The sequence below is a fragment of the Hyperolius riggenbachi genome, chromosome 1, assembly GCF_040937935.1.
Source record: "Hyperolius riggenbachi isolate aHypRig1 chromosome 1, aHypRig1.pri, whole genome shotgun sequence".
Taxonomy (NCBI): domain Eukaryota; kingdom Metazoa; phylum Chordata; class Amphibia; order Anura; family Hyperoliidae; genus Hyperolius; species Hyperolius riggenbachi.
Genome location: NC_090646.1, coordinates 368,818,234 through 368,890,322, shown reverse-complemented (window position 1 = coordinate 368,890,322; position 72,089 = coordinate 368,818,234). Strand labels below are relative to the sequence as shown.

The 72,089-nt window shown below is 45.1% G+C and overlaps 2 protein-coding genes and 1 pseudogene across 4 annotated transcripts; all 3 read right to left on the bottom strand.

Annotated features, from left to right (window-relative positions):
* Positions 1–10,403: 10,403 nt before the first annotated feature.
* Positions 10,404–16,065, bottom strand: LOC137515437 (uncharacterized). 3 transcript variants are annotated; one of them, XM_068234289.1, is made up of 3 exons: positions 15,241–16,065; positions 12,644–12,798; positions 10,404–11,813 (listed from the first exon to the last, which is right to left on the bottom strand). In XM_068234289.1, the coding sequence occupies exons 1-3, from the start codon at positions 15,773–15,775 to the stop codon at positions 11,802–11,804; spliced, it is 702 nt and encodes a 233-aa protein (XP_068090390.1). In that variant the 5' UTR covers positions 15,776–16,065; the 3' UTR covers positions 10,404–11,801. The 3 variants fall into 3 exon arrangements, with proteins under 3 accessions (XP_068090390.1, XP_068090388.1, XP_068090389.1); XM_068234287.1 differs by having other exon boundaries at positions 10,404–12,798; XM_068234288.1 differs by lacking the exon at positions 12,644–12,798.
* Positions 16,066–27,694: 11,629 nt separating this feature from the next.
* Positions 27,695–42,727, bottom strand: LOC137551292 (solute carrier family 46 member 2-like). The gene is made up of 4 exons (XM_068271333.1): positions 41,659–42,727; positions 39,289–39,372; positions 32,724–32,880; positions 27,695–27,924 (listed from the first exon to the last, which is right to left on the bottom strand). The coding sequence occupies exons 1-4, from the start codon at positions 42,725–42,727 to the stop codon at positions 27,870–27,872; spliced, it is 1,365 nt and encodes a 454-aa protein (XP_068127434.1). The 3' UTR covers positions 27,695–27,869.
* Positions 42,728–56,928: 14,201 nt separating this feature from the next.
* Positions 56,929–61,282, bottom strand: LOC137519345 (posterior protein-like; annotated as a pseudogene).
* Between the last annotated feature and the right edge of the window lie 10,807 nt (positions 61,283–72,089).

Genomic DNA, 72,089 nt, shown 5'->3' with positions numbered 1-72,089 from the left:
AGCACGACTCTGTCAAGGTAATCAAGTTCATGAATGCTACCACCATCATAGGCCTCTTGGACAAGAGTGGCAAATAAGCCTACCATCAGGAGATTGAGAGGAGTACTTTAACCACTTGCCGACCGCACACTCATACCGTGCGGCGGCAAAGTGGTAGCTGGAGGACCAGCGACGCAGATCTGCGTCGCCAGGTGCCTCCCTAATTAATCAGGAAAGGCCGCTCGCGCGAGCGGGTCTCCGTGAATAGCCTGCGAGCCGCTGATCGCGGCTTGCAGACTAAATGTAAACGCAGGAGACGTTTGTTTCCTTTGTTTACATTGTACGGCGCTGCAGTAGCAGCAGCGCCGTAAGGCAGATCGGCGATCCCCGGCCAATCAGCGGCCGGGGATCGCCGCCATGTGACAGGGGACAGCCTGTCACTGGCTGCACAAGATGGATAGCGTCCTGTGCAGCCCAGATCACCAGGGGGGACAGGGAGGAGAGGGAGGGGGGAATTTCGCCACGGAGGAGGGCTTTGAGGTGCCCCCCCCCGCAACACCCAGGCAGGCAGGAGAGATCAGACCCCCCTGCACATCATCCCCATAGGGGGGGAAAAAGAGGGGCGATCTGATCCCTCTGCCTGCAACCTGATCTGTGCTGGGGGCTGCAGAGCCCACCCAGCACAGATCATTAAAACAGTGCTGGTCCTTAAGGGGGGGGGGGGGTAAAGGCTGGGTCATCAAGTGGTTAAAGGAAACCTGAAGTGAGAGGTATATGGAGGCTGCCAGATTTATTTCCTTTTAAACAATACCAGTTGCCTGGTGTCCTACTGGTCTATTTTGCTGCTGTAGTGTCTGAAACACACACACCTTAGAGGGAACCTGTACTGGGTAAAATTATTTATAATAAACACATGAGGTAACTTCAAATGAACATTACATAGTTACCTTGCCATCAATTCCTCTCAGAAACTCACCAGTTTCTTCTGACAATGATCCCTTCCAGTTCTGACAACATTTTGTCAGATCTGAAATATATCAGTTGCTGTCGGTTATATATCAGTTGCTGTCAGTTACAGCTGAGAGGAGAACTGATGTGCCCATGTTTCCCTATGGCTCAAGTGGGCGACGTTACAGTTTAACTGTGTGCTGCCAAGAAAGCTGTTATGGTGTAATGGCCATTTTCAAAATGGAGGACGGAGAATTCCATTGATCACAGTGGACAAACAGGACGCAGGAGAGGAAAAAGAGATTGAGGAGTAGACTACACAGGAGGTAAGTATGACTTGTATATGTTTATTTTGATTTTTAATTTTCAGTACAGGTTTTCTTTAAAGAAGCAGGCATGCAGCTAATCCAGTCACACACAGTCAGTAACGTCTGATCTGCATGCTTGTTCAGAGTTTATGGCTAAAAGTATTAGAGGTAGTAGATCAGCAGGGCAGCCAGGCAACTGGAATTGTTTAAAATTAAATAAATATGTCAGTCTCCATATATCTCTCAGTTCAGGTTCCATGTAAACCAATTTTAACTGCAACTAATTTTCATAGTTGCAAACTCTTGAATTAACACGAGGTGGTGCTATTTCTTAGTTATATGACCAATTGTTCAGGTTCATAGAGCCTGAAAGCAGAGAAAATTGACAGTGCCTCTTTTTCCACTCCTTTGCCACTTGCTAGAAGCTAGATAATAATTACATAAAGTCAGATACAAACAATTCAAACAAACCAGCAAAGGTATACCATATACTCTGGTTTTGTTGTTGAAAAAGGGAGAAAAGGCTATCCATAGTGATTATTATTATTATTCTGTATAATGCCGTGCATACACAGCTCGTTTTATGCGGCGGATCGAGCCGCTGGCTCAATGCCGGCGCATTCCCGCTCGTCCGCGCGGATCGATTGCCGCTCGTCCCCGCCGGCGCTTCCTTATCACCGCTCGATTCCCTGCCATTGTCCGCAGGCGGGAATCGAGCCGGCGCGGGTCGAGCGGCATGATCGGGCCAGCTGAATATTATCAGCTGGCTGGATCAGCTGGTCGATACACGGTACAGAAACGTACCGTGTATCCCCAGCAAAACACTAACACCATCACGCCTTTGTTACCACTGTGCAGGCTGGTGGTGGGGGTGTAATGGTGTGGGGAATGTTATATTGGCACATTTTAGGCCCCTTAGTGCCAATTGGGCATCGTTTAAATGACACGGGCTACCTGAACAGTGTTTCTGACCATGTCCATCCATTCATGACCACCATGTACCCATCCTCTAATGGCTACTTCCAGCAGGCACCATGTCAGAAAGCTCGAATCATTTCAAATTAGTTTCTTGAACATGAAAATGAGTTCACTGTACTAAAATGGCCCCCACAGTCACCAGATCTCAACCCAATAGAGCATCTTTGGGATGTGATGAAATGGGAGCTTCGTGCCCTGGATGTGCATCCCACAAATCTCCATTAACTACATGATGCTATCCTATCAAAATGGGCCAACATTTCTAAAGAATGCTTTCAGCACCTTGTTGAATCAATGCCACGTAGAATTAAGGCAGTTCTGAAGGCGAAATGGGGTCAAACACCGTATTAGTATGGTGTTCCTAATAATCCTTTAGGTGAGTGTAAGTAAAAGATTTGATACTTACCCCGGGCTTTAACCAGCCCCATAAGCACCACTGACTCGCTCACCGTCCTCCCGAGTGCCTCCGTTCTTCTGGTATCAGTCCTGGTAATCTAGCTCAGTCGCACCAGTTGGTCTATTCTGCACATGCGAGGAAGAGCCACGCATGCGCAGAAGAGCCCGACTGGTGAGGCTGAGCCAGTTACCGGGACACTAGCAGAAGAAGGGAAGCACTCGGGAGGATGGCAAGCGACTCAGTGGTGGGCTGGTGGAAGCCCCCGGTAAGTAAAAAATATTTTACTTATGTTGTCTCTGGTTTACTTTAAGACCACACAGGCCCTCAGGCAGACCACCCAGATCCACCTTTGGTTGGAAGCCATAAAAGTCCAGCAATAATGTCTTGTTGAATTTGGAGTGTAAAGGACACCTTCTCAAGATTTTGCAGGAAACATTTTAATCAAACAGCTGCCAAATACTACAGTGGAAGTGAGGTGTAGAGTTGCTATCCACAATGAGAGCATAAACTCTATTACAGATGTGATGTTCATACATTAAGGCTAGTTACACACTAGGACGTTGCGTTTAGGGGACGTTATAGGGCACATAACGTGCCCCTAACGCAACGCCTGGTGCGGACGTCGGAGTGAGCCGCGTTGTGCAGCTCACTCTGGCGTCCGTGATGCCGTGATGCGTACTCTTGCACGCATGCGGCATCACGTGGTCCCGCCCGGCCAATCACCGCACAGAGCGGCCGCTCCAGGAAGTAAACACTGCACGTCACTGAGTGCAGTGAATATTAATTAGCCATGTGACTGGCCGCTCTCCCCTCCTCCTCAACATGACTGAGCATGTGCAAACAGTCTAACATGGCTTAGCCGCCTATAACGCACTGCATGCAGCACTTTGCTGCGTTACAATGTAACGCAACGTGGGCAGTGTGAACAGCCCACTTGTGTTACATTGCTGTGCGTTGGGGGAGCGTTACAGGCTGCACTAACGTGCGCCTGTAACGTCCCTGTGTGCAAGAAGCCTAAGACTATACATACATAGACATATGACCATGGTAAGGATTCGATTGTGAGCCCCTTTGAGGGACAGTTAGTGACGAGACAATATATACTCTTTACAGCGCTGCGGAAGATGTCGGCGCTATATAAATACTGAAGAATAATAATAATTAAGAAAGCTGCGTGCACACTAGATTATTGTGGTTTTTGTAACATTCATTTGTGTAGCAATTGACAAATATAGCGTGTAGTGTTAAGGTGCAAGTGGACTAACGTCCAGTAGGTAGAGAGAGGAATGTCTTGTTGCGTTGCAGAAGTCTTGAGACAAGGAGGAACATTTCTGTCTCTGCCTACGTTTGTACGTTTGTATCTACGTGTAATGCTTGTGTGAATAATCAATATTGTCTGTCTACAAATCACAAGTGTAATGTTTGGGGGTTATACTTTGACTACCCAGAGCAACAAGGCTGGTAGCTGAATAATGGAAGAGGCTACACAGGTTGCCCAGAGCAACTGCAGCTCTGCGCTTCCGATATTGCTACAAATAAGATGCAATGGCAGCGAAGTGCGAGAGGTTGCGCTGCCTTAGCGATAGCAAGCATTCAGACAGGTACAAGACAGGACTATACATTGGACCGTAACTAGTAGCAACCGCAGCTCACAGTCACGTCCACAGAAGTAGAGCAAGCAGGCTAACAAAAGTTACCAGCAAGCATCCACACAGGCCAGACTTCAGGAAAGAACGTAACTAATAGCAACACAACTATGCTAGCTAAGCACGGGTGATCACCATAAGCGCAACCTACTGAAACGTGCTAAACAGACTAGCTAACACAGTAACTGAAAAATCTCCGTGGCTCGAATAAAGAAAATAACAAATGACTCAACTAATGGATAAATATATATTAGCAAGTCTGTATATATATATATATATATATATATATATATATATATATATATATATATATTTATCAAGAACTAGCTAAAGCATAAGTAATAAGGTCACATTGAACTACAATAACAAAACTATACAGAGTAGCACAGTGCTCAGCAGACCAGCATAGTGATCGCTATGATGGGCAAGGTCTAAAAGGGGAGACAGACTATTATGCCGGCATCGACCAATGGATGCAAGCATGCAAATTTCCACACAGCTGAATGGTAATTATTCAATCCTGAGCTGGCTTGATTACCATTTGCTAGCTGGTTGTGAATGCAAAGAGCTCTCATAGGAAATACATGCAGTAATGTGTAACAACATGCCTGCAGGAAATCCAGGGCTATCTGGCCGTAGCTCAGCTGTAGTAAGCAATTGGTGGAATGATGCCAGCATCCTGAGCTGCCCAGAACTGCAAAGCAATTGCAAATGACAATGTGACTCATTGCAAATGCACAACCGAATGCAGGCAGACAAGCCAGAACTGTCCGTTTGCAGCTCCACTGCAACGGACAGAATACACTACAGGAGGGATCCTTACAATACGTTTGCACCTTATTGCCACTACATGCTATTTTTGTCATATGGTGCACAATAATTGTATGTGCACACCTCTTTTTTTATCATTGTGGATAGCATATTTTGCTATTAATAACCAGACTACACTGCTGCACAGATCCACATATCAAAAAAAGTCTCGAATTTCAAATCAGTGTATTCATTGACTGGTAATTACGTTGTGCATATTACTCTCTTGCATGTATTTCTTTAGGAATTTTTCCAAGAGAGAATGACGAATGTATATTAGATTAATGTATGTTGCCTGCTATGTGGGATTTGACCAACAGGGGCTGTTCATATCGTTCATGGCACTTTCTTCCTGTTTTCCCTCCACCATGAGCATAGTAAGAGGTCTATCTATCTATCTATCTATCTATCTATCTATCTATCTATCTATCTATCTATCTATCTATCTATCTTTACCTGACACTGGAGTCTATCAATAGCCATAGCAGCTGCTATTGGGGCCTGGAGCATAGGGGGCCCAGTGGGTACTTAATGTATTCACCATTAACTCTCTTGTGTTTCTCCACCCTCTGACTTTGCTTCAGTGCCTATGAGCTATGTGCAGTGTTTATTGCATGAGAATTGCCCAGTTAACTCCTATCCATAGGGTTGGGCAGGTGGCATTTCTTAAGTGCCTACATCTGTGGACCCCATGAAAGTTTTGCTATGGGGCCCCATGATCACTAGCTACGCCACTGCCCTGACATGAGTTCAGCTCCTTATACACTTGCAAATGTAAGAAACCTTTAGTCCCTTCTTCTTTGTCCCCATACATAAATAACAGTTTTCAGGTTTGATCTGCTTGTTTCTGATCCTGCCTGTATGTTGTATGGTTAGTCTACCTTAGTTGCGTCTGAGTATCTTCGAGCATCTTTGCATCTCATTATTCATATTCTTAACCTTGCTCCCAGTGCCATGTGTTTCCCAGCCTACATAAATGAATTTTCCACTGGTAGACTAATTTGAATTATTTTATTGATTTGCTGTTAGTCCACACCAGGTATCAATGGGTAGACCTAGTGTGAAATTCATATGTCCGCTTCTGGGGCTCCTGATTGGCATAGCTGCAGGACCAGATGGCAGTCAGCATGTTTCTATGAAATATTAGGAGAATAGAAGAACACAAGATGAGAGACAGAGTAATATAATAGTGTCAGGGCCATTTCTTGGGCAGTGCGGGCAAGGTGACCACCCTAGGTGCAGACCGGCAAGTAGAAGAAGGGGGCTCAGGCAGAAGGACATAACTGTTAGGGACCTAGTGACACCTGGTGCAGCCAAATGAAAGATGACCAGCGTGATCTCTTTCCTTGACTCCTCCTTGGAAGCCTGCGTCAGACGTCAGGTCATCATCACGTCACCACCGCATGATGACGCCTGATGTCCTGTAATGCAGGCTGTCAGTGCGGGGCACCCATGGAGGAGTTGGCTTTCTGGGCTCTCTTCGTCTGTGTATTTTCCTGGTCCCTGCTTCCTCCAGAATGAGCAGCTGGTCACTAGTAGGCAGATCTACTTGTGACCTGTGGCTGTGTGACTGTCCCCAAAGAGTAAAGGTTTGCGAGTCCATGGGGGTAGGGGGGAAAGGGGGCACAATTTTTACACCCTTGCCCTGGGTGAAATTTAGCCTAGAAACTGCCCTGAATAGTGTAAAGTATAGAAGAACAGAAGAAGATCAAAGAAGAAAAAAGATGGTTACAGTTGTGAAATGAGAAAGACAGTATAGAGCTATAGACTGTGTCAGAGGGTAGACATATAGGATATGTAGGGTTCTGCTGAGATCCATTTACTCCCCTCTCCAGGCCCAAATCTAAGAGTACAGTAATCAGAGTGCTCAGATGGTACCTATTGTGTGAAATTAGCTTTCTACAGCTAAGAACCTTGTCTTGAAATTTTGATCGAATGATCAAAAAAACAGAGTTCAGTGAGTCCGTTTTCAGGCTCTGGTGGGTGTGGCTGATGATGATGCCTGAATTGTATTATCCTCATTGTTCAGGATGCAAGAGAGGAAGCACAGGCTGAGTCTGTCTGAGAAGACTTCAGCCTACAGCACTATCAGTCTGTGGTGTAGCAATTGGCTAGTGTTTGGGCTCCAGGCCATGTGTTTTATGAATAATTTATATGACCTCACCAAATCAAGGAGATTAAAGGTAGATCTAAGAAGCTCTGCAACTGAATGCCTACACAGATCTAGGAAATCATTCGTGGTTTGTCACTTACAAAACATATTTTCTATATATTTTTGTGCCAAGAATGAGTTTTTAATTAACAAGGAGTAACCCTCTTAAAGGGGAACTTCAGCCTAAACAAACATACTGTCATCAAGTTACGTTAGTTATGTTAATTAGAATAGATAGGTAATATAATCTCTTACCCACCCTCTTTTAAAAGAACAGGCAAATGTTTGTGATTAATCTTTGTCATGGGGGCAGCCATCTTTTTGGTTGAAAGGAGGTGACAAGTAGAGATGTCGCGAACCTCGGATTTTGGGTTCGTGAACCATGTTCGTGAACCTCCGCGAAAGGTTCGGTTCGCAAAAAAGTTCGCGAACCGCAATACACTTCAATGGGGAGGCGAACTTTGTAAAAAAGAAAAAATTCTGACACCTAGAAAAATGATGGAAACCATGTTTCAAAGACTCTAATACCTGGAGGCAGACATGATTGAGTGAAATACACATCAAACGTCCCAGGCTAACATCTAGGTTTTACACAGACCCCTATTTTAGTCTATCCTCCACCCTTCTCCCTCCTACCGGAGGGAGGAGGGTCTCATCTGCCAGGGAATTCCAGTATTTCAAAAACCAGCTTATATACTATGATAGGGATTTGAACCCAGGCCTCAGTGTATGGTAGGCAACTAACATATCCATTGTACCACCAACACTACTAGCTGAAAGTAGCCTAGCATGTACCATTTATGCTTAATGCAAGATAAAAATTAGACAAGACAACATTTATATCACACTTTTCTCCTGGCAGACTCAAAGCACCAGAGCTGCAGCCACTAGGGCACATTCTATATAGAGAGTAGCACAGATATGTAGCCAGACATGGCCTTGTATTTTGTGTTCAAAAGTTGTCAAGAGAAAAATTAGACAAGATAGCAGTGTTAGGAAGACTTGCCTAAGGTCTCCTACTGAATAAGTGCTGGCTTACTGAACAGACAGAGACGAGACTCGAACTCGTGTCTCCTGTGTCAGAGGCAGAGCCATTCACCATTACACCATGCAGCCACTGCTTACAGACATGTAGCCAGACATGGCCTTGTATTTTGTGTTCAACAGTTGTCATGAGAAAAATTAGACAAGATAGCAGTGTTAGGAAGACTTGCCAAAGGTCTCCTACTGAATAGGTGCTGGCTTACTGAACAGACAGAGACAAGATTCGAACTCTGGTCTCCTGTGTCAGAGGCAGAGCCCTTCACCATTACACCATGCATCCACTGCTTTCAGAGCTGTAGCCAGGCATGGCCTTGTCTTTTGTGTTCAACAGTTGTCCAAAGAGAACCCCAGATAGCCAGGTAGATTTGTATCTCTCTCTCTCTCTCTCTCTCTCTCTCTCTTTCTCTCTCTCTCTCTCTAGTAAGGATGGTCACCGCTTTTCGCAGAATTGTATTTTTGAGCATAAATGGATTGAGCATAAATGGTACATGCTAGGCTGGCTTCAGCATGTAGTGTTGGTGAGAGAGAGAGAGAGAGAGAGAGAGAGAGAGAGAGAGAGAGAGAGAGAGAGAGAGAGAGAGAGAGAGAGAGAGAGAGAGAGATGAATCTACCTGGCTATCTGGGGTTCTCTTTGGACAACTGTTGAACACAAAATACAAGGCCATGTCTGGCTACATGTCTGTAAGCAGTGGCTGCATGGTGTAATGGTGAAGGGCTCTGCCTCTGACACAGGAGACCAGAGTTCAAATCTCGTCTCTGTCTGTTCAGTAAGCCAGCACCTATTCGGTAGGAGACCTTAGGCAAGTCTTCCTAACACTGCTATCTTGTCTAATTTTTCTCTTGACAACTGTTGAACACAAAATACAAGGCCATGTCTGGCTACATGCCTGGCTACATGTCTGTAAGCAGTGGCTGCATGGTGTAATGGTGAATGGCTCGGCCTCTGACACAGGAGACCAGAGTTTGAATCTCGCCTCTGTCTGTTCAGTAAGCCAGCACCTATTCAGTAGGAGACCTTAAGCAAGTCTTCCTAACACTGCTATCTTGTCTAATTTTTCTCTTGACAACTGTTGAACACAAAATACAAGGCCATGTCTGGCTACATGCCTGGCTACATGTCTGTAAGCAGTGGCTGCATGGTGTAATGGTGAATGGCTCTGCCTCTGACACAGGAGACACGAGTTTGAATCTCGTCTCTGTCTGTTCAGTAAGCCATCACCTTTTCAGTAGGAGACCTTAGGCAAGTCTTCCTAACACTGCTATCTTGTCTAATTTTTCTCTTGACAACTGTTGAACACAAAATACAAGGCCATGTCTGGCTACATATCTGTGCTACTGCCTATATAGAGTGTGCCCTAGTGGCTGCAGCTCTGGTGCTTTGAGTCTGCCAGGAGAAATGTGTGATATAAATGTTATTTGTCTTGTCTAATTTTTCTCTTGCATTAAGCATAAATGGTACATGCTAGGCTACTTTCGGCTACTTTCAGCTACTTTCAGCTACTTTCAGCTACTTTCAGCTACTTTCAGCTACTTTCAGCTAGTAGTGTTGGTGGTACAATGGATATGTTAGTTGCCTACCATACACTGAGGCCTGGGTTCAAATCCCTATCATGGTATATAAGCTGGTTTTTGAAATACTGGAATTCCCTGGTAGATGAGACCCTCCTCCCTCCAGGAGGAGGGAGGAACCCACAAACAGGCTAATTAAAATCTCCCTAGCAGAGTGTGTAGCAGCTGTCCCTTAAGGCAGTATAGGCATATAAGGACCTTACTTGGAGGAGGGGTGTAGGCAGTATATAGTATATAGGAGGTATAGTGTAGTGTGTAGTGTATAGTGTAGGCAGTATAAGGACCTTACTTGGAGGAGGGGTGGGCCTCCAGCATTGAGAGCAGTGTGTATAGCAATAATGTGTCTGATGGCTGTGATATAGAGAGTCAAAGTTTTGCTCAATAGAGCTTTATGGGGCGAATCGAACTTTCGGGAAAGTTCGCGTTGGGTAGGCGAACGTGAACCCCCTAAGTTCGCCTGGAACCGTTCGCCGGCGAACAGTTCGCGACATCCCTAGTGACAAGGAGCATGGGAATGCACGGCCTAGACCCCTACAAACCAATATCTATTCACATAAACACAGACACTGAAATGGAGAAAATTGGCCGCGGCCGGTTTATTGGGGCTTTGTAAATAAATGAAATTGTTTACTTTATTACCACACAAAGTGAAACAGAAGAATTTCTTTATTGAAATAGCATAAACATTAAATCAAAAATAATACTGCTGAGCAGTTAAACACACACAATTTAATTGAATGTCCGCTACACCATGGGCGACATTACCCATTTTCATCCGCCTTGTACAGGTGACACGCCCCCAATAAAATGTTAAGGCTCGCGACAAGATTGGGAGGGAGGGCGGGGGACTGAACGCTGGTAAGTTCTTCAAAGCAGGTGAAGCCTGTAACCGTTCCAGTCCAGTATATATAGTAAGCCCAGCACTCTGATTGGGCAATTCAAATGGCCCGCCGATCCACCTCCAATCACAGAACACCTCCAGGGAGAGCTGATTAGGCTCCCATTAAGCAACACCTGAAAGAGAGAGAGCAACAGCCAGAACCCACATACCAGGTGCAATTAATTACTAAGCAGGTCAGGCCGGCATACCCATGGGCTCCACATTAATCTGTGTCACTGCCATGGGAATGCACGGCCTAGACCCCTACAAACCAATATCTATTCACATAAACACAGACACTGAAATGGAGAAAATTGGCCGCGGCCGGTTTATTGGGGCTTTGTAAATAAATGAAATTGTTTACTTTATTACCACACAAAGTGAAACAGAAGAATTTCTTTATTGAAATAGCATAAACATTAAATCAAAAATAATACTGCTGAGCAGTTAAACACACACAATTTAATTGAATGTCCGCTACACCATGGGCGACATTACCCACCGACCAGGCAAGTTTACAAGCCTGGTCCCCCCACCAGCCCGACCTCTTCAATGGCAGAATGTATATTTGAATTTAGAATGTCAAGACCAATACCAGATAAGTGGACAAGATCCCTCCTAAACAGACCAAATTCCCCACCCTCCAGCTCTCTATGGCGGATGGACAGACCCCCCACTAACGGCAGAGTCTTAGCCATAGCTCTATTGACTCTCTTTCTGATAGAGTTCATAAATCTTAAATCAGGATGGGACCAGACTGGTCTCGCGACCATTTCAGAATAAATAATCTTTGTATTGGGAAGCTGACCACTTAACTCAAAAATGTCTGATCTCATACGATGAAGGAGGGCCAGGGTATTAGTTTTCCCAAGGTCATTGCCTCCCAAATGAATTACCAACACATCAGGAACAGGACAGCTGTGCAATTTACTATACACCAATGAACATAAACCCGCCCACTTCATGCCTCTAATACCTTGCCACAATACGTGACAGTCGTCAAAATCAAAGAACAGATTTTCTGAGTATGGTCTGCGAATGGCTCTCCTCTGGGCCCAGTAAATATATGAGTGCCCAAGGATCCAAACTATTAATTTCCGACCTGAAAGATAATTAATACAAAGTTAGATGAGGCCTGACATAAAGATGGAATCTAGAGGATTCCCACCTACCAATTTTACGAATGACATCATCAGGAAGGCCAAACCTGGCTGCCTCTGTGGCTGCCCCAATCCGGAAGGAATGGGAAGAAAATTGTTCCCCTCCCAAACCCAATTTGATAAGGCATTTTTTAAAAACCGCCCCAAACTGGAAAGCCGATAAGGGCGTTCCATCCACATGACAAAGGAAAGATTCAGACTGAGGGCGAATTGCCATGAATTCAGAAAGAACTACTACTGGGCAATAGGGGGAAAAAGGTAGGGGGGATAATGACAACCAAATGCCCTTTCCTAATTGATCCGTCTTAGATCGGCTAACAAAAACTTTAAAACCCTCTTTCCCACACTGAACATGGGAAGCCTTTAAATTCGACTGCACCGATCTAGATGGGGCAACTAACTCTGAAATACGCAAAGCGCAAAAGAAAGCTAAACCAAAAGCTGATTTAAATAACTTGGTTTCATACTCAGAGATACAAATGGATTGTAAAACTCTAAACATATCAGATAAAAGAGCAAAGGAAACCGGTCTTCTTGAGTCTTCGTGTAGCCTGCCCTTCCGAAAACCCTTCAAGAATTGTCTTACCACAGCATAAGAGCAGCAAGGCGGTGCATGAGCCAACCTCCTGAAAAAGGATATGCCTGCTAAATACCGTTTTAATAAAGAAACCGATACCCCTTGACTCACCAGCTGACAAATAAAAGACAAAACTAAATCCTCACAATCCGCTAGAGGGGATTGAGAGCAGCTAACAGAAAAATCAAGCCATACTTTCCAAGAGGCCACATACGCTGCCCAAGTCCTGGGGGCCACTGAATTCTTCACCATCTCAGATATTAGGACCAAATGATGCTCCATAAGTGGGCCGGGCACGGGGCTCCCACTGATGCTGCTGCCGGCGCCACCTTCCGGAACAAATCCCAATTCTGGCGAGACAAAGAATCCGCAACAACATTATGGCAACCAGGTAAGTATTTAGCTTTTAGCCAGATATTAAAACGTAGACAATGCAGGACAATGTGTCTCAGGACTTTTACCACTAAATCTGACTTTGCAGACAAGCAGTTTATGGCAAACATAACGCCCTTATTGTCCGTTTGTAATAAGATCCGCTTGTTAGCAAAACTTTTCCCCCAAAGAACTAGGGAGACCAACACTGGAAAGAGTTCCAAAAGAACAATATTTTTTGTGACTTCGTGCAACCACGACCCAGGCCAACGCTCTGCGCACCAGTTACCCTGCCAAAAAGCTCCAAAACCTACGGAACCCGCTGCGTCCGTGTAAAATTCCATCTGCTCATCTAAAACAAATTCTTCTTGCCATAATGACTTCCCATTATAATACAGTAAAAATTGGTACCAAACTAATAAGTCCTCTTTAATTTCTCGATTCAGAGAAACATGCCAGCGAGGGGATTTCAGACCCGAAATTGATCTAGCTAACCTCCGCGAAAAAACTCGGCCCATCGGCATTATGCGAGATGCAAAAGCTAGCTGACCCAAGACGGATTGAATCTCTTGGACCGTGGCCTTACGTTTACTTAACAGAGCATTCAATGACACTTTCAAAGAGCAAATTTTTTCCACGGGCAATCTGAACTCCATATTAATGGTATCAATTGTTATTCCGAGAAAAACTATTGTAGAACAGGGGGGGACAGTTTTGTCCTCAGCCAGAGGCACCCCAAATTCTTTCATTGTGTCACAGAAAATGTTTAACATATTAAGGCAGCCATTTGAGTCAGCAGGTCCGACAAACAAAAAATCGTCTAAGTAGTGAACCAAAGAGCCCCCCTCAAGCATAGGGGCTCTCTGCTTCACCACCCAATCCAAAAAAGTGGAAAATTCTTCAAAGTACAGGCATGATAGCGAGCAGCCCATCGGCAAGCAGCGATCAAAATAAAAGTAACCGTCAAAAACAAAACCTAACGAGTTAAAAGCACTCGGATCTATTGGAAGTAAACGAAAAGCTGATTGTATGTCAGCTTTTGACAAGAGAGCTCCCTGACCAAACGACCTAATGACAGACAAGGTTTGTTCAAAAGTAATGTAAGATACCGACGCCAGAGAATCATCTATGCTATCGTTTAACGAACTTCCTTTAGGGAAAGAAAGATGATGTATCATGCGAAATTCGTTAAACGATTTTTTGGGAACGACACCTAACGGAGATACCCGAAAATTCTCAAAGGGGGGAGAAATGAAAGGTCCCGACACTCTCCCCGACTTAACTTCCTTGACAATTTTATCAAACGCCACCTGAGGGTGCTGAGTGACTGACTTTAAATTAGAGGATATAACACAACCTTGTCCATCAAACTTAGGTAAGGGAAAACCTCTGTCAAAACCATCAATGAGAAGCTGCTTGCTCGCCAGCTTTGGATACCTGTCTAACCAGGGTAGCATTTTTTGCAGACTCACTAGAGTCTGCGCTTTTAAGAAATAACTCTTTGGTACTTCCTTGAGCCTGTAGGCCTACTCGCTTAAAGCACCTGGCCACAGGATGAATGCCACCACAGAAATTGCACTCATGCTTATACCGGCAATTCTGCGCAAATTTGCACTGGCCCTCATTATACGCAAAACAAAGGCCTTTCTTAATTGAACCAGCTGGAGCCGGAGTAGAGGACTGCCTAAGCGGCTGCAACTTCTGCGGTAACATCAAACCCAACCAAACACCAACATCCTTATTACCCCATGCTAGGTTAGGGTACACTGCAAGCTTCTGACGCATAGCGTCGTCGTATAAGAACCATGCGGTTCCTCCAAACTGGCGGTAGGCCTCGCTAACAGTGTCCAGATGCTGAAAAAGACCTGTACATAAATCAGGTCTCCTCTCACCCATCACACCTGAATATATGCAGAAAGCTTGCAGCCAATTGCTAAATGACCTAACAACTGGTCTGCGTCTCTCTTCCTCATTATCTTTTTTTTCTTTACTCACAAATTCTTTTTGTAGAGGTAAAAGAGATAATATGTCTACATAATCACCTCTCCATATTTTCTCTTTCACTGAAACAGGTAAATGAAATCCTAAAGGTGAAAGAACACAGGGCAAAGCCTCCTTATAAGCTGACTCAGAAATGCCTGGACGCTGAACAGGCACAGCTGTTACACTCTGTTGTTGATTAACTGTGCTAGCAGCTATAGACACTTGCTCGTTACCAGAAGGGGGAGGGAGGGGGGACTGCACAGAAACCGAGGGAAGTGATACATTCTGCCACACAGGCAGTGGTCCTGCTGTGCTAACTGAGTCATTACCCTTCCCAGCTGCATTCCCAGACAAACTATTGACTACATTAGCTAAAGACTGTACTATTGCAGACAAATTATCAATCCTCTGCTCCATAGAGCTAGCAGAGATCTCACCTGCTCCAGCAGCTCTGTCCTGGCTCCTGGCACCTTCAGCCCCAGCGAAAGCAACTGAGTCCTCCTGGAGCAGGGCTGAGGCAACCCCCTGCTCCTGAGTTTCACGGCTCCGAGCTGCTGCTGAGCTCCTTAACGACTTCCTAACCGGCTCTGCCGGAGAAGATGTCCCCTTCTTCTTGCAGGGGCGTTTCCCCTGAGCAGGACCTTGCTGTGATGCAGCTGAACGGCAGCCGACATTGGCCCCTTGCAGCCTGCGTCCTCCTTTGTGGGCCGACCCTTCCTGGCTGGTATTCTGATGCTTCCTTGCTGAAGCCCGCCTCCCAGGAGGGGGGGCAGACACACTCCTGTCACTCGGACCCGGCTCCTCCTCGTCTCCTGACTGAGCACACAGAGGGACCTCACTGGCAGGCACCGCCTCCTCCATTTCCTCAGCAAAGTCTGAGAGCTCCTCCACTGGCTCCAGTAAATCACGTAGCCATGCTTCACCATCCTCCTGACGAGCCCTGCGCAGAACAGCTTGCACTACAGACTCCATGACACAGAAAATGACTGCTGGACTGAACGCTGGTAAGTTCTTCAAAGCAGGTGAAGCCTGTAACCGTTCCAGTCCAGTATATATAGTAAGCCCAGCACTCTGATTGGGCAATTCAAATGGCCCGCCGATCCACCTCCAATCACAGAACACCTCCAGGGAGAGCTGATTAGGCTCCCATTAAGCAACACCTGAAAGAGAGAGAGCAACAGCCAGAACCCACATACCAGGTGCAATTAATTACTAAGCAGGTCAGGCCGGCATACCCATGGGCTCCACATTAATCTGTGTCACTGCCAGGAGACACAGTTCCAACTGCCCTGTGTCCTGATTACCCCTCCCAGCTGCACATGCTAGGCTTCAAATGTCAAATTCAAAATGCAAAAAAAAAAAAAAAAACATTGCACCAAAACAGCAGAACAAGAACAACAAAATCAGAAATCCCATCATGCTTTGCACAGCATCAGGGGGAAAAAGCCCGGGCAGTTTTCTTCTGTGCAGCTAAAAATGAGGCTTGTATAAGAGAAACAAAGTTCTGATGCTGTGAAACTGTTAAAGACAGGGTAACGATACCAGGTTCACAACAGGAGTACAGAGTACAAGGTAAATTTTCCTGTGGGTCCACCAATCTGGTATATCTGATCATGTGTGCTAAATGCCCCAATGTTATGTACGTGGGAGAAACTGGACAAACACTGCGCAAACGTATGAATGGACACAGGCACACTATTAATGATACCAAATCTGGACTCCCAGTTGCTACACACTTTCGGTCCAACGGACACAACATGGATGATCTTCGTGTCACTGCTCTGAAGGGCGGCTTCAAAACGTCAAATGACCGATTAATAGCAGAAACAAAATTTATAAATTATTTCAAAGCTGTGCAGAAGGGTTTGAATAAGGACAACAACTTTCTATATTGGTATAAGATTGATGATATATGAACTGTCTCAGCCACTCTAGCTGAACTTGTGAACTAAGAATTTACGATACCTCTGGGTCAATCCTAATACCAGGTCTGTGAGCAAATAAGTAAACAAGGATCCTTATCTTACCCCATTTAGATGGTCTGTTTGTATTAAGGCATCTTAATGACGTATTTATGCTTGAAAAAAATATCTGTTTTCCCTTTTGATGTTGCATGTATATAAGCTGTCTGTACCACCAGCTTGCAAACTAACAGGATGTAAACCTGACGAAGGCTGCAAGGCCAAAAGCTTGTTTATTCTTATTCATTTGTAGTTAGCCAATAAATGGTATCATCCTGATTTAAAACTTCTTGCTTTTACTGATGGCTAACACGGTACAATACCCTACTGCTACTACTGTTAAAGAAACACCAAGCCTTTTCAGTGCTGCTGAGTAAATTTTTAGTCCGGAGGTTCACTTTAAGGAAATTATTGGCTCCTAATGATGTGCTAAAAACCAAGTTAAAAAAAAGCTTGCAGGTACTACAATATCGTTTTTGAATTGCAAGTCCACTGATGTTATTACCAGGTGATAAAACGTGGGGGGCACCTTGATAGGAATTATAATACTCTAAATGTAGCCATACACCTAGTGATGATGGGCAGATTCAACCAAGAGACTAATCTCTCTCTAATCGAATTAGATTAGAAAGAGATCTGTCGACTGCCAATACACTGCAGGCCGTATCCTGATTAATTTAAGCATGAAATCTCTTGTGATTCTGCTGAGCCCTGGCCGCTGTTCCCTAAGGTGTAAATGTGCGTATTTTTACATTTATGTAGTGTAGTGGGGGTGTCTCAGCACCTTGCAGGGAAAAAAAGGCTCCCTTTGCCATATCGACTTGTTCATTTGGCACTTTTATTGGCCTGATGAAGCGGGCTTGGACCCGCAAAACGCGTTGCCTGTGCTAAATAAAAATATTTTGTCATATACAAGGATTTCGTTATTGAGGTAAGCCACCTCATATTATTTCCTCGATTTTAAGCTGTTTTTAGAGGCTTTTATTTCAACCAGGGCGCCTCTTTACCTTCAATTGTGTATTTTTACATTACCTGTTTTGTGTCGCTATGCCCGTCTGTCTTCCGCCACACTTCTATTAGCCGCATACACGCTGCCGGCGTGGCGCATGTGTGACCTCATGCGCCGGTGTTCTATGCGGCTAATAGAAGTATGGAGGAAGACAGACAGGCACCGCTACATAGGACAAGTAATGTATAAATGCACACTCACAGCACATTTATACACTGCGGTAACAGCGCAAGGGGTTTCATTGCTCGCCCCGATATCGCTTGCTCTTACCATAGCACACGCAATCAAGCAAGTCAGCCCTACATCTTGCAGCATGTCCAACCGATTATTGTGACCAATTTCGCCCTGAAATTGGTTGCATGATCGTCAATCAGGCATGCACTTGGCAGCACCGATTTTCATCCAATTTTAATTATATAAGGGCTGGTTCAGACGGACGGTTGCGGAACGTTTACCGCAAGCGTTCGGAACGTCGCGGTAAACGCTCCCATTCAAGTGAATGGGAGCGTTTACACCGAGCTTTTGTGCGCGTTTGCACGAACGCGGCGTTTGGGTCCCGATTTTCGCGAGCGTTCGAGCTGCCCCTGGAAGCGACATGTAGCTTCCAGGGGGCGGCCAACCGCGACGGCTAATGTCCCCCTAGGGGAATAAAAACGCGACCGCAACACAACGCAACGCGAAGGCTACTGAAAGCCTGACCGCGCAGCCGCTGCAACGCCCCCGAACGTGACGCCGCCGAAACGTCCGTCTGAACCAGCCCTTAATCAAATCGCATGGTTAATTGGCCAACAAGTCACCTGATGTGTGGCCACCTTTAGATAAAGCCATCTGGGCCAGGGAACTTGCCTGTGAAGGCTTGTGATAGTGCCCCACATTGGTAGTATTGGCTCGCACTAACTAATGGATCAAACCCATAGTCTTTAAGAAGAGTGCTACAGCTGAAAAGAGGGTTGATGCCCTCTATGCAGTATTCAACAAGGAAGAAAGCTGGCACATCCAAAATCAATCTTTATTGGTTCCATGTAAAAATATGGCCAACAATTCGGAGCCGCGTAGGACCCCTTTATCAAGGCAATAATTGCTCTGAGGCAAAGATCTGTCTGCTGCTGTGCAAAAGATTCTGCATAGGAAGTTGGGAGTCTGGCTCTTCTAACACTCGCTGAGGGCTGGTGCACACCGAGCGGCTTTTTGGGCGTTTTCAGATCCGCTTGCGGCTGCGGATCTGCTTGGTCAATGTATCTCAATGGGGTGGTGCACACCAGAGCGGCAGGCGTTTTGCAGAAACGAAAAATGCCTGGGTGAGGCATTTTTTGGATTTTGGATGCGTTTCTGCCTCAATGTTAAGTATAGGAAAAACGCAAACCGCTCTGAAAAACGGCACTTCAGAGCGGTTTTGCCGGCGTTTTTGTTACAGAAGCTGTTCAGTAACAGCTTTACTGTAACAATATATGAAATCTACTATACTGAAAACCGCAGCAGCAATCCGCAAAACGCTAGCAAAACGCCATAGAAAAATAAAAAAAAGCGTTTAAAAATCTGCTAGCATTTTGCGGATCTGCTAGCGGGTTTTGGTGTGCACCAGCCCTCACTGATTAAGTGTAAACGGGGCCTAAAAGTCACAGAAGTGAAGGCAAAGGATTGCAGCACATAGGAGCGGCGGGGAGAGGGGGGTAATGGATGCTACCCGATCCAGCTAACACCCCCCACCACCCAATCAGGTAGCACTTTTTTTTTTTTACTTTTAAGAGTGGCTTGGGTTCTCTTTAAAACCAGACTAGCTTAGCTCTTAATTCAGCTCTAATGGTGTATCGGTTAATACAGAATATAACTCAGTTGCTCAGTTACTCCTTTTATTAGAGACATGTCATTTATACCACAACAATCATTAGTTTTAACAAAGGAAGAGATCCGCAGGCTCAGATCAGTGCTAAAAGCCGGTATCTTTATTAAAAAAGGACAGACACAAATACACATATCATCCACAGAAACAACTGATGTGTGTCGGGGTTACAGTCCACCATTAGTCATAGTTGCTCATCGATAATTTTAGTTAATGAAATCTGACTTTTTTTTTTAATGTTAGCATTAGTAAAACAGCAGCAAAACTTGAAGCATAACACTGCTGTAACTCAGAGCATCAACGCTTTCAACACGGTCAATCTGGTGCGCTCAGTAGATAAGAGTTCTCTGTACCGTACGGGCCACTTCACATGGGCCACTGGGCAGCCTAACTATTAGCCGCAACTATACCTAAATGCATTTTAATTAAGGCACTTGGATCACCTTTTTTGTTGTGACTTCACTTTCAGTTGCAGAACATCTAAGAACTCATACACTGTACAATAAATAAGTTCGATTTTCCCATTTTTTCGATCTAAACAATCGAATCAAATGAAAGTCGAAAATAGTAAAATTTTTTCTATCAAGAAATCTGAACAATTATCCCGTTTTTTTGAGAAAAATCTGATCGGACATGCTGGAAAAATGTTGATGATTGTGTATTGTAATTGTATCATGTATGTTAAAGGGAACCTAAACTGAGAGGGATATGGATGTTTCCTTTTAAACAATACCAGTTGCTTGGCTGTCCTGCTGATCTCTATGGTTGCAGTAGTGGCTGCATCACACACCTGAAACAAGCATGCAGCTAATCCAGTCAGAGCACCTGATCTGCCTGCTTGTTGTGGCTAAAAGTATAAGAGACATAGGATCAGCAGGAGAGTCAGGCAACTGGTATTATTTTAAAAGGAAAAACCTATATCCTTCTCAGTTTAGGTTCCCTTTAAAGAGAGACTGAAGCGAGTATAAAACTCGCTTCAGCTCTTATATTCAGCAGGGGCACGTGTGCCCCTGCTAAAACGCCGATATCCCGCGGCTGAACGGGGGTCCCTTGCCCCCCAAATCCCCTTGTCTACTCACGGGGATCTCTTCCTGTTTGAGGCAGGGCTAATGCACGCAGCCTTCCTTCACTGAGAAGGGCGGGGGAGAGGCGGCGATGCGCCGCTGATAGACGGCGCTGAGAGGCAGGACTGCAGCCGTTAGCCCTGCCTCAACAGCAGCAAAATCTATGACCAAGTTGGCCGTAGATTTTGCAAGGGGGGATTTGGGGGTTAAGGGATCCCCGTTCAGCCGCGGGATAGCAGCGTTTTAGCAGGGGCACACATGCCCCTGCTGAATATAAGCTCTGAAGCGAGATTTATTCTATTGTTAGAAATGTTTCAAATTTTTTTTTATCTTTATTTGTATTGTTAAAAATAATATGATTGAAGATGCTTTTTTCTTTGTTGTAATCATTGTAGTGTTTGTTTGTTTTTTTACCAAAAGTGGTGTGTTTGTATAGCAAATAAATATTTTTAATAGAAAGGCTTAGGGCCCGTTTCCACTAGTGCGGTGCGGAATCGCCGCATATCACCGCTGACAAAATCGCATGCGGATGCGATTCCGCATGCGTTTTTTGCCGCGATTTCGCATGCGATTTCGCATAGGCAGGGTATATGCGATTTTCACCATGTCACTGCCTGTGTCAATTTACATTACTTTCAATGCGAAATCGCGGCAAAAAACGCATGCAAAAAACGCATGCGATTTCCCTATTAAATACATTGCCTGCGATTCGCTTGCATTCCACACGCAGGCGAATTTTGCAGGGTCTACCGTGCAGAAAAATCCTGCACATAAAAACGCAAATGAAAACTGACAAGTGGAAACAGTCCCATCCACTTGTATTGCCTATGCGAATCCACATGCGTTGTCTGCATGCGAATTCGCGCTAGTGGAAACGGGCCCTTATTATAGGGGAAAAAAATCTCTGTCTTCACCTCTGTGTGTCTATTTTTAGCCGGAGTCTCACAATGGGTTCTCTTGTAGTCTCTATTTTCCCCTTTTGGTTCTATCTCTATTTATCCTGTGGATGTCTTTGTTTTTCCCCCTCTGGTTCTTTTATGTGGGTTCTCGGTACTTATCCGTTAGCCGGGCGCATCCGGCAGGTGGCACTGTTGATGTTAATTCCAATCATAATTACTTCACGTCAACCTGTGAATTTAAACCGCTGGATGCGCCCGGCTTAAACAGATCAAGCCGCCGGCTTGCTTCACGAGTGTCTCGCTCTCCTCCCCCTCTTGCCCTCTCTCGTATGAGCCTTGGGGAGGGGACATGCATGTCCCCCCAGAGTCGTTCGTCGCGGCATTGCGACGAACGACTCTGGGGGGACACGCATGTCCCCTCCCCAGTGTTCTATAGGAGAGAGGGCAAGAGGGGGAGAAGAGCGAGACACGAAGCAAGCCGGCGGCTTGATCTGTTTAAGCCGGGCGCATCCGGCGGTTTACATTCACAGGTTGACGTGAAGTAATTATGATTAGAATTAACATCAACAGCTCCACCTGCCGGATGCGCCCGGCTAACGGATAAGTACCGGATTCTCTTGTACTCTCTGTTTCTGTCTGCTGTGTGTGTTGCTATAAGTTTTTTATGTATATCTGTTTGTGGCCGATCTGTGTTTGTTTGTTTGTGTGCGCTTTCTCTCTCTCTCTCTCTCTCTCTCTCTCTCTCTCTCTCTCTCTCTCTCTCTCTCTCTCTCTCTCTCTCTCTGACAGTTTATGTTTTCTTTGTGTTCACTTATTTTCCTTCTGGAATGTCTCTGTCCCTGTTCAGAGTATTTCTATGTGGCCTCTATGGCACCCTTCTACCAGTGGTGTACATACTTTTGTGAATGATTGGCACAATTCCTGTTAAGTTTGTCTGCTGCATATTATCTGTTTATACAGGTGCGATGTTGTGTGTCGTGAAGAAGATGTAGAAGATGGCTAGAGTACAGACAAGTTTGTACTGAAAGAAAACATATTTTTCATTACTGTTAATGTTAGGTGTCACAACATAAAGTAACAACATGAGGTAAAATACAGCTCGAGCTGAAAAAAAGGTATTCCAGTTTAAAAAAAAGTCACTTCTGATCGAATAAACCATTAGCTCGAATACTTTATTTTTTCTCTAGATCTTTTTTCTCAATTTGAATTTTCGGCGTATTTGAGCATTTTCCCCGGATTTTAAGCCTAATCGAATGTTCATGTATGGTACCTCGAAAACAACTATGCGGTTTTTGTTTTTTTAATTTAACGGGACAATCGAGCGAATTTATCTAATCGAAAACAGAGACCATGTATGGGCACCATAAGAAGCATTTTCAGCATTGGTGACCGAGTTTTCTGATGTCCTGTTTTCTATTGATTGTTATGACTTTGTGACTTGTGACTAGAGCTTAACCACTTAAGGACCACAGTCTTTTCGCCCCTCAAGGACCAGAGCCTTTTTCTCCATTCAGACCACTGCAGCTTTCACGGTTTATTGCTCGGTCATACAACCTACCACCTAAAGGAATTTTACCTCCTTTTCTTGTCACTAAGGGCTCTTTCACATTAGGGCAGATTTTCTGCGTTTCAACGCAAAGGGTAAAGTTTGCGTTACCCAAGGTGAAATGAAAGTCCATAGACTTTCATTTTAGCTTTCACATATAACGCAGCCTTTTTGTGCGTTGCGTTACACTGCACCCAGGCGCAGTTTTTCAGCCAACGCTAGCTTTATGCGTTACAATGTTAGTCAATGTAAAACGCACACTATGCGCGTTTTCAATCCGTTAACGCAGGCAATCAGTCCCAGAATGCAACAGAGGAACAATGTAGAAAGTTGAAAACTAAAAGAAAAAAAAATTACCTGCGTTTTTTTATGTGCTGTAAAGCCTAGTGCACACCAGAGCGGTTCTGCTGCGGTTTGCGATCCGTTTGCGGGTGTGGATCCGCTTGGGTAATGTATTTCAATGGGCTTGTGCACACCAGAGCGGGAGGTGTTTTGCAGAAACGCATACTCCCGGGCTGCTGCAGATTTTGGATTGCGGAGGCGTTTCTGCCTCAATGTTAAGTATAGGAAAAACGCAAACCGCTCTGAAAAACGGCACTTCAGAGCGGTTTGCCAGGCGGTTTTTGTTACAGTAGCTGTTCAGTAACAGCTTTACTGTAACAATACATGAAATCTACTACACCAAAAACGCTTCACAAAATCGCAAAACGCTAGCTGAAACGCTGCAGAAAAAGAAGAAAAAGCGTTTCAAAATCTGCTAGCATTTTGCGGATCTGCTAGCGGTTTTTGGTGTGCACCAGGCCTAACGGATTGAAAACGGATTAAAAACGCACACTCACTGCAGTGCAACGCATATTAAAACACATACAACAAAACGCATGCTTTGAGCGTTCTCCAACGCAAGCTCTGATGTGAAAGAGCCCTAAGGCCCAGTGCACACCAAAACCCGCTAGCAGATCCGCAAAATGCTAGCAGATTTTGAAACGCTTTTTCTTATTTTTCTGTAGCGTTTCAGCTAGCGTTTTGCGGTTTTGTGTAGCGGTTTTGGTGTAGTAGATTTCATGTATTGTTACAGTAAAGCTGTTACTGAACAGCTACTGTAACAAAAACCGCCTGGCAAACCGCTCTGAAGTGCCGTTTTTCAGAGCGGTTTGCGTTTTTCCTATACTTAACATTGAGGCAGAAACGCATCCACAATCCAAAATCTGCAGCAGCCCGGGAGTATGCGTTTCTGCAAAACGCCTCCCGCTCTGGTGTGCACCAGCCGATTGAAATACATTACCCTCGCGGATCCGCACCCGCAAGCAGATCGCAAACCGCAGCGGAAACGCTCCGGTGTGCCCTAGGCCTATTACAGCTTTCTTTTGCTGCTATTTGATTGCTGCTGCGAGTTTTAGTTTTTATTATATTCATCAAAAAAGACATGAATTTTGGCAAAAAAATGACTTTTTTAACTTGCTGTGCTGACATTTTTCAAATAAAGTAAAATTTCCTATACATTTGGGCGCAAAAGTTATTCTGCTACATGTCTTTGATAAAAAAAAAACATTCAGTGTATATTTATTGGATTGGGTAAAAGTTATAGCGTTTACAAACTATGGTGCCAAAAGTGAATTTTCCCATTTTCAAGCATCTCTGACTTTTCTGCGCACCTGTCAGGTTTCATGAGGGGCTAAAATTCCAGGATAGTACAAATACCCCCCAAATGACCCCATTTTGGAAAGAAGACATCCCAAAGTATTCAGTGAGAGGCATGGTGAGTTCATAGAAGATTTTATTTTTTGTCACAAGTTAGCGGAAAATGACACTTTGTGACAACAACAAAAAAAAAAAAGTTTCCATTTCTTCTAACTTGCGACAAAAAAAATTAAATCTGCCACTGACTCGCTATGCTCCTCTCTGAATACCTTGAAGTGTCTACTTTCCAAAATGGGGTCATTTGTGGGGTGTGTTCACTGTCCTGGCATTTTGGGGGGTGCCTAATTGTAAGCACCCCTGTAAAGCCTAAAGATGCTCATTGGACTTTGGGCCCCTTAGCGCAGTTAGGCTGCAAAAAAGTGCCACACATGTGGTATTGCCGTACTCAGGAGAAGTAGTATAATGTGTTTTGGGGTGTATTTTTACATATACCCATGCTGGGTGGGAGAAATATCTCCGTAAATGACAATTGATTTATTTTTTTTACACACAATTGTCTATTTACAGAGATCTTTCTCCCACTCAGCATGGGTATGTGGAAAAATACACCCCAAAACACATTATACTACTTCTCCTGAGTACGGCGATACCACATGTGTGGCACGTTTTTGCACCCTAACTGCGCTAAGGGGCCCAAAGTTCAATGAGTACCTTTAGGATTTCACAGGTCATTTTGAGAAATTTCGTTTCAAGACTACTCCTCGCGGTTTAGGGCCCCTAAAATGCCAGGACAGTATAGGAACCCCACAAATTACCCCATTTTAGAAAGAAGACACTGATCAGTGGGTTATTACAGGGAATAACAGATGTAAATATTGCACTGGCGAATTGATAAGGGGGGGTCTGAGGGCAATCTGAGCGTGTGGGCGGGTGATTGGGTGCCCACAAGGGGCAGATTAGGGTCTAATCTGATGGGTAACAGTGACAGGTGGTGATAGGGGGTGATTGATGGGTAATTAGTGGGTGTTTAGAGGAGAGAAGAGATGTAAACACTGCACTTGGGAGGTGATCTGATGTCGGATCTGCGGGTGATCTATTGGTGTGGGTGGGTGATCAGATTGCCCGCAAGGGGCAGGTTAGGGGCTGATTGATGGGTGGCAGTGACAGGGGGTGATTGATGGGTGGCAGTGACAGGGGGTGATTGATGGGTGATTGATAGGTGATTGACAGGTGAACAGTGGGTTATTACAGGGAATAACAGATGTAAATATTGCACTGGCGAATTGATAAGGGGGGGTCTGAGGGCAATCTGAGCGTGTGGGCGGGTGATTGGGTGCCCGCAAGGGGCAGATTAGGGTCTAATCTGATGGGTAACAGTGACAGGTGGTGATAGGGGGTGATTGATGGGTGATTGATGGGTAATTAGTGGGTGTTTAGAGGAGAGAAGAGATGTAAACACTGCACTTGGGAGGTGATCTGATGTCGGATCTGCGGGCGATCTATTGGTGTGGGTGGGTGATCAGATTGCCCGCAAGGGGCAGGTTAGGGGCTGATTGATGGGTAGCAGTGACAGGGGGTGATTGACGGGTGATTGACGGGTGATTGACGGGTGATTGACAGGTGATTGACAGGTGATCAGGGGGGATAGATGCATACAGTACACGGGGGGGGGGGGGGGTCTGGGGAGAATCTGAGGGGTGGGGGGGTGATCAGGAGGGAGTAGGGGGCAGATTAGGGACTAAAAAAAAAATAGCGTTGACAGATAGTGACAGGGAGTGATTGATGGGTGATTAGGGGGGTGACTGGGTGCAAACAGTGGTCTGGGGGGTGGGCAGGGGGGGGGTCTGAGGGGTGCTGTGGGCGATCAGGGGGCGGGGGGGGGGGAATCAGTGTGCTTGGGTGCAGACTAGGGTGGCTGCAGCCTGCCCTGGTGGTCCCGCGGACACTGGGACCACCAGGGCAGGAGGCAGCCAGTATAATAGGCTTTGTATACATTACAAAGCCTATTATACATGCGTGCAGCGGCGATCCGGGTGCTAGTAACCCGCCGGCGCTTCCGAACGGCCGGCGGGTTACAGCGAACGGTGGGCGGAGCCAGTCCCCGGCGGCTGATCGCGTCACAAATGACGCGATCGCCGCATAGCCACTCCCGCAGCCGTCCCCGCCGATGGGCGTATTGCGGTCGTTTGGGCCCGGACTTTGCCGCCGCCCATCGGCTGGGGGCGGTCCTCAAGTGGTTAATACTTGCTTCATACAGTTTTCATACAGTTTTGCTAAGGTCACAGTGACAAACCTCTAGTAATAGTAAATACAGTAGTCACTATCACTAGTTACCACCTGCAGCTAGGTATTGCCATGGTTGCTGCCTGATTGCTGTGATTGAGTCACCTGTATGAAATGGCTCTGTGAGGAATCTTTCACTGGAAGTGAAAACAAAGTTTGCATACATTATACATATACAGAACTCACACAAGAACAATATATTATATTATATATTATACTATACTTTACCATTATAATATATATTATACTATACTTTACCATTATGTTTCCTAAACATCAAAGTTTAAAAGAGAAGTTAAAGACAGTCTAAAGGTGGCCACTAACGATCCAATGTCTAGCGAAAAATCGTTTGAGCGATTACAAATTCTGATCGGAAGTGAAATTGTTTACTACACCATCAACGAACAAATCTTTGCTTTCTATCTATCACAACCGACAAGAAAATCCAAATTTTTGGTTGATGAAAATCTAATCGGACGACTATTTTTATAATCATTTGTAATCGATTGTGTCCATCAATCGAGATTATTTACAACCAATCCGATCAAAACGTCTGATTGTTTGCACAATTTTTCGCTAGAAATTGGACCGTTAGTGGCTACCTTTAGATATATTTACAACCTTACCAAAATAATAAGTATAAATCTGAGAAAGGTCAAATAAAGCATCTGCTGACAGTCTGGCCTATCATAGTCATGAGGTGACAAGGAGTTGGATGCGATTATATGACTAAACACACAAGAACTGTGTTGGCTGACATTGCAGTCATTGGTTATGTCTTATGCCTTATCAATTTATCATCCTGTGATTAATGTCCTCTGGAATATTACTCATGAGTAGCAAGTATCTGCGTTCTTCTGTAAGCCTTGTAGGCTATAAAGCTGAAGAGACAAAAAATGAAAAGAAGGATATAAATAATTAGATCATGGTAAAACAAATCAACAAACCCATCTTTAAGTTTCACCATTTATTGCGCAAGGGCAGCTGCTGGGTATATGATTATCAGAATTATTAGAAGGTAAGAGTACCAGATATACTCAAGTATAAATTAAAATATTTGGCATTGAGGATAACAATTTTAAATGTGGTTCCTATAGTAAAAAACTCAGTTTATACATGGGCAGGGCATTGAACAACAGGCTAAGAAAAAACCTGAAGTTTGAGAACCTGCTACAAGAGATGAGAAGGAAACCATACTTTCATTCATAGATGTTTCCCTCATTGATGCCTTTCCAGACATACTAACCGGAAGCTGGGAAGTACCGTATGTGTGTCTATGCCTGGTGCTGCCCACTCATGTCATTAGTAAGATAAGTGTCCTGGGGTTTATGTGTGACAGTGGTTGGTGCACTTAAAGCTGACATATAAATGCCACTGCCACATAAGTGGCTGTGCATCCAGGAACTCTGTCCCCAGTGCTCTCCTCTCTGCCACTAATGAATATGGTATACTCTCATATCCTACACAATCACTGCCCAACTTTCTCATTGTTTCCCAGGTTATGGGGGAAATGCCACAACAGCCTTCTGCTCTCAACTGTCCCACTGCATGGCCCAGCAGGAATGTAGGAAACCATAGTGCAGGGTGCCAATTTCAGGACTGTACGGCTGCTCAGATGCCCTCTTACTGTCCATTTATTTAAGAATAGAGGTCTTAAAGAGTACCAAATACCACTTTTTTTCTGGTTTCTAATAGCTATAAGGAGCTGCCATGCCCCCCCCCCCCCCCCAGCTGTCCATTATTTATCCAAGAGAAGGTGTAAAGATAGCATCTGTGACTTCTCTAAACTCTTTGAAGCATAGTGTACTATGCCCCCCTTCCCCCAATGAAAGGTTTTGTTCTCTCTCTGCAAATGTGTGCAATAAAACAATTACAAGTCCTTATATGCCTGACATTTCTGCAGTCGGTTGGGCAGGCCTCGGTAGTAGTGTAAAAAGCCTCTGCTAAACTTTTATGTGTAAAAAGAAGAGGTAAAAAAAAGAAGAGGTAAAATTGAAGTTTTTATTTTAATAATGAGCCACATCAAAGGCATGTGTTTTTTAAATAATTTTTTTGATACCCTGGGTGCTAAAAATTGTACTTGGTTCACTTTAAAAGCCTATTTTAAGGTGTGTGTGTGTGTGTGTGTGTGTGCGTGCGTGCGTGCGTGCGTGCGTGCGTGTGTGTGTGTGTGCGTGTGTGTGTGTAATGGAGGGGCATGTGAATGATGTTACAGGAAGTGACAGTATTAGTACTGGGGATAGAAAGTGTTGGTTACCAAACATGTAAAATGGGCACAAGGCTACTTTGCACACCACCAAAGGCTGCAATGCAATTTGCGGCTATGGCCGCATCCAGCATGTAATTCGGGTGCGGTGTTTTGTCTGGAGTATAGGCTGTCATGACCAGTTATCAGAGGTTCCCTTTATTCCAATCTAAATGCACAGCCTTCACACCCACACATCAAACGAATGTTGTTTACAGCAGAGACAGATAAACATCGAACTAGTGTTGTAAACCCAGGTGGTGGTGTGATATAGGTGAACCTGGCTACTGGCGGAGTGGTGGGGGATTGGTAAAAGGTGCTCAGTGAAGCTGTGGGGGATTGTTAGATTGTGGTGGCAATCAGAAATGGGTGCTCGGCTATAGTATAACCAAGCACCGGGGGTTATGTTGGGCACCGGGTTTGCAATGTAGCGAGTGCCAGGCTTCAAATAATTGGTGATGTCTCTATAGCTGAGAACTGGGGGATGGTAGGTATTGGTGTTAAGTGTAGGTAGGGGGAAAATAGTATTAAGTGTAGGGAGGGGGTAGGTTAGTGTTAGGCATAGGTAGGGCAAGGTCAGTGTGAGGTTAGGTTACATATGGGAGTTAGTAGAATATTGGTATAATTAGCAGTATTCTACTATCAAGAATCAGGGATGGTATAATATCAGTAAAATTACCGATATTCTAGTATAAGAAGCATCTTATGCCCATTTTATCAAGCTCCCCTAATCAATGTATGTGTTTGTTATGGTGTGTGTTACAACCACTAGGGGATATTTGTACAATGATGGAATTTATGTGCATATTTAATAATGTGCTTAGAGGCACTTTATGAGTGTCTTCTTCAACAAACTTCAGCAGACTTTCTAATTAGCTTCACATTTTTTTTTATTTTACTGATATTCAATGCATATTATTGCATCTGTTTTTTTTGTTTTTTTGACTGCTAATAACTTTCCTAGAACAATGTAAAAGGGCTAGTTCACAGTAGGTCCGGTAACATATCCGTGGCTCTGTTTTTAAAACCTGATGAAAACCGGAGCCAGTGATAGCAATGTTAAAAATAGCAGCCGTCTTCACCCAAACAAAAAACATATCTGTATGCATTTGCAGGGACCCGTTTTCAAAACCTGAATGGAAGGTCCGGATTTTCTGCATTTTCCCGCGACGCATATGGATCCTGATACACGCAGAGGTAGTGGCAGGCAAAAGGAAAACGGATCCCCCTCTACACAGGCAGTTTTGGACACAGAAACGGATCCGGTTTCTGTGTCCCAGCCTGTGGGGAGAGAGGGGGCCGCCATGCTGGAGGGTGATAGCAGCCAGGATGGGGGTGACAGCAGTCGGCGGTCCCTCACCTGGGTACCCTGTCCCCGCTCCTCCTCCAGCTAGTTTCAATAATAATGCCGCGTCACTTCCTGTAATGCCGTCCAATGAACAACAGAGGGCGGCATTACAGGAAGTGACGCGGCAGCGGTGGGACGCAAGGAAGTAAGTTCCCCGCTTGCCGTTTCTTGCTACATTTGATTAGATTCATTTTAAATTGTTTAAATTATTGAAACTAGCTGGAGGGGGAGCGGGGACAGGGGACCCAGGTGAGGGGGGGAACGACCCCCCTCCCTGCTGTCACCCCGTCCTGCCTGCTACCCCCTCCATTCGTTTTTTTTTTGGCCCCCCCAAAAAAATCGCAAATGGATCAAAAACGTATGCTACAAAAGGGCAGCATGGATCTGTTAGTGCTCAGCTTTGCCAGGATCACGGACCGCAAGCTCCGTCCTGCAACCGTGCCTAGTGTGGTCCTATCCTAAGACTTTAATTTCAGCGGACCGAGAGCTGTTTTCAGCAGCTTGTTACAGACTCTATGGGCTTGATTCACAAAGCCGTGCTAACTGTTTAGCACGGGTGTGCTAAACAGTTGGCACGTAAAGTGGCGTTTGTGGACTTTTGCGCACGCAAAGTGCCTCGATTCGCACAATTTGCCGCGATTGCCAATTGCGCTCGCAAAAGTCCGCGAACGGCACTTCACGTGCTAACTGTTTAGCACAGCCGTGCTAAACAATTTGCACGGCTTTGTGAATCAAGCCCTATGTCTACTCTCCCCTGTTCTGATGGGAGTGGAGAGTCTCTGGAACTCTCTTGCCTTGTCACTGGTTACTCTACATCATACAATGCACAGGACATAGATGTGGTCAACAAAATGCAATCATCTTCTTTGCGTTCAACCATGTTATGCAGGTTTATATTTTGTCCTTTATAAATGGACGAATAATTGCCCAGAGAATTGCTCTGGAGTGTGACTCTTCATGATTGGGCTTCTTGATGTCTATGAACACTTTCTACAAATGGAAAATATGTTTGGTATGGGGAAAATTCCAGGATTTCTGATTCATTTAGACCAGTTCTTCACATCCAGTACCTGAACTGACGTGATACAGGGGCCCTGAACTGACATGTGATACAGGGACTAATGCACAAACCGCAAGTACTATTGCTGGGTGCACGTTACCATAGCAATGCTCACATTACCCGTGTACCGCGGGTCGCACTAATTGTGCAATGTGGGGTACTCTGCTGTCACTAGCATGGGTAATATTGCTGTGCATACCTGCACACAGCAATATTGCCGGCAATTTGCCCATGAGTAGATAATTATCTGTATGTATCATGCTAGTGCTGCATATAATTAGGCTGTATCCATGTTTTTCTATTTATTACTGAAAGGGTAAAACATTCCGGTATTAAATTACCAACATTTTCTCTATAGTCCAAGCCCCACTAATAACCAGTTAAAGCCCAAAAAAACTTTGGAGTTGAGTGTATGAAATAGATAAAAAAGTCAACAGTTCATAGATTGTAGCTCTCAGACACTAATGCCGGGAATATATGATGAGTTGTTTTTGGCAGATTTACTTTCTGATCGATATTCCGATCATTTTTCTAATCGATTTCCATTCACTTAAATGAGAAAATTGATCAGAAAAATTATCTAAATCAGATCGGACCTGTTGGAAATTATCTATCGAGCCCTCTATCTGCCCAAAAAAACTCATGGTGTATTCCCAGTATAAAAGACTATGTCAGTCAGTTGAGACATTAAAACATTAAACCTTTTTTTAACTTTTAAATGGAAAATAAAGCTGGGATTCTAAGGTCATTTTTAAGAGTAGGAGGATAGATACAATCATTTATCTCATCATTTTTTTTTTCAGTTCAGGTTTGCTTTAACGCCTATTGTGATGACCAGCATACATATTCTTTCATGTTTTGAGTCTATTTACCCAGTTTTTGGATCTCTATGTAATGTAAAAGCTTGTGATATATGTCTGCAATTTTTGGGTGGCCACCATTGTTCCTCATTGACAACTATGAGAACTTTTCCAGCATATACAGTGCAATACAGTACTATCAGAACACAGGGAAACAACATATTTACCTCATTGGAATAAAACTGATAAAGGCAACAATGAAGATCACAATGAAGCTGAAACCACTAAACCAATCTAGAGTAGCCTGGTAAATTTTAATGAATGCGGTTGAGTTTGCCACAGCCACAACTCCCATGATGATCTGAAGCACAGCAAACACCTTTCCTGAAAGAAAAAAAAAGAACCAACTGAAGAAAAAGAGAAAGTTCCCTTAGGGCTCTTTCACATTAGGGCAGACTTTGTGCGTTAACGCAAATGGCAGCCGTTTGCGTTAACCAAGGTAAGATGAAAGTCCATAGACTTTCATTTTACCTTTCACACTCGATGCTGCGTTTCGATGCGTTGCGGTTCCGCCGCACCCGGGCGCAGTTTTTTCTCCAACGCACCCGCGAGCCGGCGTTTTCCATCGGGTTTAATTACCAGCTACCGCCGCTGATTGCATCGCACCGCAGATACCCGATGACACGCCGCAGGCAGACAACGCGTGCAGGAGAACGGCTCCTGTTCGCGTTGTCTGATGTGAAAGAGCCCTTACAGTATGGTCATTAAAAGAAAGCTTGGCCTGGTGTGATATGTAGTTTCATTTGAACCTGACCTTTGGAATGCAAACCCAGAGGCGGGACAAGATTCTCCAGCACCCAAGGCTGAGACACCAAAGTGCGCCCCTCCATCCCTCCCACCCCAGCCGTCACACGCTGATTGCTATTAGACTAATGCTGGGCATACACAGCATTTTTTATCTTATCAGTCGAGCCGCTGATGTCTCGATTGATAATTTCCGACAGGTCCGATCAGCGAGGCGCTTGATTCCCCGCTCGATACCCACGGGCGGACAATGGGAAGAAAACAAGCGGAAGATAAGGAGCGCCAGCGGGGACGAACGGGGATCGATCCAGGCGCCGGTGGGGACGAGCCGGGATCGAGCCAGCAGCTCAATCCGGCGCATAAATCTAACCGTGTATGCCCAGCATAAAAGGCATCCCAGATAAGAGGCATCCCAGGGCCCCCAAACCCTTAATCTCTAGTTATCTGGCTTGCAAGTGTCCTTTTTTCTTATTTCTCTCTGCTACAAACACAATAGGGGAATGATAGCTGAGTGAGTTACACTGCGCCCTGAGGCTGGAGCCTCTCTCGCCTCTGCCTCAGCCCAGCCCTGTGCAAACATATCTCTCCCCCTCCCCCAGGAAAAAGTGGTAATCCTCTTTACTTATCAACCCATGCAAAATAATTGAGGTGTTGACACATGGACCTGTAAGCAAGAAGGTTTTTAGTCTGGATCAGTATCCATCCAAAATAGTAAAAACAGCTTTAAACAGCCTTTGAAGTACGGTATTTTTTAAATACTGCTGAGTGTTTGGTGGTCCTATTGGTGATCCCCTTATCAGTTTTTATTTAGACGATCAGGAATCTGGAGGAGGAACAAATGAAAAATGTTTTGTGGTAAGGATGCTCTTAGTTATTTTTACTGCTAGTAGCTCACTAGCAGAATTAGGTAGAGCCAGCCTTGAGTAAGAGACATGAGTGGCATTTGTCTTTTGTTGAACTGAAGGGAGAATCTAAGTCATTCCATATATGTTATGCTTAAATAATGTGTGCACTATACAGTGGGGTGCGAAAGTTTGGGCAACCTTGTTAATCGTCATGATTTTTCTGTATAAATCTTTGGTTGTTACGACAAAAAATGTCAGTTAAATATATCATATAGGAGATGTGACGGATTGCGGAGAAACCGCCGCACGTTCTGGCAGTGAGGCGGCGGAATCCGCGCACAGAGCGGCGGTTTCTCCGCAGCAACATGCTTCTGGTTTGTCTGGATTTAGTAGTGCACACAGATGGAGAGCTACGCGCGCGCCGCAAGACAGGCCAATAGGAGAAGGGTCAGCTGATCGAGGCGGTCAGCTGATCCCAGCTCAGCAGGTGATTGGTTGATGGGAGCTGGGCGGCGCTGTGGAGCGCTTTACTATATATATCTCTTGCTGTTCAGTTGCTGGTTGTCTGGCGTTGTGAATACCTATGTGTTAGCACTCAGACCTTAGTCAGATCCTTCAGTGTGGTGGAACCAGGAGGACCTGGGAATCCACACTTAGCCAGTTCACTGTATTATTATCTGTGTATTCTCTAGCATAGTTCCAGAGTGTAGAGACCACGGACCTCACACCCCAGACTAGGAATATTGTATCTCATCTGTGTTATTCCTTAGACCAGTTCCAGGCTGTAGAGACCACGGACCTCACACCCCAGACTAGGAATATTGTATATCATCTGTGTTATTCCTTAGACCAGTTCCAGGGTGTAGAGAGCACGGACCTCACATAGGGTTGCCAGGTGTCCGGTTTTACACCGGACAGTCCGGGTTTTGTGTGCTGTGTCCGGTGCAAAAAGGCATGCTAAACCGGACAATTAAGTTGTCCGGTTTAGAGCCCCCCCCCCGCAGCGCAGGAGGAGAACAGCGCAGCAGAGAGAGAGCTGGGAGCAGCGGTGGAGAAGGGGGGCAATCTCCCCCCCTTCCCTCACCTTAGGGTGCTCTCTCTACCCCGCTGTCTCCTCCAATATGATGTGCAGGCTGGCGGGTGGCTGCGGGCGGAACTTACCTCTGTGTCGCTCCAGCGCCGGAAGTTCGGGTCCCGCAGCCGCTGAGATTCGACTCAAAAAAGATCCGGATCAAAGATCCGAATCATTCATGAGCCGGACAACACTAATCAGTCTGAATAGTGTTGTCCGGCTCATGAATGATTCGGATCTTTGATCCGGATCTTTTTTGAGTCGAATCTCAGCGGCTGCGGGACCCGAACTTCCGGCGCCTGCGACACAGAGGTAAGTTCCGCCCGCAGCCACCCGCCAGCCTGCACATCATATTGGAGGAGACAGCGGGGGAGAGAGAGCACCCTAAGGTGAGGGAAGGGGGGGGGGGGGGAGATTGCCCCCCTTCTCCACCGCTGCTCCCAGCTCTCTCTCTGCTGCACTGTTCTCCTCCTGGGGGGGGGGACTGGGGTACCTGGCTACCTATTCTGGGCACATATAGCCCCTGGCTACCTATTCCGGGCACATATACCCCCTGGCTACCTATTCCGGGCACATATAGCCCCTGGCTACCTATTCCGGGCACATATAGCCCCTGGCTACCTATTCTGGGCACATATAGCCCCTGGCTACCTATTCTGGGCACATATAGCCCCTGGCTACCTATTCTGGGCACATATAGCTCCTGGCTACCTATTCTGGGCACATATACCCCCTGGCTACCTATTCTGGGCACATATACCCCCTGGCTACATATACAGGGACATATATACCCCTGCCTACGTATACTGGGACATTTACACCCCTGCCTACATATACTGGGACATATATACCCCCTGGCTACATATACTGGGCACATATATCCCTGGCTACATATACTGGGAACACTGGCTGTTTGTCATTATGTGCATTTAGTGGTGAAAAGCTGTCTCTTATTATGTGCATTTACTGGTGAAAAGCTGTGTCTTATTATGTGCATTTACTGGTGAAAAGCTGTCTCTTGTGCATTTACTGGGGAAAAGCTGTCTCTTATTATGTGCATTTACTGGCGAAAAGGTGTCTCTTATAATGTGCATTTACTGGTGAAAAGCTGTCTCTTATGTGCAATTACTGGTGAAAAACTGTCTCTTATGTGCACTGGACCAGTACTACTGGTGAGGACAGTTAGTGACATGGCTATGTACTCTGTAATGTGCTGCAGAAGATGTCAGTGCGATATAAATACTATAAATTTTTTTAAAAAAAAGCCCATTGCTTAGCCCCACTCTACATAAAAGTGCGCTTCTGACTCCGCCCCTAACTCCACCCCTAACTCCACCCCCTGTCCGGTTTTCTCCATCAGCCGACCTGGCAACCCTAACCTCACACCCCAGACTAGGAATATTGTATATCATCTGTGTTATTCCTTAGACCAGCCCCTGGGTGTGAGACCACGGACCTCACACTCAATACTAGGCATTATTGGATATCTGTTTATGAATTGTATCTCTCCTGACTTCTCTTCTGTTTTCTGATTCGGTACCTTTGCACATCTGATCTGCTGTTGCCGACCCTGCCTGTCTCTGGTTACCAAATCTGTCTCCTGTCTCTGTACTTTATCTGCCTGTGTGTTGCCGACCTGGCCTGCCCGACCCTTCTGGCTGTCACCCAACCTTTGGGTGCTCAGTCCTCCTGCAGGGGTCCCCTGCTCCTCAGAGGGGGGCCCTGCTGCAAAACCAGTCGGGGACTCTCCCTCCTGGAGCCCTTGACTGCAGTAGAGTCTTTCTCTACTTATTGGACCACCTGCTACCCCGGGGGTTCAATTCCTACTGTTACACCAAACACACGCTTCAGGTGTCTAGAGGTTAGTACTATATCTGTATTATTGGTGATTCTGCAGATCACCAATAATCAGATTCTCTCTGGTTGCTGACACCTATCGTTACAGGAGACAGACACAGTGATATTTGAGAAGTGAAATGAAGTTTATTGGATTTACAGAAAGTGTGCAATAATTACCTAAATTTAGGCACCACAAAAATAAATTAAATAAATATTTAGTAGACCCTCCTTTTGCAGAAATGACAGGCTCTAAATGCTTCCTGTAGGTTCCAATGAGAGTCTGGATTCTGGTTGAAGTTATTTTGGACCATTCCTCTTTACAAAACCTCTCTAGTTCATTCAGGTTTGATGGCACCCGAGCATGGACAGTTCTCTTTAACTCACACCACAGATTTTCAATTATATTCAGGTCTGGGGACTGAGATGGCCACTCCAGAACGTTGTACTTTTTCCTATGCATGAATGCCTTAGTGAATTTTGAGCAGTGTTAAGGGTCTTTGTCTTGTTGAAAGATCCAGCCCCGGTGCAGCTTCAGCTTTGTCACTGATCCCTGGACATTGGTCTCCAGAATCTGCTGATACTGAGTGGAATCCATGCGTTCCTCAACTTTGACAAGATTCCCAGGCCCTGCACTGGCCACACAGCCCCATAGCATGATTAAATCACCACATTTTACTGTAGGTAGCAGGTTTTTTTCTTGGAATGCTGTGTTTTACCTCCATGCATAACATTGTTATGCCCAAATGACTCAATTTTAGTTTCATCAGTCCACAGCAGCTTATTCCAAAACGAAGCTCGCTTGTCCAAATGTGCTTTAGCATACCTCAAGCGGCTCTGTTTGTGCTGTGGGCAGAGAAAAGGCTTCCTCTGCATCACTCTCACATACAGTATCTCCTTGTTTAAAGTGCGCCGAATGGTTGAACGATGCACAGTGAACCATATGCAGCTAGATGATGTTGTAGGTCTTTGGTGCTGGTCTGTGGGTTAACTCTGATTGTTCTCACCATTCGTTGCTTCTGTTTATCCGAGATTTTTCTTGGTCTGCCACTTCGAACCTTAACTTGAACTGAGCCTGTGGTCTTCCATTTCCTCAATATGTTCCTAAATGTGGAAACAAACAGCTGAAATCTCTGAGACAGCTTTCTTTATCCTTTCCCTAAACCATGATGGTGAACAATCTTTGTCTTCAGGTCATTTGAGAGTTGTTTTGATACCCCCATGTTGCTACTCTTCAGAGAAAATTAAAAGAGTAGGGAAAATTACAATTTACCCCCTTAAATACTCTTTCTCATAATTGGATTGACCTGTGTATGTAGGTCAGGGGTCACTGAGCTTACCAAGCCAATTTGAGTTCCAATAATTAGTTCTAAAAGTTTTGGAATCAATTAAATGACAACAGTGCCAAAATTCATGCACCTGCCTAATTTTATTTAAACAACTATTGTGCACTTTCTGTAAATCCAATAAACTTCATTTCACTTCTCAAATATCACTGTGTGTGTCTCCTATATGATATATTTAACTGACATTTTTTGTTCTAACAACCAACGAAGTATACAGGAAAATCATGACAATTAACAAGGTTGCCCAAACTTTCGCACCCCACTGAACTTTTTAATTGGTTTTGCTATTTTCGGACATATTTTTATAAAATTAACATTTAAAGAAAACCTGTGATGAAAAAAACCTCCCTGGGGGGTACTCACCTCAGGTGGGGGAAACCTCCGGATCCTATTGAGGCTTCCCCCGTCTTCCTTGGTCCCACGGCGGTGACGATAAAGCTCCCCGAACAGCGGGGATGTAAATATTTACCTTCCCGGCTCCTGCACAGGCGCAGTATCGGCTCTTTCCGCACGGAGATAGGCGGAAATAGCCGATCGCTGTGAGACCGCTCTACTGTGCAGGCGCAAGTCTCCTGTGCCTGCGCAGTAGAGCGGACCCGACAGAGATCGGCTATTTTCGGCTATCTCCGTGCTGAGAGCCACAACAGCGCCCTCGCTGGAGCCAGGAAAGGTAAATAAATCAGCGCTTATCAGGCTTGTCGGGGGAGGATTCCGGGACACTTCGGGGGAGCCAGCGCTGGGATGCCTGCAGCTACAGGGGAGGGGGAAGCCTCATTGGGACCCTGAGGCTTCCCCCTCCCGAGGTGAGTACCCCCAAGGGGAACTTTTTTTTGTTACAGGTTCTCTAAAGAAAAGTTGAATTGTGTATCTTCAACTTGCTGTAACTTACCATAAGATGACTCTTTTGTGCATTTGGATAGCATAGCTCTGATAGTTGGTATAGGGATTAGAGAAAACATCATGGCGATTCTGGCTGCAAGACAGAACATGGAAGGGTTGTAATCATGGTAATATAGCATTGTGCTCACCCCTGTAGGGCATAATCAGGAGGAAGAATCTTGCAAAAACAGAAGTTTTATGGCCAACACTACTTTCCTTTTTAAACAATATTTGTAGCGCTATCTACAAAAAAAGTAAATGGCATGAGTATGTTTCTAATGTTATAGCTGATAGGCCTCTGTTTTAACCCCTTCAGACCCTGTACACCCCGAGTTTAGGCTGTTAGCTGTATTTAGTAATTACTAATACACTATGGTTTTGTAGTCAACCCAGCCAACCTGTTTTTTTGTGTGAATATGGTCCCTTTTTTGACATGGTATATTAATGCATGTATTTAATTTTTTTAGAAATAGGAGCAGAAAAAAATTGCTAAAATGATTAGAAAAGGCACTTATATTTTGCTTTTTAATTAAATGAAATTCATATTTTTTTTCCTCAAATGCATTTATCTTGAATACTACAATGCCAAATATGTGTTTTTATGACATTTTTAAGGGATTTTTGGCCAAGAATTAGGGATTCTCATTTAGACAGTTTGCTTCCTTGGTGGTATAGTGCTAATAAAATTTGTCAACAACCACAAATCCAAATCCCCACTAAATAACAAAAAGTAATTGTATTTAATAGAGCTCTGAGGTAGCTCCATATTTTTATTGAGCTTGAGTTCTGAGCAGTCACCCAAGGTATGTTCTGGTATGTTCTGGTATGGTCCTTCAGTATTAAGTATTTCATTATTTCAGATATATTGTCCAGTAATAATCTTTTAAAGTGCTGGACCACTCTGCAGCACTCAGCTTTCCTGACATGTCTATGGATTATGCCTTCATCATAATAGTGTCATTTTAATAGGTGATCATTTAGACCAGGGGTCCCCAAACGCTTTGGGTCGAGGGCCATGTCAACATACTTCAGACTGCTGGGGGGCCGGAGTATACACAAAATAATGTAGAAGTCTTTGTGCACCAGACAGTGAAGCATACCCAGGTGACAACCTGCCGTCCAATTGGACAACAGTGTCACCTGATGTGGAATTTGATTGGAAACCAGTGAATTACTGCTTTGTGGCTTCATTCTATATGTGGACCACCAATATTTAAAGATGTAGCTGACAGCATCTGTACTACATTTTGTTAGTGTGGGGGCCGGTAAAAAAGCCTCAGGGGCCACATTCGGCCCGCGGGCCATAGTTTGAGGACGACTGATTTAGACACTGTCACTCCTGTGGCTTAGTTATATGCACTTGCAGCATCTAAACATGAAGATTGTGCAGCCTGCATTCACCTTCTGTTGTCCTCTACTAAAGATGACAAACTTCTCCTACATCATTTCTCCTAACAGAATAAACCAGTTTCATCATGAAATCTGTGTGGAAGTCTCTGATTGGCTGGTTGTGATTATATGGTCACATATCACTTCTGTTTTTTGTTTTACCCAACAGTGGCAGTTGAAGTGACACATGATTGCAGTCAGTCAATCAGAGACTAATGCTGGGAATACACGGTACATTTTTGCGACTCGATTCTCCCGCCTGATCGATTCCCCACTTGATTTCGCGCCCAATTCTCTTATCCTCCATTTGTTTTTCTTATCTTTTCCTATTGTTCCCTATGCAAAATCGAGCAGGGAAACGATCGAGCGGGAGATCGGACATGGCTGAAATTATTAATCAAGCCATCTAAATGGTTTAAAAATGTACCTTGTATTCCCAGCATTAGAAATTGTTCTTATGGCCAAATCAATCATGTTTGTGTTGAAGAAATAAGTTATCTCTGCACCTTGCCTGCTGAGGGCTGGAGGTACAATGGGTGCTATTTCCAGCACTTAGCCAAAGTCTATGGCCTTGATTCACTAAAGGGTGGTAAGTGTTAGCACGCCAGTCAAAAGGCACTTAGGAAGCAAAAACAGCCGCTTCATGCGCTATTAAGTGCGCAAGCATTTGTGTGTGCAAATGTTAGCGCTGCGCGGTGCGTGCAAAACATCGCACCAGTGTGCACGCAAAATACCCTGAAAAGCTATTTTACACGCGAACGGTGCGACATTTCACCCGCACCGGTGCTACATTTCGGGCACACCGACTTAACGCGCGATCGGTAACAGCTTTAGATGCGCAAACTACTTAGCACCCTAGTTTGCACGTCCAAAGCTTTTAGGCGTGCTAACTGTGTTAGCACCCTTTTGTGAATCAAGCCCTATGTGGTTTCCTTATATGTATGTATAACTTTGCTCAAAATGAAGCAGTACGAGTAAGATATTCACTTACCAATATAATAAAGATAAGTCCAGCGCACAAAAGCCATGGTCAGAATTCCAGCAAAAAATGAAAACATCCCCAAAATAATCAAGCTTAAGTCCTGCAAACACCTGGAGAAAATCAAAACTCCAATGAAACTAGTGATGAAAATCATGTAGGCAGCAGCATTTCCATACCCAACATCTACTGGTCCCCAGTTCAGAGGTTTCTTTAGTACAAAAAAATTAATCATGTCTTCAGCACCATTAACAGCTGAATTATATAAAGTAGCACTGACAAACAGAAGGCAAATTGTCACTTTTTGGCTTGACAAATTTCCTCCCGATTGCTGATGTCTTGCATTTCCTTTGGCTGTATTGATTAATCTGCTGCGTTCTGTAATATCGGTTTCTTGAGGTTCAGCATCGTCTTCGGGTTGGTCTTCGGCCACATTCTCTTCTTTTTTTCTTATCTCACAATGTGGAACCTTTAAAATAAAAATAATATACAAGAGGCATAAAATGTAACATGCAAGGCTGCAGCTCACCAAAGCTGTTCCTGGGTGATGCATAATGTTTACATTTTCAAATATATGGCCGGAGATAAGGCTTCCGATAAATCCAGCCAAGCCAAAGGTGCAATCAACAATAATGAGCCTGAGAGACCTTTGCTCTTCTGAGGAACCTAGAGAGGCCAATGCCATAACTGCAGCCCAGTAAGCAGTAAACCAACCACAAAGACCATTGAAAGCTGCAGTGCCAAACATGACTTGTATGGGCCAGTCCAAGAGTGTTATGAGCAGAAGAAACAAACTGGACGCAGAGAATCCTAAAAGTGGGACACAAAGACTAATCTTTCTATTTCTTGTATCTCCTATTCTTGCTAAAATGTAGGCTGAGGGTATAGGGGTCAACTTGATAATGAGGTTGTAGATAATGTAGAAATCAGAGATAGACTTCTGTACCACATCTTCACTGGGTATGTCCGAAATGTTGCTTGTCTTGTTGTAGTAGCCTTTTACCACCAAAATTAAACTGGTTTCATAAAAGGCACTTGCTAACTGGGACCCAGCCACCACAGGCTCAATCCAAGTCCTCATCTTTGCCAGCTCTGAGATTATCTTCCAAATACTTCCACTTGAAGTTAAATGTCTTTTTCATTTCATGGTATGTCAGTATAAAGTTGGAAATTCCTCTGTAATTTAACAGGTTAAACCAGTTGTTAAGAACCAAAGGCTTTTAGAGTGTCAGGAACAGCTAAAGTTGTAGTTTACCATGAAAAAGATTTCAGATGATTGTGTCGCTGAACTTTCTTGTAAACTGTGCTTGAATTTTAATCTTCTGTTGATATCTTCCAGTTCCAGAGAATATTAGCTATGAGTTCAAGTAAATATTAGAAATGTTACAAGCATTAAGTAATCCAGGAAGCTTCCGTGTTGTTTCTGACCAGCAGTCCCTTGAGAAAATGAATAGCTGATTTACAAGCAATACTTCCTCCTTTACCAGACAACTGTCACTACTGGAGGCACTACAAATAGAGAAGTAGGTTCTGCGGTGTAAGAGTAGAAAGGCTGGCATGAGGAAAAAGACAAAGGTGCATTGTCACTACCAGACCGTTTCTCTAGTGTTATTATGCTTAAATCTCAGTGTTTATTTTTAAAGACAATGTTCTGACATGTACAGTATTACTCAAAGCCTATCTCAAGAAGAACTGCTTAAAGCAAACCTAAGCTGAAAATAAACTTATAAGATAGTTGTAAATATAGTAGGAGTGGTAAACTGGAATTTCCAACAGTCTCACATTTTTAGTTTCAGTTTAAGGGCTGCAATTCTAATATGAACTGAAAACAGCAGTGTGATCTGGTTCAATCATCTCCCAAGAGAGTGAATTTATTACCATTTAAACGTCTCATTACATTTATACATAGAACATCCAATTTTTTATATTATATACAGTCTATAATCTTTCTTCTGCCTGCTGGACAAATGAACAGAAGTGACTACATCTATTTTCTCTTACATTTCAGCTCCCTCCACATCCCTCCCACTAGCCCTAAGGGCCTGAGCTCACTGTTGCAGTTGTATCTGCTTTTCAGTTACACATCAATGTTAGATATGCTGAAAGTCGTACAGAAGTGGACACAACTGCAGTAGGGCTCAGGGCCTAATGCCGGGGTGTCCAATAGGTTAATTGCGATCTACCAGTAGATAGTGACCTCCTATTTGGTATATCACAGCCATATGGCCTAGTCACATTACATTTTGCGGCCGGCAGCTGTATAACGCGGCCCCATTAAATTCTGCTGCTGGAAGACGGGAGGAGAGAGGCAGTGCGGCTGAAGAGGAGAGGCCAGGGGCGGCTCTGCCATGACACGAAATCTTGGCTGGGGGCTGCGCCGGGCAAAATGCTTCCACGCTTGCTGCCGTCTACCCCTTCGCCCGCCGGAGTATTCCCTCAGCTGCCGGCTTGTTCATCTGCTCTCCAGCCAGCCGTGGCTGAAGGAGAGGAGACCAGGACGAGCCCCAGACACTGCCATTGGAGCTGGAAGGAGGTAAGTGGCACCCAGGCACCTACACCTACTTATCTATTCTGAATGCACTTATACCTAACTATACTATACCTGGATACCTATACTGAAGGCCCCTATACCTAGCTATCTATACTGAAGGCACCTATACCTGGCTACCTATACTGAAGGCACCTATACCTTGCTATCTACACTGAAGGCACCTATACCTAACTATCTATACTGATGGCACCTATACCTAGCTACCTATACTGTTAATGTTGGTAGATCTCCTGGACTCTGCACATATTAAAGTAGCTTGTGAGCCAAAAAGTGTGGGCATCCCTGCACTAATGCATGCCAAACTCTATGAGATCTTATTTTATTGAGAGACATATCCACAATTCAAGGGGAGGGGGCAATAAAAAACAAAGATAGCATGCAAGGAGAGGACAATCTCTGCTTAATTTGGTATGAAAATAATTTGATATGATTTTAAGGCAGGCAGGCATCCCTATGATATCAATTCATTATAAGAATAAATATGCTTGGACAAAAAAAAAATCACAAAAAAATCAAATATATATTTACATTAAGTGCTAAATGCTGTAAACAATAGCAAATAAATGTACAAATATCAACACCAAAAAGTAAGTATATAATATGGGTGCTAACTATATTTCCTGTAAACAAAGTATCTCAATGTTTACCCTCCTGAACTGACCTGGAGAACACAATACATCATGGTTTCGCTGCAGACAGAGGGAAACATCAACCTGTTGCCATTCCCCCTTCTCCATAATCACCTGTGGGAAGTTCAGCCTCGGGTGTAAGATTACAGATTCTCCGGTTAGTATACCAATGGACTTAATATCATATGTAATAACTGGGCGCGATTCTGAATACACTATAAGTGAAGTCGCATAGCATTTTTCAGAATCTGGATCAGTACAACCCAACCACGAACTCGCCCACCATTTTGGACTAGTAAAAGTTATGTGTTTTGGGAGATGTTTACCAACTTGGGAAATTAGCTCAAAAGGTGTAACGATTGTGGAATCGTCTCCGTGGTCAGCGCACAAGACGTGCACTGACACGGCGGATTTCCTCCACAAGCATATACATTTGCAGGAACCCAGCAGTAGGTGCAATGCACCTGCAGAGGGAGATTCCTGACGGCAGGTGGAGCTGTGGAGTGCAGAGGAACAGCTCCTCTGCTCTACCACACACGCCAGACAGGAATTGCACGAAGGGAAGAACCGTAATCGCAAGAGAAGCGATTGAGAGTGAGCACATAGACAGATTGTGTGTGTGTGCATAAAACTAGTCACCAACCCACGACTGTGCACACACCACAGCAGATACGAAGCAGGAACGCGATCGTGAGAGGTGCGATCGCCAGACGTGACACAAGGCTACAGCAAGGCGGAGCACAAGAGTAGCAAAGGCACAGCAAATCATACAATGAGGAGATACGGAAAATAACAAACGCTAGCTAACCGCGAACACCGCACTCATTCGCAACAGTGCACGCGGTTATGCGCGGTCTCCACGTGATAAGCACAATAGAGACAAGCACGCCTAACTAACCATCAACAGACAAACATGAAACAGAGGACGCGAACGCTTGCTTAACGGTTACCTCACCGAGCCTCCAGCAAGCGTCCGTAGCAGACAAGACAGACACATGAAAACAGGGACAAGCGAGAGATAGGATCCACAGCACTAGCGAGAAGCGAGTGCGATCCAGGTACAGAGTAGCAGAACAGAAGGATCCACAGCACTAGAGAAAAGTGGCTAGCGCGATCCCAGGAGACAGAACAGAAGGATCCACAGCGCTAGCGAAAAGTGGCTAGCGCGATCCCAGGTGACAGAACAGAAGGATCCACAGCGCTAGCGAAAAGTGGCTAGCGCTATCCCAGGAGACAGAACAGAAGGATCCACAGCGCTAGCGAAAAGTGGCTAGCGCGATCCCAGGAAACAGAACAGAAGAGATAGCTGGTAGCAACCGCTGCACCAGCTATACTCCAAGAACAGAGATCAGAACCATTTCCTGTCGACCACCGCTGGGACAGGACAACAGCAACAGAACAAACAAACAGATAAACAATCCTAACTGCACTTAGGGAATCTGCCTAGCACAGTTTCCAGGAATTACTCTAAGCTGATCTTCAAACCAAGAGCATGGCTGACACTCTCCAGAGTGTTTCACAGGAAGACTCCTTATGACCAGCCAAGCATTGTGGGAAAGACATAGTACTTATAGTACACGCCTCCAATGAATGTGGCCAGGCAATTTGCATGACAACGTATGCAAATTCCTCTGCAAGCACAAGCTGCAAAACTGACAGAAGCTCTTCTTTCCAGAGTCCTGCAGGATGCAAACCTACACAATGGCCAGAAAGCTGCCTGCCTGCACAGGCAGCGGAGAAAATCATCACAGTACCCCCCCCTCCAGGGTCGAATTCCAGACGACCCTCAAAACTGATATCTCCAAACCACTTTAACAGAAGACTCATGAAGGTCGGGGCAGCCCGACAAGGTCCAATTCCAGAGTCAATCCACCCGAAACCGACCTCATCGGAAACAGAAGCCACCGAAACATGCCCATCAGTACTACCAGTCTCAGTATAACACCCATCAGGACTGTGAACGCCAGAGAAGAAGCCATCGACACCCTCCAGACAATACCCACCACCTTCCAAGGAGTGTCCGAAAATACCAAACCTGCCACAATACCTGTTCGAAGTGTCCCTTACACCACAAAAGCCACCGTTGATCTTATCCAGGGTACCAAGCAAAATTTTTCCCGGAATCTCCCAGAACCTTTTGAAGCTCCACAGAGATCCCAAGAGGGCAGAACAATAACCAGGCTCACATGGAGAACTATCAAGAACCCCTATGGAACCAATGACAATTCCAGACTCAGAATTATGAGGACACCCATGAAGATCAAGACTTTCAGGGACCACTTCTGGGCATGCAAGCAGGCAGGCTAAATCAGAACATGTCTCCACCGAGGAAGCATCTGAGTATGCTGGTAACCGAGGCACACTTGGGCTTTCTGGGTCATAGAGCACACTGGGGTACACCAGCACAGGAGAAAACTCAGGACATGTTGGGGAACTGCCAACCTCAGAGTCCGACACGAGGAAACCAAAACCAGGACCGGGCAGAGAATCATCACGAGTAGAGGTCACAGGTACTGGTCTTTCAAAAGAAGACTCGGTCTCAGGCTTAAAAATCTCAATGACTGTAATGATATCTGACAGAAATTCATCATTGACTACACATGACTGAAGCTCCACCAGAGCTGAAAAGGTAGCTAGCAAGGCAGCAATGCCTACTGAAGTGGGCAACACCTCAGAAGGACTTGGGGGGCAGGAGACGTCTCCTACAAGTTCTGCACCCTTTGGGAGGAACTCGGAGATCTCCAGGAGGTCAGACAGGACCTCAGGAACATCTTTTTTCAAGTTTCCTAAGAAGGATTCTGAACTATCCATGTTACAGGGCAAAGCTTGAACTTTATTTTGTGAACCGGGCAGATGTCCCAGGGAAGGTTCCACCATAAACTGAGACTGAATTTCATCATCAGGACAGGGATACACAGAAATATCTAGTGAAACTAACTCTGGCTTTCTGAGTTTCATTTCACTGCAGGGAAATTCCTCCATAGCAGTCAAACCAGACTGCAATTCCAAAATAGCAGAGAAACAGGTAACAATGGTTGCAATACCTAGACGAGCCTCTAGGGACACTGCAGGAGATTTTAAACAAGGTAATATTGACTCATCCAGATTACTGGGTGGAGAGTCAGTACTTACTTCAGAATCAGACTCGCAAATGTCAATGCGAGTGGACATAATGTCTTTATTCATGATACAGGGCAGGCTCAGAGACATCTTCTCTGGACAGAGCAAGGGTGCTTCAGTATCAGGTTCACAAAACCAAAGTGCTGTCTCACTCTTAGACTCGGCTAACGATGTCGAATCCGAGGAGACAGAACGCAAAATTTGCGAATCCACAATCGCTTTAGGTTGCGAAACCGAACACTCCAAAGACCGGGATTCTGAGGTCTCCAAGCTGGATTGCTGGATCTCAGAAACGCCAGCTGACAATGTACCTTTACAAACGTCACCTGAATGACGTACACGTAGTTCATTCAGAATCATTTTCCACATACAAATCAGCGGACTCACAAGGTCAAATTCACACCCCTTTTTTTCTCTTAAGGCGGAAACATAACTTATACATGCTCTCAAGACAGATTCACTTCTGGCAATGTAGTACTCACAAAACGACTCTGAATCGTTCTCCAATACATACACCAACGCTTCGAGCTGTTTTTTCCGGAACGGGGGCTCCCATTCACACCTGACTAGGTCTGAGCATTCATACTGAACAATGTTAGGGGAAGTTGTGACAACAACATGAGGAATCATATTAATTTTACTCTTGAAACTGCATAGTTTGGGAATTTTCCCCATAGCAAGATCATATATGGAGGATCTTAAAGTAGTACTGAGAGAAGAAGATCTGTTTTTACATGACAAGGGATCCCACAAATCATTGACAAAACTGACACACTCACGCCGATCACAATCGGCAGGAACATCTGAGAAACAGGCATAAGATCACACAGATTTAACCTCTAAACAAACGGGAGAAACTCCATCAGAATTCACGCAGGTGTCCACAGTCGAGGCACACCCATTCATTTCAGGTCGCACAGTGTCCACACTCACTTGCTTTACCCCAGAAAGACAGGAATAATCATGTGACAATGGTGTCTCTTTATTGGAAATAATTGGTTGGTGTGTGTGCAATTCGTCCAAAATAGTCTGCCACACATAAATCACCAGATCCACATCACACTCATCACATTCATCAGAATCAATCAAAAGGTACATAGAGTCGAGACAATCATTCAGGTCATCCGCGCTCTTTGCGATATAAAAATCGCAAAAGGCTTTCCAATCGAAATCAAACTCTTCCAACAAGGCCCCAATTTCCCATGAGGCAAATGGCGGTTCAAACAACCCAGTATCTAGGTAATCTCCATATGGGTTGGGGTCAGGAACGAGGACAGACTTTTTAACTGCTTTAATGTAGTGTGCGATCCTACCTATAATAGGATCCACATATGCCTTTGCCTCAGGCAATGACATCTGAAACAAATCGAAGGTTCCCTCTGCCCTGGGAATTTTGGTTTGGCTGGTCATACTGTAACGATTGTGGAATCGTCTCCGTGGTCAGTGCACCAGACGTGCGCTGACACAGCGGATTTCCTCCACAATCGTATAAATTTGCAGGAACCCAGCAGTAGGTGCAATGCACCTGCAGAGGGAAATTCCTGACGGCAGGTGGAGCTGTGGAGTGCAGAGGAACAGCTCCTCTGCTCTACCACACACGCCAGACAGGAATTGCACGAAGGGAAGAACCGTAATCGCAAGAGAAGCGATTGAGAGTGAGCACAGAGACAGATTGTGTGTGTGTGCATAAAACTAGTCGCCAACCCGCGACTGTGCACACACCACAGCAGATACGAAGCAGGAACGCGATCGTGAGAGGTGCGATCGCCAGATGTGACACAAGGCTACAGCAAGGCGGAGCACGAGAGGAGCAAAGGCACAGCAAATCATACAATGAGGCGATACGGAAAATAACAAATGCTAGCTAACCGCGAACACCGCAATCATTCAAAACAGTGCACGCGGTTATGCGCGGTCTCCACGTGATAAGCACAATAGAGACAAGCACGCCTAACTAACAATCGACAGACAAACATGAAACAGAGGACGCGAACGCTTGCTTAACGGTTACCTCACCGAGCCTCCAGCAAGCGTCCGTAGCAGACAAGACAGACACATGAAAACAGGGACAAGCGAGAGATAGGATCCACAGCACTAGCGAGAAGCGAGTGCGATCCAGGTACAGAGTAGCAGAACAGAAGGATCCACAGCACTAGCGAAAAGTGGCTAGCGCGATCCCAGGAGACAGAACAGAAGGATCCACAGCGCTAGCGAAAAGTGGCTAGCGCGATCCCAGGAGACAGAACAGAAGGATCCACAGCGCTAGCGAAAAGTGGCTAGCGCGATCCCAGGAGACAGAACAGAAGGATCCACAGCGCTAGCGAAAAGTGGCTAGCGCGATCCCAGGAGACAGAACAGAAGGATCCACAGCGCTAGCGAAAAGTAGCTAGCGCGATCCCAGGAGACAGAACAGAAGAGATAGCTGGTAGCAACCGCTGCACCAGCTATACTCCAAGAACAGAGATCAGAACCATTTCCTGTCGACCACCGCTGGGACAGGACAACAGCAACAGAACAAACAAACAAACAGATAAACAATCCTAACTGCACTTAGGGAATCTGCCTAGCACAGTTTCCAGGAATTACTCTAAGCTGATCTTCAAACCAAGAGCATGGCTGACACTCTCCAGAGTGTTTCACAGGAAGACTCCTTATGACCAGCCAAGCATTGTGGGAAAGACATAATACTTATAGTACACGCCTCCAATGAATGTGGCCAGGCAATTTGCATGACAACGTATGCAAATTCCTCTGCAAGCACAAGCTGCAAAACTGACAGAAGCTCTTCTTTCCAGAGTCCTGCAGCATGCAAACCTACACAATGGTCAGAAAGCTGCCTGCCTGCACAGGCAGCTGAGCAAATCATCACAAAAGGCCATTCACCTTCATGCAGAGACTGTATTATTAATTTGATGTTGGTTGACAGTTCTGTCTGTCCTTGTGTGCAGAACAACGCCCATGATGTATTCCTTCCTCTTCTCACTACATTGTCTACCAGTGTCTTGAAGTTCTCAATGAAATCTCTAGCAACATTTACTTGTGTGTTTATGTGTTTTTGTTGAATGTTGTCAAGGATATCATTGATCTCTCTTTGTTTAACAAATCCTTGCTTGCTATCTGACGCTATGGCAGATAACTTATTCCTTATAATCTCAATATCGGCTTCATTTAGGATTCCCATTCCTGTACCAACTCCTCCGAGTACAGTGCCGAATACATTCCTTTTCTCTCGATTACTCCTCAAGAGTAGGCGCTCATTTCTGCTGCTTGCACGTCTACCCGTATTACTCTTGGGAGTAATCCAGTTGTATAAACCACGTACTTGATTGCGGGTGTATTTAGCACATACCTGATAGTAGTTCTTTATTAACCACTGAGATATGTTAAAGTGCCAGGTGGACATGACATATTGTACCTCAGTGATAAGTGTTCTTTTAGAATTTAGATTTACTTGGAGTGGTTGTCCTATCTAGTGTTGGGTGAACAGTGTTCGCCACTGTTCGGGTTCTGCAGAACATCACCCTGTTCGGGTGATGTTTGAGTTCGGCCAAACCGTTCGGCCACATGGCCGAACTAAGAGCGCATGGCCGAACGTTCCCCGAACGTTCGGCTAGCGCTGTGATTGGCCGAACGGGTCACGTGGTTCGGACCCGAACGCGCTCTGATTGGCCGAACTGTCACGTGGTTCGGGTAAATAAATACCCGAACCACGTCATATCTCCGCCATTTGTCTGTGGGTTTAGCTTTGGGTAGGCAGGCAGGGTAGTTCACGCTCCAGCCACGCTAGCCAGGGTCCCCCCAGTCATTGTGTCGCTGCTGGGAATAGTAGTACACCGCTCGCTCAGCAACACTATATAGCATTGTGTTTACTGCCACTCTGTGTACCTCGCTCAGCCACACTATATAGCATTCTGTTTACTGCCACTCTGTGTCTGCTGGGAATAGTAGTACACCGCTTGCTCAGCCACACTATATAGCATTCTGTTTACTGCCACTCTGTGTACCTCGCTCAGCCACACTATATAGCATTGTGTTTACTGCCACTTTGTGTCTGCTGGGAATAGTAGTACACCGCTCGCTCAGCCACACTATATAGCATTGTGTTTACTGCCACTCTGTGTACTGAAACTTTACATTGAAACTTTACAATCAATTTTCTCAAAAACTATAAGCTCTTTTTCAAATATTTTTTTTCCTCTTGTACCCACTCCCAAGGTGCACATACCCTGCAAATTTGGGGTATGTAGCATGTAAGGAAGCTTTACAAAGCACGAAAGTTCGGGTCCCCATTGACTTCCATTATGTTCGGAGTTCGGCGCGAACACCCGAACATTGCGGCGATGTTCGGCGAACGTTCGCGAACCCGAACATCTAGGTGTTCGCCCAACACTAGTCCTATCTCCAAGTACCCATACTCCTCAGAGTCATTTGTCCTGCTCTCTGTGCAGATTTCTAAGTGCTCCGATGACCCATCAAGGATTTGTATCTCACCCACTTCTATGTCCGCTGTTTCACATTTCCAATAGCCTACTGCCTCTCTGCATGACTTATAGGCTCTGGACATTGACCCTATTATGAAATTATCACCTTGTATTTGTGTCATCGGAACTCTTTGGAATCCGCCCAGGTTCTCATCCTTGTATGTGAGTGTAATCTCCTTGGGTGTGTTTGCTGGTTGCAGGTTTCTATATCAATATGCACCACACATAAATACATATTCTCCTTCCTTTAAGTGTTCATGTACAATCCCATAGTGTATATCATTGCGCTCTTGAACTTGCGTTCCTGTTTCACCTCCCAACCAATAACCCTTTTCGTTCATATATATTTTAACATTCACATACGACTGCAGAGATTTAAGTTTAAACTCAGGAGTTCCATGTACAAATGACAGCCTATCGTCTCTGGAATTGGGAATAAACCTGCCAAATTAAAAAAACTTCCTATATTGATCTCTGTCCTGATTGCCCCATTGGTATGTTTCCAATGGCACACGGCGATCCATTGTCAGTCTAGATTTTCTTCTCCTATTATTGTTGTCCTCATGTTTTTGTTGCAAATATATCCATTGTTTTATCTGCTTTGTCATTATTGTTTCTGGAATATGTAATTCCATATCTCCATAACCAGAATATTCCTCCTCAAGTTCCACTGTGTCACTACTGCACAGCATAATCAGCACCATGAAAAATAAAAATTTGATGTACATTGTCCAGATGCCTCAGTTCTGTTGATTTTTGCTCCACTGGGTTCTGGAAAAGAAAAAAACAAGTGCGGTATCAGTTTTTAACAGTCATATCTCTTACACTGATGTGCATGAATCCATTTCTCCACTTCCCTCCTTTTCATGCATTTGCCATTTTTAATACATAAACGTTTAACCTTGACCACTTGATCACTTAAGGCCCTGGTGATCTCAAAGGGACCTGTCCAATTTGCATCCCATGAGGATTTGGGTACAACATTTTTCACCATTACCTTATCCCCAACGTTTAATGCAATTGGTGGTCTGTTAGGATGTTCCCTTTGATTTGGAGCCATATTACTGGCCGCAAAGTGCAGATACTTTTGCACTTGCTCCTGTAATTGACTCAGGAACTTTTCCTTTTCCGCACTCTCTTTTAGGGGTGTGCTGAGCATGGGATCAGCTGGGTGGCTGAGATTCATGATTCTCCCTGTCATCAACTGATATGGGGTCAGTACTGTGCCTCTGGCTGCTGACCCTCATATGGCCATCAAAATGGTTGGTAAATGAGTCAACCAATATTTACCTGATTGTAGTACCAACTTTTTAAGCCTCTCTTTTAGAGTTCTGTTCATTCTCTCCACCCTGCCGGAGGACTGGGGATGGTATGGTACATGAAATCTCTGTTCTACCCCAAGCAGATTACAAATTCCGGTCATGATTTTCCCTGTGAAATGGGTGCCTCTATCTGACTCTATTGTTTTTGGGAATCCCCACCTGGACAGGACCTCTGTCCATAAGGCCTTGGCAGTAGCCGCAGCTGAGTCTTTCCTCATAGGCAGGGCTTCTACCCATTTTGAGAACACATCCACCACCACCAACAGATATCTGTACCCTCCCGGAGCACTTTGTAAAGGACCTATAAAATTAATTTGTAGATTTTCCCAGGGGCCCTCTGCTATAGGCACTCTAGCAAGCACAGGTCTCTGGCCTTTTGGCCTGGGGTTCATCTGAGCACAAATAAGACACTCCTGAACAATTTTCAGAACTGTGTTATTCATGTCTTCCCACCAATACTTTGTCTGAATGAATTTTAATGTGCCCTGAACACCCATGTGACCTGTCAGTCGGTGATTTTCCTTTGCTATGTCCTTTTGATGCTGAGATGGCACAACAAAACATAATCCTTCAATGGTGTTTTTAAGGAGAAGGTTATCTCGCATTACAAAATCCTGAGGAGCATCTGCCGCTTTGCCTCTAACTAGATTTTTAAGATGTTTTAAGGATTCATCTTTATCCTGCTCCTCGGCTAAACAAGGGGTAGGGGTTTTAAGTACAGGCAGTAGTTTAGCTATGTCTGCATCATTTCTCCTGCCTTCAAAATCCTCTTCTTCCCAAGCCTGTTGTCCCTCTATGTCATAGGGAGCCCACTTAACCCCTATCAAAGCTGCCTCTTTTGCTAGCTCATCTACCTTGTTGTTTCCCACTGCTAACTCATCACTGCCTTTCTGGCGTGCTTTTACCTTGATTATGGCCACTCTTTGTGGTTCAGAACTTGCTTTGGCCCAAATGTCTTGGAACACTGCAGTATGCATTAGGGACTTACCAGAAGCATCACTGAATCCTCTAGTGTGCCATAAGGGCATGTATTCAGTCAGTGACCTTGTGACATATCTGCACTATCTGAGAACACTGTAATTGGGCCTGCACTGAAATGCATAATGGCTTCTCTTACTGCCTCTAATTCTGCTCTTTGGGCTGAGAAATTTCTGGGACATTTTGTCAAAATTTCCTCTCGTGTCTGTGGACACCACAGGGCGTATCCTGTGTGGAAACTTCCTCCCTCCCAGTACCGAGATCCATCTACCCAGACTCTGAGATCTTCCTTTCCTTCCACTAATCTGAAGATCTCCTGTGTTTTCGTTCGGTGGAATTCTCCACAATCATGTTGCGTACCCTCATATTGCATTAATTGAGGAAGAACGTATGTGGCATTGTGCATCACCGTGATGTTTCTAGGTGTTAGAACAATCAGCCATCGGGCTACCCTTTGGGATGATACTCCACTGAGGGTGCGCTCTAGAAGCATCTTAATGGGAGTATGGGGTGTCTGGAGAGTCAGTGTCCCAAAGCCTACAATGTGTTTAGTTGCAAGAACCGCCCAATGCACACCCATCAAGTTCCTGACACAGTCATCAAATCCCCTCTCAACTGGACTAAGCACTCGAGAAAAATACCAACGGGTACCCATTTTATTTGCCTCTTTTGCAGCAACACAGCCGTGATTGCTACATTTGATGTGTACACTTGTATAGCAAATGGCAATTCCATGTTGGCATTACTTAAGCTGGGGCTTGCATTAAAGTGATTTTCAACAGTTTAAATCCCTGTTCCTGTTCTTCTGCCCATCTAGCGGATCTGCTTCCCTTTTGTCACTTTTCAATAACTCATAAAGAGGTTTTGCCTTTTCTGTAAATCCTTCAATGAAGTCTCGGCAGAAACCGACAAGACCCAAGAATTGTCGCAGTGCTGTTTTTGTATTGGGCCTTGGAAGTTTCTGGATAGTTTCACATTTGTTTGGGTCAGGAGTCCTCCCCCCCTTTGAAACTACAACTCCCAAAAAGGAAACCGAATCTTTCATTAACTGGGCCTTCATTGGGTTCAGCTTTAACCCTGCTTTCTCAATTAATGTTAGTAACTCATTAAGGGGAGCATAGTGCTGCTCCCTAGTGTCTGTCTGGATAAGCACATCACCCACGTATTGAATGATACATTCTGGCTCTGAAAAAGATTTTAAAACATCAGTCATGCATTTATGAAAATAGGTTGAACTGGACTTGAACCCTTGTGGCAGCCTGCAGAAAGTGTATTGCTTTCCTTGGAAACAAAATGCAAATTTGTATTGGCTATCTGGGTGAATGGGGATAGAAAAGTAGCCATTTGAGACGTTGATAGACGAATACACTGCTGCAGATGATTTGAGCGCTGTCATCATATCGGGCATTTTGGCAACAACATTGGTGACAGATGGGGTACATTTGTTTAGTGCATGGAAATCTAGACAGGGTCGCCAACCATTACCCTTTTTTTACTGGCCATAGGGGTGCATTATTTGTTGATTGGCATTCTCTAATCACTTCTTGTGCCAACAAATTTTCAATGGTGCACTGTACAAATGGAATTGATTCAGGGGGAATCTTGTACTGTTTCTGTGGTAAGGGATCTGGGCCTTCTACTTTGACAATCATATTTGTCACCTTGCCACACTCATTTTTGTATGTCGCCCACATTTTGTCATGCTGCCACAAGATTTCAGCTAACCTTTGATCATTAGTTTTTAACAATGCTCTGGGATCCATAGTGTCACTGGGTTTCACTGATTCCAACCCATAATTGTCAGTGATCATGCAAACATTCCCTTTGTACCTGGATCCTCTCCACAACATCCAATTACAAAGATTGACCACCAAACCATGTGCTCTCGTTACATCAGATCCAATGATGGTGCCCTCATGTGTAGGAGACAGGTACATACTGTGTTGTATGTCCATGTTTCCTATGTTTATGGGCACTGGCATTGATTCCAATGCAGGCACCACCTGACCTCCAAAACCTCTTAAAAAAATTGACTTGCCATTAGGGTCAGCTGTCAATGTCACATTTGTCAAACTGACAGCTGCTCCTGTATCCAGAAGTATATCAGCGCGATGGCCCCCTACGGCTCGATGGATATGTGGTCTATTGTCCTTGTCCTTCTCAAGTTGACATACTGGGGACAAGGGTGGGGCCTGTAATCCCTATGGTTTCACATAAGGATTGGATGGGGGTGAGGTCTTGTATTTCTCTGGAATTTCAGCAATTTTACTTTTAACCCTCTCTAGCTCTTTTAGGAGTGGACCATATAGGGTAACATCGGGATCTTGGACTTTTTCCCTTTGCACCCTGTCTGGTCCAGGCCTCTTCTGATCTTTCCTGTGAGAAAAACTTCTGTTACCCCCTATTCTCCTGTTCAATTTACAGTCTCTCATGAAATGTCCCATATGCCCACATTTATAACATTTGCCAGTGGATCTGACTCTTCCTTCACTCTTAGTTACCTCTGCAATTTGCCTTTGCATTTTACTGTCCTGATTTGTCTCCTGAATCCAGTCCTTTATTATGTTCAGAAATTTCTGGTATGAATTAGCATTTCTGAGTGCAATCTTTGTGTGATAATCCACAAAGGTACACTTGTTAGCCATCGAGTAAAGAAAACTACCGTCGTCAGGAGACATATCTGGGCAGGGCCGGTTTAAGCAACAATGGGGCCCCAGGGCAGAATAAACCGGAGGGCCCCCCAACAGATACCCCAGAACAAAAATCGGCATTAAGGGACCTTTTTTGCAGGGTGTGAAGCCCCAATCGGTCGGAGCTCCACATTCTGGCTATCCCAGCCTGCATGGGGGACAAGGGGTTAAAAAGTTTCAGGAGGGGGGACCCCGCATAATTAAAAAAAAAAATTCCCACACTTTAAACATACCGTATATACTCGCATATAAGCCGACCCGCATATAAGCCGACCCCCCAACTTTTCCCTGAAAAACCAGGGGAAAATGATTGACCCCCATATAAGCCGGGGGTAGGAAATGCTGGCCGCCTTATTCCCCGAGTGTGTCTTAGTATAGCTAGTAAAGTGTCCAGTATGGGTAGGTAGTGCCCCAGTATAGCTAGTATAGTGCCCAGTATAGCTAGAATAGTGCTCAGTATAGCTAGTATAGTGCTCAGTATAGCTAGTAAAGTGCCCCAGTTTAGCTAGTATACTGCCCAGTACAGCTAGTATAGTGCTTAGTATAGCTAGTAAAGTGCCCCAGTTTAGCTAGTATAGTGCTCAGTATAGCTAGTATAGTGCTCAGTATAGCTAGTATAGTGCCCCAGTTTAGCTAGTATAGTGCTCAGTATAGCTAGTATAGTGCTCAGTATAGTGCCCCAGTTTAGCTAGTATAGTGCTCAGTATAGCTAGTATAGTGCTCAGTATAGCTAGTAAAGTGCCCCAGTATAGCTAGTATAGTGCTCAGTATAGCTAGTATAGTGCCCCAGTATAGCTAGTATAGTGCTCAGTATAGCTAGTATAGTGCCCCAGTTTAGCTAGTATAGTGCCCCAGTTTAGCTAGTATAGTGCCCCAGTTTAGCTAGTATAGTGCTCAGTATAGCTAGTATAGTGCCCCAGTTTAGCTAGTATAGTGCCTCAGTTTAGCTAGTATAGTGCTCAGTATAGCTAGTATAGTGCTCAGTATAGCTAGTAAAGTGCCCCAGTTTAGCTAGTATACTGCCCAGTACAGCTAGTATAGTGCTTAGTATAGCTAGTAAAGTGCCCCAGTTTAGCTAGTATAGTGCTCAGTATAGCTAGTATAGTGCTCAGTATAGCTAGTATAGTGCCCCAGTTTAGCTAGTATAGTGCTCAGTATAGCTAGTATAGTGCTCAGTATAGTGCCCCAGTTTAGCTAGTATAGTGCTCAGTATAGCTAGTATAGTGCTCAGTATAGCTAGTAAAGTGCCCCAGTATAGCTAGTATAGTGCTCAGTATAGCTAGTATAGTGCCCCAGTATAGCTAGTATAGTGCTCAGTATAGCTAGTATAGTGCCCCAGTTTAGCTAGTATAGTGCCCCAGTTTAGCTAGTATAGTGCCCCAGTTTAGCTAGTATAGTGCTCAGTATAGCTAGTATAGTGCCCCAGTTTAGCTAGTATAGTGCCTCAGTTTAGCTAGTATAGTGCTCAGTATAGCTAGTATAGTGCTCAGTATAGCTAGTAAAGTGCCCCAGTTTAGCTAGTATACTGCCCAGTACAGCTAGTATAGTGCTTAGTATAGCTAGTAAAGTGCCCCAGTTTAGCTAGTATAGTGCTCAGTATAGCTAGTATAGTGCTCAGTATAGCTAGTATAGTGCCCCAGTTTAGCTAGTATAGTGCTCAGTATAGCTAGTATAGTGCTCAGTATAGTGCCCCAGTTTAGCTAGTATAGTGCTCAGTATAGCTAGTATAGTGCTCAGTATAGCTAGTAAAGTGCCCCAGTATAGCTAGTATAGTGCTCAGTATAGCTAGTATAGTGCCCCAGTATAGCTAGTATAGTGCTCAGTATAGCTAGTATAGTGCCCCAGTTTAGCTAGTATAGTGCCCCAGTTTAGCTAGTATAGTGCCCCAGTTTAGCTAGTATAGTGCTCAGTATAGCTAGTATAGTGCCCCAGTTTAGCTAGTATAGTGCCTCAGTTTAGCTAGTATAGTGCCCCAGTTTAGCTAGTATAGCGCTCAGTATAGCTAGTATAGCGCCCCAGTTTAGCTAGTATAGCGCTCAGTAAAGCTAGTTACGTGCCCCAGTTTAGCCAGTCCCCGCTCCCCATGGCCGCCGCCGCTATTACCTGGCTGCATCTTCTATTTCAATCTCCGTTCTTGTAAACATTCAGAGCAGCGCGCCCGGCGCTGCTACTGTGACGAGCGGCGAGCCAGGAAAGAGCGGTTCCCATAGTAACAGGACGCTCTTTCCTGCCTCGTCACAGTAGCAGCGCCGGGCGCGCTGCTCTGAATGTTTACAATAACGGAGATTGAAATAGAAGATGCAGCCAGGTAATAGCGGCGGCGGCGGCCATGGGGGGAGCGGGGGACCCGCGGACCAGCAGAGGGGGGGACCCGCGGACCACCATGACTCGCATACAAGCCGAACCCCCAACTTTTGGCCCCCTTTTTGGGGGTCAAAAATTCGGCTTGTATGCGAGTATATACGGTAGATAAAAAAATTGGGAAAATAGGAAAAAATGCCAGGGATCTTCATACAGCCATATTGCGGCTGTATAACGATCCCTGGCCAAAGCGCTGCAGCTGCATATGGACCCCCTGGAAACCCCGTCAGGAAATGTATTGCTCTTTCTTTTGATACATGTAAAATTACACTACCGTTAGGTTTGCTACTAAAAGTGACATTTACCGCATTTAAAAGTATACTTTTTTCCTTCGAAATTTTAAAATCGATTTTCTCAAAATCGATAAGGTCTTTTTGAAAACTTGTTTTTTCCTCTTATTCCCAATGATCTCCTTAACATATCCTGAACATTTTGAGTTTCTAGCATTTAAGGTGGATTTGCTATTACCCATTAAAGTCGGTGGGTTTTTAAATGTGTATTTTTTTTCCTTTGAAACTTTAAAATCGATTTTCTCAAGAACTATAAGGTCGATTTGAATTTTTTTTCCTCTTGTAGCCACTGGAGGCCCCTACAGACTCTGGGGTCCTGGGGCAACTGTCTACTTTGCCTCTATGGTAGCGCCGGCCCTGTATCTGGGCAATTAAATGTGGATTTGTACAGTGATAAGTACTCACTGAAAAATAAAACAGGGTCTTCACCTTTTTTTAAATCTGGCATTGTCTAGTGCATTGGTTCCTCTAGCATCTCTCCCTCCCATCACTCTCTGTAACTCTCCCATTCTGCCTGCTGCATTTCCCCAATTGGAATTAAGTTCTGCCAACAGACCAGTATGAGTCCCCACAGGAGGCAGTCATTTCTCACACAGCTGTGAAGGGAGCCATGCATGCAGCAGTGCACAGGCGTCTCTGTTTCCCAAATTATATTGAGTGACTACCGCTTCCAGCTTATTGGAGAGGCTGACAGGTGAGGCTGAAGTGTCAAACTTCCCCAATATCTGGCACAGGTTTGTGCGATCCTGTACAGAGAGTGTTGTGGAGTTATGATTTGCATGACCTTGCCTTTGAGCATTTCTGTGTTGGTGATCAATCCTGTCTGGGATAGGAGTAAAGAGTGTGGAATTTTGATTCAATGAAAGCTCAGGAGGAGATTGAGATTCGTCTGCAGTACAAATCGGATGCTCTTCTCTGCCTCTTTGCTCCTTTCCCAGGGATTTGTAATCTGAGCTGTTACCATGGTTACATGCATTGTTACCTTGTGCTTTTAACAACTGTAAACATTGTTCTTTTTGAGCCAGCTGCTCTGTAAGCATTTGAATAACACAATCTTTCTGTGACTCTTTTGCTTCCAAAGATGCAATATGTAATTCCCTGAGTCTACATCTAGTTTCACAATCATTTAAGCTTTCCTGTAAATCACAATTCTCTTCACCAAGTTTGTCAACTTCCTCTTTCAATTCCTCACATTCACAAGCATTAAGGCCCATACACACGTCGGATTTCTGCGAACGACGGGTCGTTTGCACGCCCCGCCGTTCCGTCGTTCGCCCACTAAATCGGGCATGTGTACAGGCTGTCGTTCGCTTGACAAGGGTGAACTCACCCTTATCAAGCGAACGACAGCCTGTACACACGCCCGATTTAGCGGGCGAACGACGGGGCGTGCAAACGACCCGTCGTTCGCGGAAATCCGACGAGTGTATCGGCCTTTATTCTTAATATCCATGGCCAAACAACCTTGCGTAATGTTATCAACTCTTTTCTTAGCTGAGCTTTTTCAGTGTAAAATTGCAATTCTTTCTGTAAAGCGATCTCTTTCATCTTAATTAACATATCAATGAGATTGGCCATTCTCTGTTTTCTATTTTTTTTAGAAGACACTTTGGTTTGTAATTTTCCATTCTGCAGGTCACACTGCTTTTCTAAATCCCCAAACTGATGAGTCAATGCCTCATCCATACACAAATGATAAGAAGCAGAGGAATATTTCTTAAGAAAATCTGTTACAACTTCCATGTTTACAATTTCCAAGTAACTGAGATAAAACTTCAACAAAACAGTACTTCCGTATTGTCTCACTAACAGAATTTGAGACCACTTAACACCACAATTCCCGATACAAATTATACAAGTTTCAACAACACAATACACTAGTTTCAATACAAACTACACCAGTGTCAATACAACTTCTATCTGTGTCAATGACAAATGACATGTGTACTTCTATCCCATAGCTATTTCAATTCAGACATACAAGTCTGTTCCACAGGCAGGGGCGCCTCTGGCCATTATGTCACTCCAGGCAAGGAGACCTGTGCCCCCCCCCCCCCCCCCCCCGCCCTCTCCATGAAAATATTCGCAATGTGGCAGCTCTTCACATGTCCAGTTAAAAATGGCGCCAGCCAAATAATGGCGCCTGGTTACGCACTATATTTTTTAAAAAACGATATTTATCGTTTTTACTAAAACGGTATTTATAATTTTTACGAAAAATGATATTTATCGTTTTTACGAAAAAAAATATTTTTCGGTTTTGAGAGTTTAAAGTTCCTTTCCTGGGTTAGTGTGTGTGTGTATATGTGTGAGTGTGTGTGTGTATGTGTGTGTGTATATATATATATATATATATATATATATATATATATATATATATATATGTGTATATATATATATATATATATATATATATATATATATATATATATATATATATATATATACACACACAAACACACACACATATATACACACACACACAAACACACACACATATATACACACACACACATACATATATACACACACACACATATATACACACACACACACACACACACACACACACACACACACAGGGAGCAAAACCCATATTCAACACATTTCAAAACGATATTTATCGTTTTATGACTTACATTTAAAAACAATATTTATAGTTTTATGGAAGTCATAAAACGATAAATATCGTTTTTAGTGCGGCACCATTTTTTAACTCAAACGATAAATATCGTTTTATAATGCAAATTAATGCGGCGCCATTTTTACACTGTAGGCTCTGGTGCCATTTTTAACTGATCCCGCTTTTCACCAGAAAATAATCGTATTACAGTAGTGGTTCAGCGCAATACTTACGAGCCCCTGATCTACCGCCACTATACCACTGTGTCCAATTGTAAAAATGTACTGCTTGATTGTACTTTTGGTACATTTTTGCCATGGATTGATTGAAATTCTGATCGATGTGGTGGTTGATAATCGCCATATTCAATCATTTTGAAAGAATCTGTCTGTAAAAATGAATGCATGTATTGACAGCTATAGGCTAGGGTTACTAATAACAAGATTGGGTGATTCAATTGTAAGGGTAAGATTGGGGGGGTCAAAGTAGAGAGTAACAAGGAACATTTATAATTACTTTTTTCCTCACGGACTCAGTGCTGACAGTAGGCAGTAGCAGTGTTAGGGAGTCTTGCCCAAGGTCTCCTACTGAATAGGTGCCGGCTTACTGAGTAGGAAGAAGCAGAGATTTGAACCAGTGGCGGCACCAGGAATTTTTTTTAGGGGGTGCTATGCAGGTGCTGGACCAATTTCCGGGGGAGCTGACTGTCAGGAACCGGCCTGCGGCACGCCTGCGTATACGGTTCCCGACTGCGGGTTTGACCAGATCAAGCGGGGAGCAGCCTTATTTAAGCTACAAACAAGGCTGTGACCCCCCCCAGAACACTTCTCACTGCCACCACTAGCGATTTGCTAGACACGTCCACTCTGCTGTCGAGTGCTCAGCGCGCAATCCGCGTTTTCGTATTCGGGTCAGCTTTGCGCTTTAGGTCGAATACGGGAACGCCACGCACACACACACACACACACACAGTTGCAATCCTACACTGTAGTGAAGCACAACCACTAACAGTCGTTTCGAACGATACTGTTAGCCACTCTGCTGTCGCTACTCGCACTGGCGTTTTCGTACGTTGGGTCAGCTGCGCGCTTTAGGCCAACGTATGACAAACGCCCCCACACACAATGCAATTACAATTTCATATGGTAGTGTTGCTCAAGCATACAATTAGGCATGGACTTATACACACTTCAATCTCTTCTAGGCTATGAGTGTTAGTTTAGCACAGCAGAAGTCAAGCTTATTAAATAACGATTTAATATTCCATAAAAAAACATGGAACAATGCAGAACTTAAAGAGACTCCGTAACAAAAATTGCATCCTGTTTTTTATCATCCTACAAGTTCCAAAAGCTTTTCTAATGTGTTCTGGCTTACTGCAGCACTTTCTGCTATCACAGTCTCTGTAATAAATCAACTTATCTCTCTCTTGTCAGACTTGTCAGCCTGTGTCTGGAAGGCTGCCAAGTTCTTCAGTGTTGTGGTTCTGCTATGAACTCCCCCTTCCAGGCCCCTCTATGCACACTGCCTGTGTGTTATTTAGATTAGAGCAGCTTCTCTCTTCTCTCTTATCTTTTACAAGCTGGATAAATCGTCCTCTGAGCTGGCTGGGCTTTCACATACTGAAGAATTACAGACAAGGGCAAAGCTGTTTGCAGGAAGAAAAGAGCAGCCTGAAACTTCAGTGCATGAGAGATGCAGGGGGAAAGAAACACACAAATGATCTCTTGAGATTCAAAAGGAAGGCTGTATACAGCCTGCTTGTGCATGGATGTATTTTCTATGTGTGGACATACTGTACATCAACCTACTTCCTGTTTTGGTGGCCATTTTGTTTGTTTATAAACAAACTTTTTAAAACTGTTTTTAACCACTTTTAATGCGACGGGGAGCGGCGAAATTGTGACAGAGGGTAATAGGAGATGTCCCCTAACGCACTGGTATGTTTACTTTTGTGTGATTTTAACAATACAGATTCTCTTTAATATATACAAAAGATGTACAAAAACAAAGTAAAAACGTTACAAAGATAAAAGTTACAAAAATACACACACGGATATTTGCGTAAAAATAAACGGGGGAAAAAAGAACGTTACCAGCTTAGGTTAGAACGTTGTTTGACGGGAGGATGCCGTTTCGACCAGGAGTCGTGATCATCCCTAGCTAAAGCGCTACCCCCAAGAGAAGATTCTTTCTAGGCATCTGGCTCTGCTTTTTATACTGTGAGATACGCCTGGAGGCTGCAACTTCCTTGGGGAGGGGAGGAACTAGTTTTTAATTAAATCTCAGACATAATTCCATTTCCAGGTAAAAGTCTATACATCAAAAGATTGTGAAGTGAGGCTTTTCAACTCCAGGTGAAAACTTGGTTAAGGCTTCCTCCCATTATTTCCTAGCATCAAAGCTTTCCTGTCTCAGCCCTTAAAGTCTACAGAGATTTCCAGCCCCCTTCCAATAGATGTAATTTACAGGGTATAGTTTGCACCTCCACCAATAATTCAATTTCCAGAGGTAAAAAATGGTATCAAAAGGACTTCACCCCTTCACCCATTTCCAGTAGTCTGTCATGTACATTTCAAACATTCCTGTGTTAGTCTCTAGACTCTGGTAGTCTTGCTTTGTGGATTGAGACAATGGGCCATCTCCTGAGTTCAAAAAGCCAGGCAGATAATCCCATTAGCAGGGAACCACTCTCAGAGGAACTGCATACAGAAACTCAAAGTACTTCATATGGTCAAGACAATCACCCATTTCCTTGCCCCAAGCAACTCAAGGCAACAGCTCCCTTCTAGCAGACCTACACGGAACACAGTCACAAAAATGAAATAATATGTTCCTGTATTCCTAACATCATCAGCACCCCAATATATCACCACACCTCCCCTCTTTAGAATGGGGCAAGGCAGATGAATTCCCCAGATTATCCTGCCTGCACCTACATTGTTGGTTCTACTTTACGGGACAGCCCATCAGCATTCCCATGATTGCTCCCCTTCCAGATGGCGCTGGCAGGTGATTCCAACGAATCATCCTGCCAAAGCCTACATTGATGGCCTGGCCGGGTGGGGTAACACTTTAGCATCCTCAGGAGGGTTCCCCACCTGTCAGTTAGCTCCAAGCTACACGAATGGAAAGCTAGGTCAGGTTGCTGCAATGTGTCGTTGCCCTTGGCAACCTGACGTAACCAACCAGGGGAATGCGGGTCAGTGACGACCGTGAATTCGCGACCATAGAGACAGTGCTGCAGCTGGGGAAGGGTTCCAACCGTCGCTACACGCAATTTCTCTATAGTGGCAGGAGCTATCTCTCGGTCCCTTTGGGGAACGATTATCTGCCGGTCTGCCTCCTCCACTTCGGACAGCTCAGAGAGAATAACTTCCCAGGACCCTCTCAGCCCGCCCCTCCCAGCTGGTGACCTGCTGGCCAGACCCCTGAGCTGTTCCAGGCTGCTGTCAAATCGAACAGCCCTAGAGAGCTCAGTGCTGCCTGTCACGCATTCCAGCAAGGCTGCAGACAGAGAGGCTCCTGGGCCCTCAGGGCCAGGTTCCGAATTGGATGTGGCTGACCCAGCAACATTTGCCACTTCGGTGGACAGTCCCTGTGCTGTAGACCCGCTAGCGCTGCGGGTTACCACGGCATCTGAGGTAGCGCCCACATTACACATATCATAAAACACATCACCTTTGGTCTTAAAAACATCTGAAGGGGAAAGACCTGGCCTGGTGCCGTCTGCCCCTTCAGTGGGCAATCCATCTGCTGCAGCCTAGCGAGCCCTGCTGGTTACTCCTGCAGCCGACGGAGTGTCCACCTGACACACAGCATTATGTAGCACAACACATATGAAATCAGCATTATCCGTCTTACACATATTGACATTTAGAACATTACATTCCACATCAACATTATATGCCGCATTATACCCAGTGCTACCCAGCACTTCACAAGTAGCCTCAACAGTTCCTGCATCGATCACCTCGATAGTCCGTGCGTCATGAATGACATCATCAGTTTCTGCATTCTTTGTATCAACATGTCCCACTCCAGGCCTAGGCACTGGAGAATCACTAGGGCTGGCTCCTAGTATACAGTCCGTAGCCCCGGGAGACCCACCAGCACCCCCCATTTGCACAGCATTATCAAACAGTACCTTGCAAGAGTGCTGAACTTCTGTTGGGGATGCAGGCTCCCCGGGGTTTGGAGTAGGCTCATACCGGGCCACTAACCATCCCAGGTCAGTATCCAGCAAAACTTTGGTGGGGATTTTGTCAGTTACCCCAACTTCTTTCATTCCGCTGCCGGCCCCCCAATTCAGGTGGACCAAGGCGGTGGGTATGGCTGGGGTGACACCCCCAATTCCTCTGACAGCAATCATTTTCCCAGGTATGTACTGCTCCGGGTTCACAAGCTGGGGATGTATGAGAGTCACTTCTGCTCCAGTGTCTCTCAGTCCAGTGGCAATTGTACCCCCAACCGTGACAAGCCTCAGATTCTCTGCATAGCCAGTGGCATTCCTGGTAGCACACAAAGCCGTTGGGACTTCACTGGGGTTTGAGGCCTCACTGGATTTTGGGGCCTCCCTCTTCCTCTCTGGGCAAGTCGTGCTGATATGACCCACCCTGTCACATACAAAGCATTTCCGAGTGTCAGTGGTTGGTTGCCTGAATCCAGGAGACAGCGGTGCTTGCCTCCTCTGGGTGCTGGGTGACACAGGTTTAGCAATCTGTTCTCCCCTCCAGCTGGGTGTAGTAGTCCTCCGGGACTCAGGTGCTCTATGGGCGGTGTAGGAATCAGCCATTTCCGCAGCCTCATCCACTGTCTTGGGTTCTCGATCCAGCACAAACAGCCAGACCTCAACAGGACAGGTGTGTAGGAACTGGTCTTTTATCATCAGCTCCTGCAGGGCATCCAAGGTTTTGACTGACAGTCCTTTTACCCACTGCTGGAAGGCAGTGCGCAGGTTGCACACATGATCCAGGTAACTGTCATTAGGACCTTGCTGCACTGTCCTGAAACGTTTTCGAGTCACCTCTGGTGGGAGGTGGTATCGCGCAATGATGGCTTTCTTAATTGCCTCAAAGTCTGTTTCTTCCTCCTGGGGGAGACTCACAAACGCCTCCAGGGCCTTGCCTCTCAGCCCTGGTGTGAGGTATCTTGCCCACTGCTTACGGGGCACCCCATACTGCCGACAAGTCCTTTCAAACCCCTGTAGGAAAGTGTCTATGTCAGAGTCCTTGTCCATAGCGGGGAACTTATCCAGGGGGATTCTGTGGACTCGCTCACCTTCGCGTTCTGCGGGTCCAGCAGACCGGTTCTGCTGCTGAAGTTTAGCCAGCTCCAGCTGGTGTCGCTGTGCAACTTGTTCCCTCTCGGCCTGGAGTCGCTGGGCAGCTTGTTCCCTCTGGGCTTGTCGTATTTCCCTCTCTGCTTGCCGATGTTCCAGAATCAGCTTTAGGCGCAGTTCGGGCTCAGCCAAACCTAGTAGCTGTAGGTCGGCTTCCAGAGATGTCATCTCCGTGTTCGGTGGATCATCCAGGACATCGTCTCCACTCGCATCCTGTGGCGGGAGCGATTCCTCCTCTGGCGTGTCGTGAGCTGCATCCGCTGACGTTGAAGCACGGGCTTGCTCTACCCCATCATACTCCTCGAGCGCACAAACTAACTGCTCCTTAGTCTGGCCGCTCACCGTCTCGATGCCTTTGTGCTCACACAGGTTGAGTAGTATCTCTTTGTTTTGCCTTGCATAGCTGGATGCTTTCTGAGCCATCGTGTTGCAAAAAATAAAAAGAAAAAAGGGGGGAGGGAAAGCAAAATACCAAGTGTGTATCTTTGAACAAAAAAAAAACGTATATAGATTGTGCACTGAGTAGACTTCTGTAGGCTAGTTGCTTCTAGCAAGCTTCCAGCCTTTAGTACTCAGAATAGCGAGCTAAACTGCGTACTAATGTACTAAACGATCCCACCACTGCCAGCCAATTATGTCAGGAACCGGCCCGCGGCACGCCTGCGTATACGGTTCCCGACTGCGGGTTTGACCAGATCAAGCGGGGAGCAGCCTTATTTAGGCTACAAACAAGGCTGTGACCCCCCCCCCCCCAGAACACTTCTCACTGCCACCACTAGCGATTTGCTAGACATGTCCACTCTGCTGTCGAGTGTTCAGCGCGCAATCCGCGTTTTCGTATTCGGGTCAGCTTTGCGCTTTAGGCTGAATACGGGAACGCCACGCACACACACACACACACACACACACACACACACACACACACACACACACACACACACACACACACACACACACACACACACACACACTTGCAATCTTTCCTGTCTCAGCCCTTAAAGTCTGCAGAGATTTCCAGCCCCCTTCCAATAGATGTAATTTACAGGGTATAGTTTGCACCTCCACCAATAATTCAATTTCCACAGGTAAAAAACGGTATCAAAAGGACTTCACCCCTTCACCCATTTCCAGTAGGCTGTTGTAAGGCTTGGTGGTGTATTCTGCACAGTCAGCATGCAACGCATGAGCTGACGTGAAGGAGGTACACACACTAGCACAAGGAAACAGGCTATCCCTAGTATAGTGGAGGGGAGGACTGACTCCAATAGGAGATTGTGGCGCACAGAGCCAGTGCAGATCCGACAGCCACAAACAATACTTTCGCTATAACGTCTCAGCGTAAAGTAGCGCTGCGCGCATAAACCAGAACTGAGGAGATCAGGACAAGTAGACAGAATGAACGCTTGCTTAACTAGCCACTACTTAGTGACAGCAAGCGTCCACAACAAGACAGACTGGAATGAGGCAGCCAATGCGTTTGCAGCGATGGCGTGCCTCACAAAGACAGGACAGGATAGTCAGGAAATAGCAGGATCAAGATAGATGAACGTAACACAGATAAATATACAATAAGTATGTTTTCCTAGCGTATTACAATTACAGCTATCAATGAAACTATTTGTAACGTCTGACTAACATATGTATATATCGGCAATGAACCGATATATGACATAAGCAGGAACACTGACTTAGGACTGGAACGATACAGGGAACAGGACTCAGAAGGATTCGCTATCTCTTCGCAGAGATGAACGCAATCCACAAACGGTAACAGGACAGGATTCAGAAGGATTCGTTATCTCCTCGCAGAGATGAACGCAATCCACAAACAGGACCAGGAACAGGATAACTAGCTCAGCACGGGTGATCAACGTGCTAGAACTGACTAGCTGAACACAGGATATAAACAGTTCGTGTACGTATATATCAGCGTCACTGATGTATCAACGTAACACGAATACAAGGAAAATAATAAACGTGCTGGTATGCATATATATGGGCAATGAACCAATATATGATGCAAAACCAGCAAAGTATCTTTAGAACAAGAAACACGATCGGGGGCTGAAGCGACAGCAAGACAGGCTTAAACTGAAGCTATGAAAAACCCGAGGAGTCCTGCAGGAAGCAGATCTTTATACTGAGGTCATCCAATGGGAGCAGACATGCAGATTCCCACACAGGTGAATGATAATCAGTCACAAGCTGACAGCAGGGAAAGGCAGACAAAGCTATGCAGCTTGCATGGAAAGAGATCAGAACTACCTGAGCTGCAGCACTACTACTTCCAGCAATACCTGCTGCAGCAGCGATCATGACAGTACCCCCGCCCTTACAAGCGGATTCCAGACGCTTTTCAAAACTGAAATTCCCAACAAAACAGTCTGACTGATAATTCATGATGACCGGGACAGCCCGGCAAGACCGAATTCCAGAATCAGTCCCCACAAGACTGGACCCATCAGAACCAGAACCTACAGAACCATGCCCATCAGTACTACAAGCCCCAGTGTGACACCCATCAGAACCATGATTTCCAGAAGAAAGCCCTCCGAAACTCCCTGAGCGATACCCACCGCCTTCCAGGAACCGTTCAAAAACGCCAAAGCCTTTGCAATGCCCACCGGGACTGTCTTCACCAACACAAAACCCACTGTTGAACCAGTCCAAGGCACCAGGACAAGTTTTCTCAGAGACCTCCCAGAACACCTTGAAGCTCCAAAGAGATCCCCATAGGTCAGAATGCCCCTTAGGCTCACATGGAGAACTATCAAGAACCCCTATGGAACCTAGGGCAATTCCCGAGTCAGGGCCACAAGGACAAACATCAAGATCAGGGCTTTCAGGGACCAGAACCATCTCTGGGCATGCAGGCAGACTGGCAACATCAGAACATGTTCCCACTAAGGAAGCATCAGAGCACGCTAACACCTTAGACACACTTGGGCATTCTGGCACACAAAGAACATCTGGGCACACTGGCACAAGAGAAACCTATGGGCATGTCAAAGAACTGTGAGCCTCAGGGTCAGCCAAGACAGGACCAAAACCAGGACTGGGCAAAAAAAAATCATCATGACTAGACTTCGCAACTACTGGACTTTTACACGAGAATGCAGGATCAGACTTAGATGTCGCTGATTCCAGCAAAGTCAGTAACAAATCAGATTCAGGGGCACTAACAAGACAGGACAAATCTTCTGATGTATGCACTGAACCAGATAGGGACTCCACAACTACCTCTGGACTGGACAGAGACTCATCTAATACACTGGATTGGAGCTCATGAGGCGCTGCAGAACAAGTCAGTATTGCAGCAGCCCCCACTGGACTAGGCAAAACTGAGGAATTCCCTGGACAGGAAGGGGACTCTGGAACCTCTGCCACAGCGGCCAGAGAACCAGAATCTTTCAGGATACAGGGCTGGGTTTCAGGAACACTCATCAGACCGGACTGAAATTCTGAGATTTCTATTATTTTGACCAGAGAATCAGAATTATCCATGTTACAGGGCAAGACTTCTGAAACATTCAGAGGACAGGGCTGGAGTTCCTCGGCTGTTACAACACTGGAGAGGGACTCAACAACATTGGTTAAATCAGACTGTGTACAGGGCAAGGTATCTAACACACTTGCTGACGAGGACAATATTTCAATGGCTTCTGCTTTGCTGGGCAGAAATTCATCAAGTTTTATTAGAGCAGACTGTAATTCCAAAACAGCTGCTAGACAAGTGAATATTACTGCAACACCAACTGAGGTAAGCAGTGCCTCAGACTCCTCTGCTAGAGGGTTTGAAGTATCCAAAGTACTAGGTGAAGCATAAGACTCTGCGACCACAGCTTCACTGGACAGGATCACTGAACAGTCCATATTGCAGGGCAAAACCATGGAAGCACCTGCTGGACAGCATAATGATTCTGTGACCTGAGTTTCATTGGAGAGATCTACTGCACAATTCATGGTACAGGGCAAATTTACTGGAACATTTTCTGAACAAGGTAATAATTCTGCGATTTCAGGTTCACATAGCAGATGCTCTGAGCTATTCACGATA

Bases quoted from the DNA above. Each gene is read 5' to 3' on its own strand.
- LOC137515437 (XM_068234287.1), bottom strand. From the start codon at position 15,775: ATGGAGTCTGTAGTGCAAGCTGTTCTGCGCAGGGCTCGTCAGGAGGAT. The intron at 12,799-15,240 runs GTGAGATCTCTG...TTGTCTCGCCAG, and splicing joins GGACAGAGCTGCTGGAGCAG to AATTGGGATTTGTTCCGGAA.
- LOC137551292 (XM_068271333.1), bottom strand. From the start codon at position 42,727: ATGAGGACTTGGATTGAGCCTGTGGTGGCTGGGTCCCAGTTAGCAAGT. The intron at 32,881-39,288 runs GTAAGTTACAGC...TTTTTCTTTCAG, and splicing joins CACAAAAGAGTCATCTTATG to GAAAGGTGTTTGCTGTGCTT. The intron at 27,925-32,723 runs GTAAATATGTTG...TTGTCTCTTCAG, and splicing joins ATCAGTTTTATTCCAATGAG to CTTTATAGCCTACAAGGCTT.